Below are 72,089 nucleotides of genomic sequence, written 5' to 3'. Positions count from 1 at the left end.
AGAGAACCACATCCTATTCCTATTACTATTAATGACAGCACAGGCATCAAATTTCAAGGTGAGTTGTTTGGGCATCCCTTTTTCTTCTGTTTTGGCTAACACTTTACTATTATCGTTTATGAGCCCCCACCAGTCATCAGTCCTAATCTTATTTCAAAAACTGGGTATGGGAGGCTCAGATGGGTCATAACACACATCAGGTTGGTCATTTCCTGGGCTACATACCTTGTATAGAATAACATTATGCAAACAAGTTCTTTTTAGAGTTCCAGTACACTTATAATAACCATAAAATAATAGGACCGTATTGTCCTACCTCAGTGACTTGATGTATACACTGGGAACAGTCCTCAGTCTGAGGAAGGTCAGTTGAAGTCTTTACCGTACAAGTCCAAATTTTAAGGAAAATGAGTCCTGCAATGAGTTTTCTCATGCTTCAGCTGTGTGTGGACCAGTAAGCTTCTGGGTGTGACTGGAGCAGGGCTTGTTGTCTTCTTCAGAGTCATTTTGCAGGGGTTGGCGAAGCTGCTTCCATCCACATACAGCTCACAGTCTACTGATGTTCAAGGTTGGGCCCACTAGAATAAACTGAGTCCAACACCTCTACAGAGTTAAGGTCAACTGGACTTTCTGATACCAGGAGCAAGGTGGTGGGGTTTAGGGTGTTGCAAACTTCAGTGGTTACACGGGGATTTTCACATAGCATGCTTTGGTACTTGGTTAATCTAGCATTTATTAACCAATGATGTCCTTTGGTATTTATCAAAGTTACCACAGCATGGGGGTCCTTTATATTCAGGTTTTGCCCAAGGGTTAGTTTATCTGCTTCTTGTGCTAACAGGGCCATTGCTGCCAGGGCCCTTAGACATGGGGGCTAGCCTTTGGGAACCCCGTCTAGTTGTTTTGAGAGATAGACTACTGGCCTTGGCCAGGGTCCCACAGTCTGGGTTAAAACTCCAACTGCTATTTTTTCTCTTTCTGATACATAGAGTGTAAAGGGTTTTGTCAGGTCAGGTAGCCCCAGGGCTGGGGCCAATATGAATTTTTCTTTTAACTCATGAAAAGCTCATTGCTGTTGGTTGTAATAGATGTCGTTTATCCAATCAACATTTTTATTAACTGTCACCCACCAAAATATTGACTCAAATCCTGCAGCTATTTGATTTCAAGCTTCAAATTGAGCTGATATTCTCCATGGGACTTCAATTGCATCTAAATGGACATGAGAGTCGAAAGACCCACAAGGGGCTTCTCTTGCTTTACGATGTCTTAGTTTTCCTCCCTCTGGTTGATGAAATTCCAGGGTGAAAGGGGTAACCATTTGGACTAAAGTACAAGTGCCACTCCAGTTATTTGGCAGAGTGCCCAGTAAAGGTCTACCACAATACCACTACACATCCGCTCGGGGATGAACAAGGGCTGACTGATAAGCTCTTGAAAATTCTTAAGCTCACTGCATCCCTTCAGATCTCCAAGGAACGCTAAGTTTCCTCCCTGTCGTGAGAGACATGAAGTGAAGTTAGTGTTGGGAGATGGAGCTGGATGACCCTCAGGGGCTGAGCCGCAGGGTGCCGGACTTTGGGATATAGCAGAAAGAGCTTGGCGTGACTTATTACTCCAGGCTGTAGCATCCTGGAAAAGAGCTACCATGCAGCCCACACCTGGTCAACTGGAGGACCACCTTAGTGGAAAGGGGACAATCTAGGCCTCTGGCCTGCCACGTGCACAAGCATAACAATTGCTTTTGTTTAGTGTGTGGATGGAATATTTGATCCATTCCAACCAGGCATTTGCATCTTGGTATTCTGTCTTAATTGCCAAAGTTTGTTTTAAGTCTTTAATTTCTATGATCCTCTAGTAAAATGAATGTACGATTTTAGGAAATTACAAAAACCAGTTGGGGTAGTCCATCTTTGCTCTTTAGTGGTCCACAGAACGTTGGACCGACTATGGCATAAAAGCTCTACATTGGGGGGGCAAGACTCCTGGTTGACACTGGAGTCTTTATCAAAATCTCCCCGGATTAAATGGTCCTAGTTTACTAATGCCCAGTCTGAGGAGAGTCAGGAGGGACAGGGGTACTTTTCTGAAGTAGAGAGCTGTCTTTGACTTGGCAAGTCCCCACAGGGTATATAACAAGGCAAGCATTAAATGCAATAGTTTGAGGTGAAATTGACTTGGTTATGTTAATAACTAGATGGTCAGCAATAGAGCAATGAAAAGAAAGAGTAATAGAATAGATGAAAGAGTTAAATTTTTCTTAGCTTTGGTTTGGTAGGCTTTTCCCCTGGGATGGTGGCCCATGACTCTGGAGGGGGTGGCACTTTGACTCGGGTGTGTTGAGTCCATCCCTTTTTCACTGTACGAATAGCAGTCTCGGTGGTTAGCAGCACAAGGTAGGGTCCTTACCAGGCTGGCTCGAGTTTTCTTTCCACCCTTTGATGAGAAGGTGATCTTCAGGCTGACACTGGTTTACTGGAAATTCTAGGGGTGGTACCTGTGCTAAGACTTTTAGTTTTGAGGGAAAGGAAAGTGGAAGATAAACCAAGTATATAATTTCTAAGAAACTGATCTTTTGTTTTAAATGTGGGGACATCAACAGTGGACTTTATAGTCTTTGGTGCCTTCTGACAGAAATTTCTTTTAGCACCTATTTTTATTAGTTTTTAGACCAAAGAAAGCCAAACACCATTTTCTATTTAATAATGCTTTTTGTATGATTTGTATACCAGATAAGCTAAATTTCACCTTTATATTAATATGTTATTAATGTTAAACTTAGTTTTAATACAACTTTATAGATATATTTATTCAATTTTTAATGTCGGACCATAAGGTAAGATTTTTATAGACTTTTTTTAACCTTTTATAATCTTTGTTGAAGAGCAGGTTAGTGCTTTAAGAAAAACCCATTGTGTTTTTACTTTAATGTCCAGTTCAAAGAAAAACTGGATGATACCCCTTTAACTTTAGCTAATATGTTTACACACAGAATTTACACACAATTAACATTTTAATGTAGGTAAAAATGTAGGTAACCTTTTAATGTAAGTAAAAATTGACATTCTTATGTCTCCTTATAATCCCTTTACCAAAGGTATACTTTACTTTCCTTATACACCTTGCACATGAACTGTCTCTTCAATAGTTTTACATTCAGGAGGCCTAATTACTTTTAAATTATACAACATGTCTTGCATAAATTCTTTTTCTTACACACATTTTTTATAACTTTTTTTTTTATTTCACAACTTTTACAGGCAATTCTTCAACATGCCTTAACTTTCTGACTTATTACAAACATTTCTTTCTTTAAACAACCAGTTAATTTATTTCAGGAAAATAATTTACCATATAACATTCTTTTTACACAGATTTTGCCCCTGCTTCCCCCCACCCCCCCGCCGACTTTTTTTTTTCGAAGATAACCATTCTTTTCCAAAGCGAACTTCCTTTATGCCTATGGGCTAGACTGTCTAAGGCCACAAGATTAGAAGTTACTATAATACATGTTACACTGTTAACTTTTAGCAAACTTTACTTTTGTTGAAAACCTTGTAAGTTCGGAATTTCAGTTATCCTATGCTATTAGTAAGACCTTGTTTAGTCCAAATTAACTTAGAATTGGTATAGATGACTTTTTTTTTTTTTTCCTTCAATTACGTGGGAGGAACAATCTATTGTCCTGTCCTGAAGGGAGTTCCTCCTAGGTCTGGTCAGACCTTTGTGTGGTAATTAAGATTTAGATCTCCTGTTAGGAAACCTGCTGGATTAAGGGAATTTTCAGTGGTTAAGGTTAAATCATCTTTTTTAACAGAATAGCCCCATGCTTTAAGATTTTTAACTTAGTAAGCTACCTTTTAGTTTTTTTGTTGTTTTTCTTTTTTCCCCCTTAGGATACTTCTGAACTGGTGAGGTATGCTCACAATGAGGTTTCCTCTAAAAGTTATTTTTCTACTTTCTTCTGTTAGAAAAGTAGTTGTCACTACAGATTGAAAGCATCTGGGTCATCTGCAGATAGGTTACGGATTTTTGATAGGAAGGCTACAAGTTGTCAGTCACCTCAGTGCTTTCGGGCTATGCCCTTGTTTACACTGACAGCAAAGTGCTATTGGAGTGTTATAGGGTTTCAGAGAATACCTTTAATTATCAATTATAGGTTTTAAATTTACCCTGGCTTTTTTTTTTTTTTTTTTTTTTTTTTTTTTTTTTTTTTTTTGAGACGGAGTCTAGCTCTGTCGCCCAGGCTGGAGTGCAGTGGCACAATCTCGGCTCACTGCAAGCTCCGCCTCCCAGGTTCACGCCATTCTCCTGCCTCAGCCTCCCAAGTAGCTGGGACTACAGGCGCCCGCCACCGTGCCCGGCTAATTTTTTCTATTTTTTTTTGTAGAGACGGGGTTTCACCATGGTCTCGATCTCCTGACCTTGTGATCCGCCCGCCTCGGCCTCCCAAAGTGCTGGGATTACAGGCGTGAGCCACCGCGCCCGGCCTACCCTGGCTTTTAAAGGAATATGGTATACTGTTTTTTTTCTTCTTCTTCTTCTCTTAACTACTTATGTATCTCTCTCTTTCTCTCTTTGACTTTCTGTCTCTCTCTCTCTGCCTCTCTCTTCCTCTCTCTCTCGTTGATGCCCTCTTTGTCTCTCTGTCTCTTCCTCTCTCTCTTTGCCTCTTTTTCTCCCTGTCTCTTTCCTTTCTCTCTCTCTCTGCTGGTCTTTCCTTGTCTCTTCCAGCTGCTTATGCTGCTGTTCTGTCATCCACTGTGGGGTCGGGGTTCTAAAACCAGCTGTAACCAAGTGTCTGTGTACAGGGACTGGTCTGGGTGCCCTGGCTTACAGGTTACCTTGTGCCATACCTTTGAAACAAGGGACCTGTCCAGGTGTCCTTCTGATGGCCAACCCACCTCTAATGCTAGCCAGTCTATCTTACACAAAGTTTTAAGTTTTCCTGGTGTCATAGTACTCCATAGTCTCCCTTAAATCCTGTTTTGAAATTTTTCAACATAGTTCCTGGTGGGGTGGGCTTACTTTGTCCCTTACCCATGCTTCCTCGAGAAAAAACACCACACCCATACCACAAAACAAAGAACGGGTAAAAAGGGCACAGACACACTTTTACGGTTTACACCAAACCAGAATCAAAACCAAACTCAGAGTATCAAGAAATCCAAGCCAGGTCAAAACCAAAACCAAATTATCAAGCAATTCAAGTCAAGTCAAAAACAAAAACCAAAGTGCTGGTACAGGCATGCCGTGGGTGATCAGGCCACGCTTCCACTCAAATGGAATAGGCAAATTCCCAAGACCAATCCTATCAAGCAATTCAAACCAAGTCAAAACCAAAACCAAGGTGCCGATAAAGGCACGGTGTGGGTGATCAGGCCACACTTCCACTCAAATGGAGTAGGTAAGTTCCAAAGACCAGTCTTACCAAGTTTCAGATGTCCGGACCCCATGTGCTAGTTCCTTCCCGGTGTTCAGCCACTGCGTTGATCCTCCGTGGGGGCCTGCCATGCACCCCTCTGACGAGGCATTCCACTGGGGTAAAGGCCTACCCAGGAGTGCTCTCAGGATCCACGTCACTTAAGCTGGCCAGAGTCCCCCACAGGGATGCTCCACAGGGCAGGCCTAAGCTGCCTTAGGGGCTGCCTCAACCATCCGTCAGTTAATCACCTCACTTCCTGGTCAGGGAACCAAGAAATGTAGCAGGACAAGCTGCAGACAAAACCCCTCAGACACCAAGTTGTAGAAGGAAGGGCTTTATTCAGCTGGGAGCATCAGTAGAGTCACATCTCCAAAAACCGAGTTCCCCGAGTGAGCAACTCCTGTCCCCTTTTAAGGGCTTACAACTCTAAGGGGGTTCACGTGAAAGGGTCGTGATCAATTGAGCAAGTTGGGGGTACGTGACTAGAGGCTGCATGTACTGGTAATTAGAACAAAATGGGGATTTTCACAGTGCTTTTTCATACAATGTCTAGAATCTATAGATAACATAACCGGTTAGGTCAGGGTCAATCTTTAACCAGGCCCAGGGTGCAGCACCAGGCTCTCTGCCTATGGATTTTATTTTTGCCTTTTAGTTTTTACCTCTTCTTTCTTTGGAGGCAGAAATTGGGCATAAGATAATATGAGGGGTGGTCTCCTCCTTTCTAGTAATAGTAATAGTTGCTTGCAATTTCACCATTAGATCATCTTTGTAAAGATGGGTTTTCAGTAGTTACTGTACTAAAAAGCAAGTGTGAATCACTGTAGAACAGAAAATGAGGGTGATGGTGTCTGATATGGTTTGTCTGTGTCCCCACCCAAATTTCATCCTGAATTGTAGCTCCCATAATTTCCATGTGTCATGGGAGAGACCTGGTGAGAAGTAATTGAATTATAAAGGCGTGTCTTTCTCATGCTATTCTCGTGAGAGTGAGTCTCATGAGATCTGATGGTTTTATAAGGGGGAGTTCCCATACATAAGCTCTCTTGCCTGCTGCCATGTAAAACATGACTTTGCTCCTCCTTTGCCTTCTGCCATGATTGTGAGGCCTCCCTAGCCATGTGGAACTGTGAGTCAATTAAACTTTCTTTCTTTTATAAATTACCCAGTCTCGGGTATGTCTTTATTAGCAACATGAGAACAGACTAATACAGTGTCCAATCCCACTCTGGGCTTTAGGAAATCATATAGACCTAAGAAGTTCACACACTCAGTAAGTTAAGTAACTGTCATTTTTTAATGAAGTAAAAATATTTTTCTTTGAATTTATGTGTTTTATCATTTTCAAATGGCTATTAAGTCATTAGGACATAAATATTTTATCTTTTGTACCTAGCTACTTAATAAGTAGTACTTAAAGGTATTTCTTTGGGCCTAGGGTACAATGAAAAATGATTGGGTGACAAAAGATGCAGTGGATGAAGACAGCTTCAGAACTTTTAAACTAATCACTAAAGTTGCATATGGGGGCTCATGCCTATAATCTCAGTGCTTTGGGAGGCTGAGACCAGAGGATCATTTCAAGTCAGGAGTTTGAGACCAGCCTGGGCAACATCGCAAGACCCTATCTCTGCAAATAAATAAATCATCACTCAAAAGTATACCTATTGGTAATTAACACAATCAAACCTGTACTACTTTATATTAGAGGTCAGCAAACTTTTTCTATAAGGGATTAGATAGTATATTAGATAGTATATTTGCAGTCCACATTTGGTGTCTGTTGCATATTATTCTTTCCTTATTTTTACAACCCTTTAAGTAAAAATAATTCCTAGTTCACAGGCATTCTAAAACAGGCTGCAGACCGCATTGGATCATGTACTGCACTTGCTATTCTTGCACCTGCTGCTGGATAAGTTGCAGTCCTGGGAAAGTTGCCATGGTCTCCACACACATGAACTTGATCACAGACATCTGTATTGTTCTCTTCTCAGTCAAGTTTTGTGGATTATTCTACATATGCTAAGTTTAATTATTTTTAAAAAATTATAAATGATTATACTGTGATTTGGCATTGAAAACAAAATATAACTATACAAAGGTCTTCTATTGGCCTCTTCTTCATTTTATTAACGAGGAAATAATTCTCACCATAGGGTTAGGGGGATGGTCAAACAAAACACCCAACACAATGGACAGATGAAATTGTCAGTGAACTACCCAAGACTGGGTAATTTATGAAGCAAAGAGGTTTACTTGACTCAGTTCTACATGCTGTACAGGAAGCATGGCTGGAGAGCCTCAGGAAACTTACAATTATGGTGGAAGTTGGAGGGGAAGCAAACACATTTTACCATGGCAGAGCAGGAGACAGAGGGAAGGGGAAGGGAGAAGTGTTACACACTTTTGACCAACCAGATCTCATGAGAACTCATTAGCATAAGAACCGCAAGGGGGAAATCCACCCCCATTATCCAATCACCTCCTTCCATGTCCCTCCCCCCAAAGTGGGAATTACAATTCCATATGAGATTTGGGTGGGGAAACAGAGCCTAACCATATCAGTTTATTAGTCACATATAGTCAGCCTGGGAGAGGAGAGCATTGCACCACACAGAGGTTGCATTCAGGAACCAAATGCACAACCAAGGACTGTTAGAAACAGCATCAAGAAACAGGATGCTCCCTGGTGCCTATAAAACATTGTGATGGACTTGTTTGAATAACTCTGTAGACTGATAGGTAACCCAGGATAAGCAGGAACTCGTCCCTGAAATTCCAGTGGCATAAGTGTCCAGTGTCAGTTACATGTGCCACCTAAATCTCAGCAGTGGCAGAAGAATGTGTCCTCTTCTGATTTGAGACATGATCTCTGCCTGTGTAACCTCCAAGCTTATTTTCTTGGCATGTCAAAAGATTCTGTAAGTTATCACTGTCCTTTAATAATTTCTACCTTCATAAACTCATCATTCTTTTGTTTACAATAATGTATTTTTGACACTGGATCTCTTAGTTGGACTTTTGTGCTTAGGACTAAACTAATACGAAAAGTAGTGCTGGAAAAAAATTGTAGCCAAGAGCCTTTCCAGCAAAGAAGTTGGTGAAATTCAGGATTTACGACCTGGTCTTGTTGGTGCTGACAGCCATAAAAAATTTTTGTACAATTAAGGGCTTGAACTCTCTGGCAGCTGGCAGCTGATGACATGCATAGGCTCTCTATGGTCACCTGTAATAAAGAGCCCATTAAACAGAAATTTTGGAAGCCTGGGTGGCTGGTGAATGGAAGAGGCTGTAAGTCTGAGAACATCAAGGGATTTGAGGTGAGCTGCTTGCTTTTGATAGTGGTACACAATCTAAAACTCCAAACTTTAAAGTCCAAAATTCTCTGCTCAAGGCATGGACTCAAAGTTAGTAACAGTGATATAAAATTGTGTTAAAATAATCTTTTACCACTTGCAGCATCAGACTGGGATGGCCAAGAAATAAACTTTGCGTGTTTCAGAAAGACAATAGACCATATCCCCATTATGTCGTTTCTGTTGTTATATCTTCTCAAGTTTTGTCTAAAATATTTCTTGTTATGGTTTATTTATGGTATTTTCATTTTTCTTACTATTGTGAATGGAGTGTATCCCATTATATTTTGAATGGACTATTTTTCCATTCACAGTAGAAGCTGTTATGGCTGTTTTAGAGAACATATATGAAATTTCATATGTAAGTATTGTAATCATTTGCTTAAATTGAATCTCTTGATTCTACACAGTTGTCAAAGCAATGTTTTTATTTTCCTGTTAGGTACATTCTCTGCATAATAGTAATTATCTGTCCTTCTTTCCAATAGTTATATGTCCTTTCTCCCTAGAAAATATGTTACCTACATATTCAAATATAATTTTTTAATTTCAAGTGCACTAAAATATTTTTCAATAGAGAAGAGATGCTGACTTTTCATATTCAAATACCCTTCCAGCATCCTTGGGATTATCCTGTTTTTCTTGCCCTTGACTTAAATGTGATGAAAGACGTTCAGTGTTCTTTCTTAGTCTGGCTATATGTTTTATTAACAGCAAGTCTCCTTCTCCAGGGCATGAACCAAACTGATTCAGGGAGATTTCAGGACCTGACTTGAACCAACAGCTCCAGGTACTTAGCACTTCCTAGGGCTGACCTGGCAGGAAGTAGAGTAGGTAAAACCATGTTTCCTGCCCCCATTTACTCCCTTCCAGAGCCAGAAAACACATGAGCCTGGGTGTGAAATGAAAAAGAGCAGCAATAGCAACTTATGAGAAGAAACAGCTTTTTCCTCAATTTTGTAATAGGTGAGGGGTATGGTGTATTTTGGTGAAGATCAACTAGAAGTGGTGATTATTTTATAAGAATCAGCTAACTTTCAGGTTACCTCTTACCTTCTCTATCTGACTTTTGTTCCCTGAAGATGGAATTTTATAATGACATAAGAAAAAAAAAAAAAAGACCTTTCATCTAGCCATGTTCCATTTGAAAGGTGAGATTTCCAATATTATGACATAGTCTACCTCTTGGGTAGGTGATGACTGATGACATGTGCTGTCTGTTTAGGGCAGCACTTACCTAGCCAGTAGAGTTCCTGAGGCATGCTTACCTGACAGTGAGAAACTTTTCATATGCCCATATATGTTCATGTTTCTAAGTGTTATACCAACACTTAACATTATTGATTTATGTATTAAAAATAAATTTTAAAAATGAATTATCTGCTTAAAGGTTAAAACTTAAATAACCTTTCTAAATATACTTTGTGAACTTATATTGTAAATATGTTGTACTCTTATGTTTTACATGATAAAAAGTACATATATATAAGAACAGAGTAGGTTTTTTTTCTTTATATCATCCTTTAAGGGAGGAAAATAGATAAATATTTAGTGTCACATATTGTTTGTGTGTTCATGAACATTCTCTCATTGACAAAAATGTAGAGCCAGGGTGAAGCAATGGAACCGTTGAATTTAAAGCCTGTGGTCCCACTGCATTGCCATGGCCTCGCAAAGCTAGGTTCTGTATATTCAGTCCTGCCCACATTTTATCAAGACTTTTAAAATATGCCTCTGATCCTTTTGAGTATCCAAGGTCATTTATTCTTATAGGTTAAGTTCCTCTCACTTTGTCCTTTGATTCCTCAAAACATACTGTTCTCCCTTTTCTCTGAACAGCTATAAAATGTAGACTACTTTGTCACATAAATGTCAGTATTCATATACATTTTTGGCATTATCCAGTTATATTATGTGATAGTACTTTCTAGCCTTTAAAATTCTGTCCACTGGATTACACTTCAATCAGCTTCTTTATCCTGCTAAAATCCAGCATCAAGTTGAGTATCTGATACTCAGGAGTATGTGTGATTAAATAGAAGTATTTGTAGACTCATAAAATATTAAAAGCATTATGAGGATACACAGGAGGCTTGGGAGTACATTTTTATTTAACGTCACTACCTCTGTGCACATACTAATGATTGAAGTTAAAAAAAAAATACTAGAGAGCAATAGAAAGGTCAAAAATTTAAGTACCGGCCAGGCTTGGTGGCTCACGCCTGTAATCCCAGCACTTTGGGGGGCTGAGGGGGGTGGATCACGAGGTCAGGGGTTCAAGACCAGCCTGGATAACATTTAGCCGGGCGTGGTGGTGCATGCCTGTAATCTCAGCGACTCGGGAGGCTGAGGCAGGAGAATCACATGAACCTGGGAGGTGGAGGTTGCAGTGAGCTGAGATCATGCCATTGCACTCCAGCCTGGGCGACAGAGGGAGACTCTGTCTCAAATAATAATAGTCACCTATCAGCAAACTAATAAAATAATATTTTAAGGCATTTTTAAAGTTAGAGCTTAAACAATAGAGATGACAAGTAAAAATGATTTTTGAACTGTGTACCATGGAGTTCTAGGGTTGTATCAGGCTTCTGAAGAGACTCTGGGGGAAATGAAAAGAAGATCTAAGTTGACCAAGCTCAGCCTCCTCGACACAGCCTAAGCTGGAATGGTTCCACAGTCTTTCATTTTATTTTATAGTTTTGCATTCTGTGGAATATTTCATCCATAAAAATGGGCTCAGCTGATTAAAGCAATTGATAATTTTAGAAACCACCAATTTGGTTCAATACTTTCTTTTTAGGAATGAAGAAATTGTAGGTCAGCTAGGACAAATGGTTTGTTTGACCTCATTCAGCTAGATCATGGTGGATTTGAGACAAGACACAGACTCAAGAAGCATTCATAAAGTACTGGCTGATTACTAGATGTCCTGGTTGCTAAGTACTTCCACATATTCTCGAGCATCCATAATGTAGCCTTCAGTTTCAGGATAGAGAGATTTGCCCTAGCAGCAACTTGTTGAGTGACTAGGTTGTCAAGAAAAATATTTGTTGTGGCTTTCCCATTCAGAAAAGATGCTAATGTTATTTTTAAATATAGTGAAGACTGCCTGACATTTTTGTACATGATAATTTTGTTTAAACATATTAATGTGAAGGATTTATGTGCTTCTACCGTATCTGTTCCCCTCTAAACTGGCTTGAAGGAAATTTCTGTCTTGAACTAAGCCTCCATCATCCAAGTGATTTCTACATAGAGGAGACCACTAGAGGGCGCCAAAGGCATTGTTCTCAAATCTGCATCCACTTGGCGGCTACGTTTTTTTTATTTCATTGTAAGTTTAGAGGAAGTGGGTGGAGAACCCCAAGGTCTGGGAAAATGACCATAATAATGGTACCTCATGTTTATATAGCACCTTTCTTCAATTAGCTCAGCATGTTGGGATATGATTATTCAGCTGGGAGCTTCCAGTTGTGGGAAATGAGGCACAAGGCAAACACGTGGCCTAGGTGGGACAGAGGGTAAGACTAATTCTTACTCATTTCACACGTCCATTCATTATTTTTACTCTCAAAAGCTGATATGTGACGTTTCCTGCACATTTCCTTAGAAACAATAAGCTGAGAAGTCAGAGTCCCAAACTCGAATAGATTAAATGGAAAGACTCATTCTGCAAGGGAAAGAAATCACACTCCTCCCAGAGTCAAGGAGGGAACTAAAACCAAATTTTAAAAATTATATAATCAAGTTATAAGATGTCAAGTAGAATGTATTATTTTGCAAAGCACATCATGAAAACAACATAGCTTAAAAAAATCTTAGCTATATCCTTAAACAAATATGCTCAAATCTGTAATGTAAGTCATTCATCTTTCCTTCATCCAAAATGACAATAAAAGTAAAGAACAGGCAGGAGAATGGCTTGAACCTGGGAGGTGGAGGTTGCAGAGAGCCCAGATCATGCCACTGCACTCCAGCCTAGGTGACAGAGCGAGACTCCATATCAAAAAAAAAAAAAAAAAAAAAAAAGAAGAAGAAGAAGAAAAAAAAAAGGAAAGAACAAATTGAACTTTAAAAAGCTCAACTTTTGTACTACAAAAGAATATATTATTCCAGAGTTTAGTGTGTTAAATAAATATGCCTCCCAGCACTTTGGGAGGTCGATGTGGGTGGATCCCCTGAAGTCAGGAGTTTAAGAACAGCCTGGCTGACGTGGTGAAACCCCATCTCTACTAAAAATACAAAAATTAGCTGGGCATGGTGGCAGGCACCTGTAATCCCAGCTACTCAAGAGGCTAAGGCAGGAGAATCACTTGAAACCAGGAGGTGGAGGTTGCAGTGAGCCGAGATTGTACCACTGCACTTCAGCCTGGGCAACAAGAGCAAAACTCCATCTCAAAACGAATAAATAAATAAAAACAAACAAATGTGCCAACATGAATTAGTAGAGAAACATTATGAAAGAGCATTTGATTAACAGACAATTAGGTCTGTGGCTTAATCATCAACGATGAATATTGCTATAGTGAATGCCTCCAATGAGAGCATTTGCAAAGACTGATATGTAATACACCACTAAGATGCTGTCTTCCTCCAGAGTCATTCTGGGTCTCTCCTACAAATGCAAGGTCTTGAGTTTTCTCAAAGTATGAAGCATGGTCTTTAACTTCAAAATTAGTACGTGGGCATTTACTCACAGGTATGTTTGAGATTGTGACTTTGCAAGTTTACACTCTCGAGGGTCATCTGTTTTCACTATATATATATATTTTTTTCTTTACATTGCAGATGGTGCTTGAATATGGCCTCCTTAATAATGCATATGATCTTAATGAATACCTGTCATATAAAGGGTTTGTCCAAAAGTGTGAGGGGATGAATATGTTTGCAATTAGCTGATCTTCATTTTATGAAAATATACATTTCAGAGACTCTGCATGTCCTGAAATGGAAACAAATCAAAATATGTTTCTAACTTACTTCTTTCCCTCTCCCACATTATGTTGAATTTGAGAAATGCCAGTGATTGATTTGAGTTTTGTGATAGTTAATACTGGGTGTCAACTTGATTGGATTGAATGATGCAAAGTATTGATCCTAAGTGTGTCTGTGAGGGTGTTGCCAAAAGAGATCAATGTTTGAGTCAGTGGGCTGGGGAAGGCGCAGACCTACCCTTACTTAATTTGGGTGGGCACCGTCTAATGAGCTGCCAGTGACTAAAAAGCAGGCAGAAAAATGTGAAAAGGCTAGACTGGCCTAACCTCCCAGCCTACACTACATCTTTCTCCTGTGTTGGATGTTTCCTGCCCTCGAACATCAAACTCCAGGTTCCTCAGTTTTGGGCCCTGGACTGCCTTCCTTGCTCTTCAGCTTGCAGATGGCCTATTGTGGGACCTTGTGATTGTGCGAGTTAATACTACTTAATGAACTCCCACATACATATACATGTATATGTGTGTATATATAATATATAGGATATGTATATTATATATAATTAGTTCTGTCCCTCTAGATAATCCTAATACAGGTTTTATGGGAAAATATTTGTTTTTACCTTGTTTATTTGGATATTTACTCACATGTCTACTTTTCTAGGAATGGGGTAGATCGACTTCTACATACTGGCTGTAACCACTGTACATCATTTCTCACCCTCAAAATAATAAAAACATATAGGATTTGGCTTTGGAGGTTAGGGGTTTTAAGGATGTTAGACTGAGTAACTCAAACACACATGAATCTAAAGGTACGAAAAGTAAAGTATTACTACTTTAAACTCATCCTGATCACCATTTAATTTCTGTTTGAAATCATTGGTTTCTCATTGATTTGAGTTTGCTAGAAAACCAAGCCACAGCAAGGTTAAGTAGCTTGCTCATAAAGAGTCAGTGGCAGCTCAAAGTCACTAACCTAGGTATCTTAAAGTAGTCTTTATTATTTTCATTAATCTTCTTAATATTCCAGAGGGATTTTCTGTTTAACTTCTACATAAAAAATACGATGAAAAAGTCAATTCTCTTAATAAATTAATTTTATTCCATAAATATTTTTGAGACACTACTGTGTGTAGGGTTCTATTTAACACAGAGGTGAATACACATAGCGTTGGACCTCTGAGGACTCAGAACTATTTCTTATATTTTCTAATTAATTTAGATAATTTTTTTAAAAGACTAAATCTTGGTATCTGTAATTTTACATTTTCTGATTAGAAATATATTCACATCCAGGTAAACCCCACAAGCAGTATTAAATAACCATGGCCACCCCTCTTGGTACTTCCTCTTTATGATAGTTTTCCTCTGGAGAAAATTCAAAATATAAGTTTTACCCGGAAGTAATGAAATAAAAAATGTCATTTTAGTTTTGAGAGCTTTAGTCATTACTTTTCATATTTTGAGCATAAGTTTATGAAAATCATCTTGAATATTTCCAGATTTCAAATTCCTTAGTAATGCTAATCACTGGAATTACGATTTTTTAATATCACATATACCACACATCTGTAAAAACACGAAGCACATTTTACGGAAACTTTGATTTTTGCCTAAGTAATCGGTGAAATTCCTATAGGGATTTTGTTTCATTCATCCTTATGTCTCATAGCACATGTAAAACTAAAAATAAATGCATGGTAAATAAATAATTCAAGATTGAGTAGATAGATGAGTGTCTGTAAGAATCAAGCACAAATAGGGTCAGCCGAGGACGGGAAAAGTGATAAAATGGAAAATGAACAAAGATAGAAATGTAGGGATCAACTACACTTAGGTCATTGCAAAAAGAAAAGAAGTTGGAGAAAACTATGATAAACAATCAGAGAGCTAGGGAAAGAGGCCATTGGTATTTTGTGTTGTGGAAAACAAAGAGGACATTTTTAGAAGTTTGGGTTGGCAATAGTGTTAAAGGTTAAAAATGATAGGAAATGTGGTAGTTATTAGAACTGTCCATAAATATTCCAGCCCTCTCTCTCCTTTGTGGTACATTAAAGACTGTTTCCCTGACTTGTTTTGGTGGATGAAATGTGATTGGAAGCGACTTGTGTTATTTTCCATTGAAAGCTTTGATAGCCAGTGAGAACTTCCCCATGTCTCCTTTTGTTTCCACTGCTAAGTGACGGAATGTTTAGATAACAGCTGCTTCATTAGCTTGGGACTAAGCAAGGGGTGCTGTGTAATGTGAACTAGATCCTTCTCCCAACCCACAAAGGAAAGGACATGTTGCATGAATGAGAAATACATCTTAGTTCTTTAAAGCCACAGATTGTGGGACTATTTGTTACTACAGCATTAACTAGCCTGTTCTGACAGAGAGTGAAAAGAAGTAATAACCTGTTATTACATAGGAAGTAATTAAAATAACAAGGAAGTAGATTGAAAGACTTAAACAATGAGTCATTGATAAAAAATTAGGGGAAAGGGTATGAACTACTTATTTAGTATAAAAAGAAGAGACCTACCTGTTACCTCTATAAAAAATGTTATTTGATTTGGGAGGCCAAGGTGGGCAGATCACGAGGTCAAGAGATTGAGACCACCCTAGCCAACATGGTGAAACCCTGTCTCTACTAAAAATTCAAAAAATTAGCTGGGCATGATAGTGTGCACCTATAGTCCCAGCTACTCAGGGGGCTGAGGCAAGAGAATCACTTGAACCCGGGAGGTAGAGGCTATAGCGAGCCGAGATTGTGCCACTGCACTCCAGCCTGGTGACAGAGTGAGACTCCATCTCACAAAAACAAAAACAAAACAAAACAAAAGTTATTTGGAAAAAGAATCCTAAGAAATAATGGGGAAAATGTATATTGATACTATACAAGGAATAGTTTAATGTTTGAAAAGTGTTGAAGAAGGCTACATGCAATATACCCACAGGTGAAAAATGATTGATGAAATTACTGAGTGAACTGCTGTTCATCACTATTCAAGAGTCTGTGTTTGGAGAAAATAGCACTTATTACCTAGCAGAACTACAATACCATCTTCTAGCTTAAAAAATAAAACACTGGAAGGGCAGATGTTCCTTGGGGCAATTGGTAAAGGCCTAATATCTATCCTACTAGCTTCTTGGAGAACTAGGGAGTCTTCTTTTGAAGTCACTCATTTGTGTTGCTAAGTGAAGAAGAATCTAAGTGAAATATGGTTGATATTCCAATTGGCTACTAAGGAAGTAATTTGGAGAGGGTGTCACTGGCTAAGTTATACTCAAGCTGCCATAACAACTATGTAAGAGAAACTTTGTAGCACAGAAGCAAACTTGACTGTGCAGAATACTGCCCATTATTTTCACCTAAAGTCCTGGATATATGATCTGACATAGTTAAACCTTAATAAAACTGATTTTTTTCACCTCCTGCAGAGTTTTGTTAACTAAAATAGAGACTCGAAAGATGTATTTCTAAAAGCACCCATTTTGACTCTCTGAAATAGAAAAATATTTTGTATCAAAGGTATTGAAATAAAAAATGGAAAAATATCATCTGTTAGTACCAGGGCGGTGAACAGAAACATCCATATAAATAAAGGAGAAGTCAGTAAATGTGTCTTGTGAAACATAGCTGCTGAAATAATCAGAAGAGGACTTCAGAAAATCTTGAACTGTCAAAGAAATCTGAGAGCATATGGCAGCTATGAAATTAGAAGAGGAGGGGAAAAAAAGTCACAATAGAAAATAAGTTAAGGACACGATTACTAAACAGAAAAAGTGCAGTGGAGGCAGTGAACTGCTTAAAATACAATTTTTAAAGTAGAGGACAATCTTAATAAGTCACCTAGAAAAATCAGAGTAAGACAATAAATACATAAGTGTTAAGAAACAATCAGAAATATAGGTAACAGAAGAGGGAGGTCAGATGTCATTGTAAGAGGAATTCCAAAAAAAGTGAGCTCAGAAGGCATAATAAAGGGAGGAGAAAACTGTCCTAAGATAAAACCTGAATATTTAGATGTGAAGGGCCTCTTACTAAAAACTAGGTAATTTTAATTAAAAATAACCACATCCCCCAATATTTTATCACTAAATATGTTACAGGAACATTTTAAAAATTATTTATAGAAGAAAAAAATTATATGCACATCCTAAAATTACATGAACTTTACATTGGAAAATAGTAATACTTAGTTTATGAAAGAAGAAATATAAATTGCCAGTAAAGAAGTGGGAAAACAAGAATTTAAACAAGAGTGACAGTTTTAACTTATTCCATTGGAGTTAATTAAAATAGAATAAAGCTTGATGTTATCAAAAATATATGGAAATAAGAACTCTAGAATATTTTTAAGAGCAGAAATCAGAACAAACTGTATGACAATGGAAAGCAGGTAGTTAATGCTTTTGGTAAACTCTTTGACAAAATTTGTTTACTAGAATGTATCCAAAGGAAAAAATTATATGTGCAAATATCTAGCCATAAGAATATTCAACAAAAAATAAAACAATAGTGTATCATCACAAATTCAGTATCTAACATGACCTTGGGGTAAAGACATTAAAATTATGAATCACATACTGCTGATGAATTACGTTGGCGCAAAGCAATTGCAGTTTTGCTTCAAAGAATAGAAAAGTATTCATCAAATTGGAAAAGAACAAGTTTTAAAATATATAAATAGCATATTTTAAGTTTATGATCATGTCTGCCTAGAATTAAAAAGCCACGTGTTCACATTTGTTTCTGGACAAGATTCCCTTGTCAAACACCTTCCTTATCATGGGGACCAAGGATACTTAATACTTATCCCTAAGTAGCAGGCTTCAGTTTTTAGCCTGTGCGCAGAAATATCAAACAAGCCCATCACATTGCTCCTACAGGAGCCAGAAGGCACCTCACCCCTTTGATGCTACAAAGCCCTGCTAACGTCCCACAGCCTCTGGTTGTTTATGATTTCCCTGAGTGAAATCCCTACGTGGCCCCATGCATGGCATGTGATGTCCTCTTCCCTTAGGCTGTGAGTGTTTGTGACTAATACACGGTTGTTGATCTCATAGGCACAGCGCTGCGTGTCATGGGTTTGGTCCTCCCCGCAACCCTAAGATGGAAATCCCTCCCTCACTAGTGGGAAGAGGAGGAGGCAAATAAAACAAAAAGATGAAAGGTTCCGGTGAAATAAAGGAATTGGTAGAGCCATGTCCTAGACTGAGAACAAGCTGATGGACTCTAATAGATCAACGAGTTAATTTGCTAAGAAAAAGCACTCCGTTCTATTAAACAGGAGAAAGGGAGGATAGAATGGGAGAGAGGGAGGATAGAAAAGGAGTGCCATCTGTGGCACACCCAGATGTGTCACTATCCACCCAGATAGAATGGGATATGACACAGCTGTGGGATCAAATGGGATGTGACCCAGATAGAATGGGATTGACCCAGGATAGAATGAGAGAGGACCCAGCTGTGCCATCTGTGGCACACCCAGATGTGCCACTATCCACCCAGCTGTGTGGATAGTTTGGGGCTTGTTAGTCAAGTCGGAGGTGATGTCAGCTGCTGAGATTGGAAGCAGTGATAAGGGTTGGGCCTTAAGAAGTGGATTCAACAGGGTAATTTTTGCCCAGAAACAGCATAACTCCCAGCTAACAGTAATTTAAAGGCAATTAGTTATCTCACTTAATAAGAAGCCTAGAAGTAAGCAGCTGCAGGATGGGGCAAGGATGTTCTATAAATATAAGGATACAGGATTGTCATCTGTGAAATTTCCTTCACCTTTCCCTGAAAGTGGCAAGATGTGGTTGAAGAGTCAATCATCACTATTTTACAGGATATCACCAAAAAGCCAAGAAAGAAGGGAAAAAATCAACACATTATATATATATTATATATAAATATATATGACATTATATATATAAAATGTTATATATAATAAATACATTATATATACTTTACACACACGCCACACACACACACACACACACACACATATATATACACTCTTTTTTCAGAAGCTGCCAGCAACTATCTCCTTAATCTCAGCAGCCAAAACTGGTCAGGGGTTATTCCATCATCAGCAACTACCAAAGAAAATGGGATTAGCTTCCACAATGGTTGAACTAATTTACATTCCCACCAACAGTGTAAAAGCGTTCCTATTTCTCCACAGCCTGCCAGAATCTGTTGTTTCTTGACTTGTTAATGCCATTCTGACTGGTGTGAGATGGTATCTCATTGTGGTTTTGATTTGCATTTCTCTAATGATGAGTGGAGTTTTTCATGTGTTTGTTGGCTGCGTAATTGTCTTCTGAGAAGTGTCTGTGCATGTCCTATGCCCACTTTTTGATGGGGCTTTTTTTCTTGTAAATTTAAGTTCCTTGTAAATTCTGGATATTAGACCTTTGTCAGATAGGTAGATTAAGAAGTGGATTCAACAGGGTAATTTTTGCCCAGAAACAGCATAACTCCCAGCTAACAGTAATTTAAAGGCAATTAGTTATCTCAATAAGAAGCCTAGAATTTTTCTCCCATTCTGTAGTGTTTCCTGTTCACTCTGATAGTTTCCTTCGCTGTGCAGAAGCTCTTTAGTTTAACAAGATCCCATTTGTCAATTTTGGCTTTCGTCACAATTGCTTTTGGGATTTTCATCATGAAGTCTTTGCCCATGCCTGTGTCCTGAATGGTATTGCCTAGGTTTTCTTCTAGGGTTTTTAGGGTTTGGGTTTGTACATTTAAGTCTTTAATCCATCTTGATTTAATTTTTGTATAAAGTCCAACCATATAGTATAGCAAAGACAGTATGGTGATTCCTCAAGGATCTAGAACCAAATATTTTACCATTTGCCCCCGCAATCCCAATACTGGAACAGAAAACCAAACACCACATGTTCTCACTCATACATGAGAGTTGAACAATGAGAACACATGGACACAGAGAGGGGAACAACACACACCTGGGCCTGTTTGGGGGTAGGGAGTGAGGGCAGGGAACTTAGAGGATGGGTCAATAGGTGCAGCCAACCACCATGGCACACGTATACCTATGGAACAAACCTGCATGTTCTGCACATGTATCCCAGAACTTAAAGTAAAATGTTTTAAAAAAGAAAATGGGATTAGTATAGCAGGTTTAGACCAATCATAATTTTTACTTCCAGGCTAAGCATTGTGCTACCTGAATAAAAGTGGGTTTCTGTTAGCAAATAATAAAGGGGAATCGTTCAGGGTAAGCAACCTGCAGGGATTGTTCAAGTGAGCATGGAAAAGTTTTGGAATAGCAGCTGCACGGATAATGTCATAGGAAATCCATAAGACGTGAATAAAAGGATTACTGGGCAGCTGTCCGTGCAACATTGAAGCTGGGAAGGCATAAATGTATAGAGAACATGATATCCTAAATCTGAGATGTTTTTGGCAACACATAGCAGTCGAGGAATCAGAAGTAAATTAATATGTGGAGTATGGAAGGAAATAAGAATGCAAGATGTTCATGGAAAAGGTGTGGGATGGCTGATGATGGGATCCAGAACTTTAGGAGGTAACAGAGGCAGCCATGAGTTACAAGAATTAACAGAGGAAAAAAAGTACAGCTCTGGTTATCTGGAGATCAGGATGAAAAAAATGGAAGGAACAGGTGAGATAAAGGAAATAAAGAAATTTTATTAAGTAAATCCAAGTTCACTGATATGAAACCATTTTACCTCAAAGTATAGACATGGCAAGAGGGAGTCTGAGTAAATTAGGATGTAAAGGCAGTGGATGTAAAGAAGTTAAGAATGTCAGAAGAACATCTATTCATGCAGTAGAGAGAATGGCAGGAATATATATATATATTTTATTATATATAATATGTAAATATATACATTTATATATGTATATGAAATATATATTTTATAAATACAATTATATTTTTATATATTTATATTTTGTATATATATAAATTTTGCCTACATCGTCTTATGTTTCTAGCTTTATCATATTTTCTTTCAGGCTGAGGTGCATATTTCACATTTCTTTCTTATCCTAATCTAGAAATGGGGTGAGGTGGCATAGTGTATGTGGTGTTGCTGGAGACATTCCCTAGGATTCTGAGATTTCACAGGGGCTTCAACTAGCAATTATCATATTAGACCTGCACAGTTAGCTTTTCAATACTCTCATAAAACCAGAGAATAGTTTTGCATCATTAACTTGGTTGGAGGTATTATGTGTGGATACAGCTCTTTCTCTTGTAGTTTCCAGTTGCACTCTCATCCTATCTACCAGTGGTGCATTTTCCCCAAATACAATCAATGGCTATGCCTGGAATATGCAAGTGCCGGTAGATCCCCACCACGCTGCAGAATATCTGAGACCTATCTGGTAGGTCTTAGGACCTTATCTTTTTGGTAAAGCCATTTGTTGTTCTGAATCTAAAAACAGGAGGCTAGAAAATACATCAAACAATAGTCAAGGGGTTGAATACACTTTGTGACATTTGTGCAAAGCAAAGTTCTATGGCCATAAAATGATGTTTAAAAATGTGTTAACATAAAAAGCACAATGTCATTTTAGATTAATATTTTTATGCACACGAAATATCTGCAATATTTGATTATGAGAATATGGAATATTTCAAAAATCGTGTTTAGGATTTTATCATGTTTCCCAAGTAAGCATATATTATTTCAGTAATAATTAATTGTATAACAATAACAGTGATAACAGACCTGACTAACTCTGCCCTTTAAAAATGGTGAGTGCTAGACCTGAAAAGAAAAGACGAATTGCGGAGGTTTATCCTCTCAAAGCACCAGAAGGCTTTTTCCTGTGCATAGAGAAAGAACTCCCACCAGATTCCTTACACTAGTCCAGCTTTGTAGTCCCCCTCTCTTCCTTCCAGGTAAGTCCTTAGTCTCTCTCTCTCTCACTCTTGCTCTCTTGGTCTTGCTCTTTCTCTCTAGGTAAGTAGGTAGTAAGATTAGCTTCTGAGTCACCATAATGCATGCAGCTTCATTTCCTTTATTTCCTGTTTGGGAGCTAAGCCAGAAGGTCTCAGCACAGTCTGATTCAGCCTCTGTTTGTGTAAATATTACCCCAGGCTCTTTCCAGCCCCTAAGGCAATTTCCTTTGCCCCTTCAGAAAACTTGTGCTTTATTATCTTATTGCTTTCTGGGTTGCCAGAATTGCCAGATTGAAAACACTCTGCACTTGGTCAAGAAGATGATGAGCTTTATGTAGGCTGCTGCTATTCAAACAGGGCTAAATCCATCACAGTGGTGAGGGTTCTTTTGACTTGGGTTCGGGGGGCTCCATAGAAAGCAGGCAGAGAGCTGGAAGGTCCCCCTTGGGCTGGTGACTGGACTCTCCCAGGAGACGCGTCTGTGCCACTCACCAGGACTCTCTGCTGTCACCTCACTATTGGCTCTTTGAAAACAGCAGTGTGTGTGAAATATCCTATCATAAAACAAACAAGTAAAACCCAGTCATGATTGCACCCCAGGATATTTCCGTGGTTGGCTACTCATTTTTCTTGATGCTTTTTTCAATTGTCAGGCTTCTTTATAAGCCTTTCTTCCTTTTGGATGTCAGAAATTCCCAAGGATCATTTTGACCTCTTGCACTGTCTCTCTTCAGGAACTTACCTACTTCCTGTCTGAATTTTCCCCAGCAGATTGGTGAATCCTAGAATTAGATCTGTCTCTAGATGCTTCAGTGTCCTGACTAGATACATTTGGATCCCTTTCACTTATTTTGTGTGTCTCTTCTTCACAGATTCAGGGGGTACACGTGCAGGTTTCTTACATGGATATCGTGTGATAATGAGGTTTGGGATCTGAGTGATCCCAAGGTAGTGAGCATGGTACGCAATATGTAGCCCTTCCTCCCTCCATCTCCCCACCCTCTAGCAGTCTCCAGTGTCTATTATTCCCATCTTCATGTTCATGAGTACCCAGTGCGTAGGTCCCACTTATAAGTGAGAATGTGCAGTATTTGGTTTTCTGTCCTTGCATTAATTCACTCAGGATAATGATCTCCGGCTGCATTCATATTGCTGCATAGGACTTGATTTCATTCTTTTTTATGACGGCATAGTATTCCACACTGTATACGTACTGCATTTTCTTTATTGAATCCACACCACTGGTGAGCATCTAGGTTGATTCCATGTGTTTGCTATTATTAATAATACTGCAATGAAAATACAAGTGCATGTGTCTTTTTGGCAAAATGATTTATTTTCCTTTGGGTATATACCCAGTAACAGGATTGGTGGGTTAAATGTTAGCTCGGTTTTTAAGTTCTTCAAGAAATGTTCGAACTGCTTTCCACAGTGGCTGAACTAATTTACATTCCCACTAACAGTGCATAAGCATTCACTTTGTAGCCTCACCAGCATCTGTTACTTTTTTACTTTTTCATAATAGCCACTCTAGCATGAGATGGTATCTCATTGTGGTTTTGATTTGCATTTCTCTGATCCTAAAGGCTAGCTCCAGCAACCTTCTTCAGAAGGCATTCCTTGGACTACTGGAGCCACTTTGCCTAAATAAACCAAGGGCCTTAAGTGCCTGGAAGTTGGTCCCTTGGGGCAGACCATAGCTAATGACTGATGCAATGGTATAAAAGCCTAGATATCTTGCTTTGAGCAGGACCAGCTTTGTGGTGTGATTCATTCCTCAGAGTTCTGTTTGGCTTTGGGGAAGCCTGAAACGTCACCAAAACGTTACTCTTGTCTGACTCCTTTCTTACTGAAAGAACTACAAGCAACTCTTGAATGTCACAGGTACATGAATTTTGTCTCAGCATCTGCTTCTGGGGAAGTTGAGCTAAAATATTGCTGAACCTGTAATTCACTTTCACAGATGCCTACTAAATGTGGTCATCTGGACAAACATATGCACCTGAAACTCAATTTGTCTCCAACTCAATTTATCCTTTTTCTCCTAGTCCTGCTCCCCTTTCCATACTCCTAAGTTTATAAATGTACTGAGTAGTCCAAGAAAGACAGTAACATGGAAGTCATACCAGATGCCTCCCCTCCTCAAGCCCCACATTCACTTCATCACAATTTCCTCCCATTTTAACTCTCCAGTTTCGAACCTTTCTTCTAGTCTCCATTAGCACTGCCATGACGTTTTAGGAAACATCTATTTTTTTCCTAATCTCTCAGTCCACAGTTAACCCTTAATCCTACCCAAGCTGGGCCCCAAAAGAAATCCTTTCCCCTTTCACCAGAAATTTCAACTTTTTCTTCCCCTTCCTTCTGCTGCACCCACAACTTCTTACTCCAAATCCCTTCTATGGTGTTTTCTCTCCTCTCTCAGTTAAGCATTGGTAGAAAAAAAAGGAAAGAAAGAAAGAAAGAGAGAAAGAGAGAAAGAGAGAAAGAAAGAGAAAGAGAAAGAGAGAAAGAAAGAAAGAAAGAAAGAAAGAAAGAAAGAAAGAAAGAAAGAAAGAAAGAAAGAAAGAAACACCCAACCTTATATATGATTTGTAAGTCACCACAAAAGTTTAAATTTCAACACAGAACTTCATTCATTTTATTATTTTTGTTCTGGCTTTGTCACCTAAGCTAGAGTACAGTGGTACAATCTCTGCTCGCTGCAACCTCCACCTCTTGGGTTCAAGCAATTCTCATGCCTCAGCCTCCCAAGTAGCTGGGATTACAGGTGTGTGCCACCACACCTGACTAATTTTTGTATTTTTCAGTAGAGACCAAGTTTCACCTTGTTGCCCAGGATGGTCTCAAACTCCTGACCTCAAGGGATCTGACCACCTTGGCCTCCCAAAGTGCTGGGATTACAGGTGTGAGCCACTGCTCCCAGGCTTCATTCACTTTAGAATGTGAGAGTTCTGTCTTCTAGTTCAAAACCAATCCAATTCCTGCTTATGTTCTTCTTTGTCTCTCAAATATTTTTGTTTCATAAATTTTTACAAATTTCATCTTTCTCTATGGGTTTTACCTCTCAAGAAAAGGTCTATTTCATCCTAAAACACACATACACATACAAAACAAAACAATCTTTATCTTGACTTTTTCTCATACTTTAGCCACTTTAATATTCTTTACTATGAATCGTCTAGTAATTTTAAAAAGCCATGAACTTTATCTCCACTAGAAAGTCTTCAGTATTCTGTTATTATGCTTTCAAAGTTTTATCATGATTTCATCTTTTGCATTTAAACATTTGATGCATTGTAATTTATGTTTGGGTAAAACTATAGATATAGCTATATTTTTTTAAGAAAGTGAATCAATGATCCCATCACTATTTCCTAAATCCACCTATTCATATTTATTCAAAATTTTGCCCCAATTTGTCCTCTGTAAGAGGAAGATAATAATAGCATCTACTTTATAAGGTTGATTTAATGCTTAAGTGAGAGTATTTCTAAAGGACTTAAAAGCATGAAAGCACATAGTAAGTACTCAGTATTTCCAGCACTTATTATCTACAACATGATTTTTAGTTTATTTCTGGACTATCTTCTGATAGGTTAGTATGTCAATTTGTGGACTATCTTCCCGTTACTAATACTCTTTTTCGAGGTTTTCTAGCCGTTCTATTTTCTTATTTCATCTTTCCATGCCTGTCTCTGTGAATCTGTACTTCTCAACCATAGTTGGGTTTTGAAAGGAGTCAGTCCTTGTTTACAGGAATCAGGATGTGAATATTCTCAAGTATGTAGTCTTTATCCTGAATTACAGTATAATGTGCTTGTTGCCAGTGGATTAGGAGGAATTCTTTTCCTACTGTAGCTCCCATACTAGAAGCAGAAGTTTCTCTCATCCTTGTCACATGAAGAGGGATAAATGTTACTGAGTAGATTTGAATCCTTTTTATATCTTGTCTAGGAAGTCTAGAAATTACTGACACAGGACCCAGTGTAAATGAATTCAACACATGAAATAAGTGAAACACTGAAGATTCCATTTAGATATTTAAATAAAATGGCCCCACCTCTAAATTAAAAATAAGTAAATAAAGTAAAATAATCTTTCCTTGCTAACACCAAGCCAAGGAAAACATGGGGTATTTCTAATATTATAGATAACTTTAAGAAGATCTGGATTTTTAAAATATTTTTTGAGTTTTCCTATCAAGAGACATTAAAGTATTAATTCTTTTAAATATTTACATCTCATTGTTTCTACATATTCTTTTAAACATTTTTGGACTTGTTTTTCTCTTGATCTCTTTCTACTCCTATACCAAACCATATCATATTAATTGAGTTTGCCTTGCATCATTTTTGATAGCTCATAGGACAATTTTCCCCATATTTACATCTATGCTATTTTTAAGCATTTCCTCTTCTAAATAAATGGTAGGCTCAGTTTATCAAAGTTCATTTAAAATCTCCTCGTAACTACATTAGCAGTGTTTCACATTTGTAGGCCTTGCATTCTTATAATCCTTATTCTTATTTTTTAAAATAGAATACTATATTTATTCTATCATTTATTCTACTGTTTAATTGAATTTACTAATTCATCAGTAGTCTTACATATATCCTGTTAAACTTTTTACAGATATCTTAAGGTTTTTTTTTTTTTTTTAATTGACATTTGGAAATGAGCGTTTCTCCTGTCATATTCTTAGATTTTACTTTTGACTAATAGGATATAATTAGCAGTTAATTTTACTTTACTTAATTCTTATTCGTTGCAATAATTGCAGTGATTATAATGAGTGCTTGAAAAGAATGTATGCTTTTTAATTACTGGACTTAATTTTCTGTTTATGAAATTGTCAGTTTTCATTTATCAAGAATATCTGAATAGTGACAATTTCTAAATAAATATGTATATATCTACATATATGCACATACATATTTTCTTCTTAATCACTTAGTGACAAACTCTGAATTCTGTCATCATAATGATGTATTTAAATTTTTCTTCTTGTAAATCTGTCAGGTTTTGCCTTATACAATTTGAAGCTTTATTATTAGTTGCATACAGATTTACATCTTCTTGGTAAGTTCTTTTTATGATTATGTAGTGATGATTTTTCTGCCTTAAAATATTTTTCCTAATAGTGCTATAGCTTCACTAGCATTCTTTTGGTGAGTTGTCTAGTGTAATTTCTTTCATCTTTCTACTTTTTTTTTGTTTTGTTTTGAGATGGAGTCTTGCTTTGTCACCAGGCTGATAGTGCAGTGGCATGATCTCAGCTCACTGCAACCTCCGCCTCCCGGGTTCAAATTATTCTCCTGTCTCAGCCTCCCGAGTAGCTGGGACTACATGCACGCACCACCACGCCCAGCTAATTTTTGTATTTTTAGTAGAGATGGGGTTTCACCATGTTGGCCAGGATCTCTTGACCTCGTGATCCGCCCACCTTGGCCTCCCAAAGTGCTGGGATTATAGACATGAGCCACTGTGCCTGGCCTATCTTTCTACTTTTAACTTCTCAGTATACTCTTGTTTTAGATGTATTTCTATAACTGGAATTGTTTCTTTTTTCTCTGTATTAAATTAGACATTTTCAGTTGATAAGCTTAGTCTGACTGATATTTTAAAATTTAGATTTATTCTCTTGTTTTGTGTTTCTATTTATCATGATGTTTCTATAGATTTTTTAATCTTTTTTTTCAGTGACGTATACAGTATTCATTTGTTAGTTGATTGCCTCAGCCTTATAGCACACATCTTTCCTAAACAGTGCCTAAAGTTAATTATAATTGCCAGTATTCTCTCAAAGTATTCAGGAGCCTTAGAATGCTTTAATTTCAATTTCCTATCTTTCATTTTGCATCATATTTTGGCCAGTATGTTAGTTGCACTTGTATATATCCTTTACTACTACTATTATTTTATACAGTTAATGTGAGTTCCTATGTTTTACATGTTTGCCAGTTTATTTGCTTACCATTCTATGTTACATATCCTGTCTTCCCTTTGGTTTCTATCGTTTTTCTTCCAGGATTATGTTCTTCAGCAAGTGTATGTTAATGTTAAACATGGTCTTTGTAAAAAGTTTGTTTTTTCTCTGTGTTTGTTTAAAGGATCTCTTTTCCTTTGGTGTCTCAAAGCTCACTGTGATGTGTTTGTCTAAATTCAGTTTTATTTATCCTTCACTGTGTTCCTTAGGCTTCTGTAATTGAAGCTATTTATGCCTTCTTTTATTTCGAAAAAATTCTATTCATTGAATGTTTATACACTGTTGGTGGGAGTGTAAATTAGTTCAACCATTGTGGAAAACAGTGTGGTAATTCCTCAAAGAGCTAAAAACAGAACTAGCATTCGATCCAGCAATCCCATTACTGCGTATATACCCAAATATATGATGACATTACTGAGTATATAAATTGTTCTATCATAAAGACACATGCACATATATGTTCATCGCAGCACTATCCACAAACTGAAGACATGGAATCAACCTAAATGTCCATCAGTAGTAGACTAGATGAAGGAAATGTAGTTAATAGACACTATGGAATACTATGTAGCCATAAAAAAGAGTGAGATCATGTTCTCCGTAGCAACATGGATGGAGCTGGACATCATTATCCTTAGCAAACTAATGCAGGAACAGAAAACCAAATACTACAAGTTCTCACTTATAAGTGGAAGCTACATAATGAGAACTTGTGGACACATAGAGAGGAACAACAGACACTGGAGCCTACTAGAGGGTGGAAGGTGGGAGGAGGGAGAGGATCAGGAAAAATAACTAATGGGTACTAGGCTCAATACCTAGGTAATGAAACAATCTGTACAGCAAATATGCATGACACAAGTTTACCTATATAACAAACCTGCCCATGTACCCCTGAACTTAAAGAAAAAAAAATGTAAAAAGAAAATTTTACCCACTACCTCTTTAATATTGTTTTTCTCATTCTTATTATTCTGTCCTTCCAGAACTCCAATCTGCAACACTACTCAAAGACTCAGAGAAGAGGAGCTCTCGTCTTGGATTTCATGTCTTAGAGGTTTTGCATCTCACAACACACACTTTCCTTCCCTTGCTCCCTCCCTCCCTTTCTTCCTCTCTCTCCCTCCCTTCCTTCCTCTCTCTCTCTCCTATTTAATATATATTGTCATCCCTCTCTCACTCATGTTTAGCAAGTATCGTCACTTGGGATTCAGTACTCAATGTTGGTACAATTTAACTTACAGTCTTAAACTTAGCACCACGTAGGCCCCAATAAATCTTCTTGATTATATTCTTGCAAAAAAAAAAAAAAGCAATTAGTTTGAAATGTTATTAAATTTTGTGGGTTGTGTGACAGCCAGTGTGAAAGATGGATGGTGCTTTGAAATGCAAAGAGGATCTGAGCAATAGAAGACTTGAGGTAGCAGGACACTTACCTAACATGCCAAATCCATCTTTTCTGAAAGGATGAATACAAGAGATTCTTGGGTAACGCAATACATTTCCAAGTAGTGTCTTGAGTCCACTCTCTTGCTTATCTTCTTATTTCAATTCATAGTTCCAAGATACCTAGCAGTTAGCCTAGTTAGCAACAGTTGAACCAAGTGACTGTATTAGTTCATTCTCACAGTGCTATGAATTGAGACTGGGTAACTTATAAAGGAAAGAGGTTCAATTACTCACAGTTCTGCATTGCTGAAGAGGCCTCAGGAAACTTACAAACATGGTGAAAGGCAAAGGAGAAATAAGCACCTTCTTCACAGGGCAGCAGGATGGAGTGAGTGCAAGACAGGAAAATACAAGACACTTACAAAACCACCAGATCTTGCGAGAACTCATTATCACAAGAACAGCATGGAGGAAACTGGCCCCGTGATCCAATTACCTCCACCTGGCCCCACCCTTGACACATGGGAATTATGGAGATTACAATTCAAGGTGAGATTTGGTGGGAAAACAGAGCCAAACCTTATTATTCTGAGCAACATTTTGCAATACCAAGCAATTTCTCACTTGACCAAGTTAAAGGATGCCCAGACAGCTGGTAAACATTATTTCTGAGAGTGCCTGTGAGGGTGTTTCCAAAAGAGATTAACACTTAAGTCAGTAGACTGAGTAAGGAAGCTCCTTTTTCACCAATACAAGTGGGTATCATTCAATCTATTGAGGGCCTTAAAATAACTAAATGGCAGAGAAAGAGTAAATTCTCTCTCACTTCTTATGCCAGGACATTTATCTTCTGCTGCCCTCAGACATCAGAGCTATTGATTTTTGGCTCAACACCTGGGTCTTGGCTCTCCAAGTTCTCAGGTCTTTGGCCTCAGACAGAATTACACCACTGGCTTTTTTAGTTCTCCAGCTTGTAGATTGCATACTGTAGGATGTCTTAACTTCCATAATCATGTGATCCAATTTTCAAAAATCTCCTCTTCTGTATATGTGTAGATATATGTATATATATCCTATTGGTTCTGTTTCTCTAGAGAACCTTGACTAATATATTATTCTGAAGTTTGTATTCATGTATGTCTGGATATAACAATTGTTTTTATTAGTGTAGGATTCTAGATATCACATTAAGAGATGGTGAAACTATGTGAGAGCAATGCATTTGATTTAATTAAAATGTTTAACATTTTTCTGCAACAATAATATAGGCATCCTTATTAAAAAGTCTAAACGTAATATAAAGTTCTTAGATTATTCCCAAATCTATTAATTATTGAAAATGAAATAATTTTAATTATATTATAGAAGAACTACAATAAAGGAGAGCTGTCTGACATTACTGTCGATGGAACAAAATTATATAATAATATTTTTATGAATATAACTAATGATTTTTTGAAAAAAGAAATAATTTTATAAATGTGTTATATAATTCATAAATTGTGTATATTCTTGTATATTATATATTCAAACATCTTAATCCAAACATGCACATTTGTAATTTAGCTAACTGTGCTATTCTTTTGGTCATATGAAAGTCTTATATTGTTATAAAGGTATGTCTGTCAAGGAAGAAAGATATAAATCATTCAATAATTTGTTAGCTTGATTGAAACATTTTAAATATTTAGACATACATTATATAGACCTGCATTTTTACTATTACTGAGGCCCCGCAAATATCTTCTAGACAGGATAATAATTTGACATTCTTCCAGATCAGTGTTTTAAACTTCTTTAGTTGATGCAAGGAAAAGTTACTTGCTGAAAATACGATCTCCTTCATGACTCTTAACAGCTTTCATACTTTCCATGTCTCTCCTTTTACTTAATTCCAAAAACCATTTTTATATCTAGAAGTTCTGTTTGATTTCTTTTAACATGCTGCCAAGTGTTTTTATGTTATCTTTTGATTTTGAGTCCTTTATGAAAAAATGTGTTTAATAGTTTTAAACATTCTTATTTAATAGCTCTGTTATGTGACATTCTTGAAATCCTAAACTTTTCATCTCTCATTCATGATATTTTGTTTTATGGTGTCTTTGGCCATTTTTAGGTCATGGGTCATTATTCTAAGGGATTTATCAATGAAGACTTTAAGAAATTTAGGCTAACGTTGTATGCTGCTAGAATGGTTTTTGATTCTGCTATGTATCATATTACCTACCCCAAACCTCTTTTTGTCTTACCTTCTTGGCCTTAGAATACCTAATACAAAGTAGTCTTCAAATGCAAATAAAGACAAGTTTATGATTAGGAATTCATAAGGAAAATGTTATTTTTCTATTCTATAAGTGAGAAAAGATGTCATAATGCTGATATGTGTGCCTTTGCTAAGCCACGGTGTGTCTGAGGATGTGAGGAGGTAGCACACTTTGAGGATCAGAGTGTGATATGGTTGCAAGTACATTTCTTTACTCCACGTGGATTCCAATGCTCAGCTCTTGATCCCGTGTAGGGCAGAAATTCAGTTTACGCATCAATTTCCCTAATTTATTTTTCTTCTTCCTTCTCTTCTTCTTTCTTCCTTTGTTATTTTCTTTCTGCTTTCCTCCTTCTCCGCCTTTCCCTTCTTTTCCGTCCTTGACTAGGTAATAAATGCATGTGATGCAGATTTTAAAGTACAAGAGAGCATACTATGAAAAATAAGTCACTGTCTATCCCTGAAGCCCCACTAGAGGCCACCCTCATTGTCAATTTCTTATGTATTCTTCCAGAAATATTCTAGGCACACTCATGTGGGTTTCTTCCCATACATATGTAGCCATGCAATACGTCATCTTGTGTACCATTTTCTTTACTTTTTTTGGAGGTCATTCTCTCTGCATATATAAAGAATTATCAATATTCTTAGTGTGGCTTACTATTCCAAGACATGTACATACTGTCAGCTATTCATTATTTGCTAATTTAAAATGTGTTCAATCTTTTTCTTTTACAAATAAAATACACTGCAATAAGAACCTTGTATATAACCACTTTTATTCCATATGAGAGTATAAGCTAATTCTTAGAAGTGGAATTATGGTTGAAAGTATACATGCATGTTATATATGTAGATATATATTTTTTTCTCTATATAGATTTTACTGATTTAAAAGTTTATCACAAATGCAAGAATGTGTGTATTTTCTTGCTCTCATAAGCACAGTGTGCGCATAAATTTTGACCTCTGCCAACAGGAAAAAATAATATTTCATTGGAATTTTAATTTTCTTTTATCATAAATGAGACTGAGTTTTAATAATGTTAGAAGTCATCTGTATATCCTTTTCCATAAGCTTTGTGTTCATATACTTTGACTATTTTTGCAATGGTTATTGGACTTCTGTTGAATTGTAGCAGATAAGCCTCCCTCCATGTGAGCAGGTAAGGTTCTCACATCCTATTCAGATCCATCCTCAAGCCTATGCTACAGCAACTGATCCAACCAGCAAGTCTGTTTATGCTACTTATCCATTATTTAAATCTAGTAAGTCCCAACAACAAAGAAAAAAACTCAGATACCATAAAATGGCAGGTAAATCCTTCCATCATCTGTCCCCTATCTATCTCTTAGTTCTCTGTTTTAGTCATTAACCATTCCTCATTTTACACTTCTGCAACATGGAATTGCTTGAGGATCACTTTTATACCATGTCACTCCCTCTATACTCTGTCCTATTCCTAAAATACACTCCCCCAAGTCCTCCTTTCAGTCAGTAACCTCTTATCCCTCTATTCTTCAGCCTTTTCTGAGTTAATAACTTCGACTCATGCTCTATGTAGTGGTTAAACTATCCCCTTTATAGAAAGCATACTCTGACCTCAGAAGGCAGTAGGTGTCCCTCTTCTGTACTCTCAAATCATCTGTTGTGACTATTAAAATTTTCTGATTCTGTGACATTCTCTCCACAGGGCTGATAACTTACTTCCAAGGACTCTATTCTATTGATCTTTCAATTTCTGGAGTGTAACATAGTATTTAACACACAACAGGTACTTGGTAGGATTTATTAAATAGGCGAACATATCCATCAAAGAAAGTTGGATAACCCACCCCAGTGACAGAGAATTAGAAAACATGTGGGAGGAATAAATGAATGCAAAAGTGTGACATGTCTCCACCTTTCACCAAATATGCTACTGTGAAGATGTATCTGGTTTGAGTGTGGTTATACTAAGAAATGTGGAGACTGTGGCTGAAAAGGGGAATAGACATATGTTAGTCTGTGTGTTTGTGTGTATGTTTCCAGGAGGACTCGAAGATGATAGAGCATATGTATAAGATAAACGTGTATACTTTAAAAAATAATACAAATTAATTGTTTCAGGGTGTGATAAAATATTTATTCCAGAAACTGGGAAAATTCATGCCTTTCCAGAAATGAGGAATATTCTCATGCAACCTGAATCGGTCTAATAGTGTTGATTAGCAATCATTATCATCGCCATAATGTAATTGCTATTTTCAGCAGTATTTTTAAAATTTTTCCATGACTGAGATGACTCAGCTATTTAAAGAAAAATAAAAGTACAAATGGGTGGATGAGTGTGACCTGAATGCCCTCCTCAGATAATTAAAGCTATGACCCTCTCAGCTGTCTCCACTGTTACACACACCCTTTCATAAAAGCTATGCTATGAATAGTCAGCCAGCACAATATTGAATTTATTAGCGAGTCACATCATGTTACTTGAAGGTCTTCCTATGCTCTTTACTTGGGTTGAGGTCCCCAGAAAATTAGAGGAGTTCTGTGAATCTGTATGCTCCCTTGACACCAAACAGTTATCGTCATGTTTACAGCAAGAGAAGGAGATATTGAGTTCAAAATCCTGGGCCTGAACCTTCTCTGTTTAAGTGATCTGATCTTACTGAACACTTGTTGAAAGCAGATAAGAGGAACAAAGAGGGAAAGGGTCCCCAGTCTCATACTAGGGGTTCGCTTTCTTACATCGTGGTCAAAATAGCCTTCTAAATCCTTCCCTGGGAATCCAACCGTTTTAAGTAGAACACTTGTTTATAAGAGGCAGAAATACAATCAAAAATAGACTTAGGGGAAACAAACATGGAAGAGGGAGAGAGGTTTTGTTTGGTCTTGTTTTAAGATAACAGGGAGCTTCCATCCTCAAAGAGTTAAACAGTCAACTTTGGAATCAAAGCAGTTCTGGTCTTCAGGCAAGAAAAAAAACAAAACAAAACAAAAAACAGAGTTCCAATGTTGTCATCACCCTCCCTCGCTGCTTCTCTCATCTCTGTTTCTCTTGGCCTGATAGTTTTATTCTTTCTTATTATAAGACGGTGTCTTCACACAGTGGGAGATGCGACTCTAACAGCAAGGGGTTCACAACCTCATAACCTCACACTAGAGAAACTGGGAGTAGTCCCCATAACTCCAGTTGAAAATATTCTTGGAAAGGAATCAGGTTAGCCAGGACCAGCCTAAGCTACCTGGCCACCATTGGATAAATCACCATGGCTGAGCAGGGAGCTACTATGGTTGCCCCAACTTGAATTGTGTCCACTCCTTTGACTAATTACTAAACTTTGACTAAACAGCTGGAGGTCAAGGGGTTTGGAAGCACTGTCAGAGAACCACAGAGTGAGAGAGAGAGAAAGGGGTACTGTCAACAGTAGACAAAGGGAGGGGTTTAGGCAGAAAAACAAAACAAAAGAAAACTCATGCACCTTAGAAACCAGCAGCATAACACTGATTTTATGGAACATTGTGTTCTGTGTTCCAACAGTTCTCTTGATAAGTGAACTTTGTGAACTTACAGGTTGGGGACCGCCTATGTCTGAATAATTACAGAAGAGGAAAAAAAAGACAATGCTTATGAGAGAAAGTCCATCATGTTAGTCCTCATCTGTTTTTCCCTTGAAGAACAGGCGTGGCTTTCCTTTGGGGTTCTGGTTGTCCCAATTGAAGTTGCTTCCTTAGTTGATAGGGCTACTACCCTTTAGGTCAAAGCTTAAAGTCAGCCTGATTGTCAGCATTTATAAGGGCATTAGTAGCAAATCTCTCCTATCCTGTAAGGACTGAATGAGACTATTCTTTACTTTTAATGGAGTATAAGACATATATATTACTATCTTCTTCACAGCTCAGTGTTTATTATACATACTATGCATATGTAAATTAACATTATGCAACATATATATACTGTATATATTTTAGTCTATTCCAAAATACTTGCCCCAAGGCTCATATTAGAATATTCCCCATGTTGAGATTTTTGTAGTAATTTTTCTTAGACTACATAGACATATTTTGTGAGATAATTACTATACAGAAATACTGTGATGTGCATTGTATTTTTTATATAATCCCCAAATAGTATGCATTAATACCTCTCAAAAGTCATAGAATGTTTACCTTGTCATGTAGCCCTGTCCTTGGGCAAATGAGTAACTCATCAGCTCTGAAGACCTGTAGGAATGCAACAGTGGGAAAAGTTGCTCAGATATTTTTGGCAGAGAACTCTGGAAAGATTTTTTTAAAGTTATTTCATGCAATTACTTTACAAATGTGAAAAAAGAAAACTAAGAAATCTGAACATGGAAATTTTCTCAAAATGCAAAACCCAAAACTCAACAGTCACAACTGAAATATAGTTAATAACAGCTATAGAATTCCATCAACTTTCTAAGGAAAGGCTTATCGAACGAGAGTGTATTTTTTTTTTTTTGTAAAGTGAAAATGTCCCTCCCCTATGCTTTATTTTCATTCTTTTTCCTCCCATCACTGTGGAAGAATGTAAGATTTCATAACAACAGACATTCAGCTTGCTTGTGATTGAGTCACAGTATGCAAATATTTCACTACGCTGGAAAAGAGAATTGGGAAATAGAATCATTTTTCCTCCCTCTGGAATTCTTTATAAACTCCCTGGAGCATCTGAGGTAACAGCATGGCTACCAAAAGCTGTCATGTTCTGTGATTTAGACATAAGCATGCACTTTTAGAGCCATGGAACTAACGAGTTTTATTTGGGAACACTTTATGTACCCAGTGTGAAATAGGTCAGACTCCTTCAAGTAACCTTCAACTTTTACTGGAACTGATCTCAAACTTTTGCAGCTTAGAGGAAACAGGGTACAAACCTTGCCCTGTCTGTATTCAACCTTTTAAAATGCTTCTGTGGGACACGGATGTTATGTTATTTTCTTAGCTGATGGTGAGAAACTCACTGAGATTTACATCTGCTTTGTTGCAAAGCTAAATTTAGCCTCCTTTTGACAGTTTACTTTGGCCCTAAGTCATTTCCGTTAGTCAGATACCTTTCACTGTCCAACTCATCCCATTGGCATGGATAGAGTATTAAATGGAATTAAAGATTTACAATCTCATGTGACTATCATTTTAGTCTAAAGGGAGATGTGACCTCTGAAAACTGAAAATGGACTTAGTCTACAGAGTTGGTGGTAACTCTTGTGGTTTGAGTTTGAATAACTCCAGTGTTTTTACAGATCTCCCCCAACGTTAGCTATACCACTTGAAATTGACAATTTCAGAAAACATGCTGGGATAAGCAATGGCAAGTATCCAAAAGAATGAATGTCTTAAAATTCAGTAATTTTTTGAATGCAGAGAGGCATTGAGTGTAATTACTACACATTAAATAGCTCAGTTTCCATTCCTTACCTGTTGATGTTTTTTTTCTTTTTTTTATATAACTAGCTGGGATTGGACAATAAAAGTAGTATAGTAGAGATTTATAAATACATTAAACTAGGAATTGGAAACTTCTAGTTACAGTCCTGGCGTTAAGCCATATGTTGCCTAGAATAAATTATTTCAATTCTCTGAGATTTCTTTTTCTATCTATATACAACCAGCCTTCCATATCCATGGGTTCCATATCCATGCATTAAACTAACCTTGGATCACAAATATTCAGAAAAAATAAAAAATATAATAAGGATACAAAGAAAAATAATAGAGTATAACAACCATTTACGTGGCATTTACATTATATTAGCCATTATAAGTAGAGATGCTTTGAAGTATATGGGAGGATATGCATAGGTTATATGCAAACACTGCACCATTTTATAGCAGGGGCTTGATCATTTGCAGATTTTTGTGTCTGTGGGGGAATGCTAAAACCAATCCCCAATGATTCCAAGGGACAACTGTATTATTTAATGATAACCACTGTAACAAACAACTACAAAACTTTGAGAGTTAACATAACAAAATATATGTCGTAATGACACAAAGTCCAAAGAGGATTTTCTATATCAGGTGACTCTTGGGTTTCACTCGGGGTGGCATTCTGCCAAAAAGTAATTCAGGAACCATTTCCTTACATATTGTGACTGTCTCATCTTGGCATCCTTCATTTTTGGTTTTCAAACAGGGAGAAAGCATGAAATATTTTGTAGGATGATTTGGGAGTGAGATCTGAAAATGACTTGTACCAATTTTGTTCACATTCCATAGACTAGAACTCTTTAATATCCACAGAATAGATAACTTGCATTCACTCAGAACATTTTGACCAGAAACTTACATTCCCTAGATGTAAAATGTAAAAAATGCAACTTATGGGCAGTTAACAATTTTTCTTGTTGATGATACTAGAAGCTGATAGACTTGAGGATGGGATGAAACAGGTGAGATGAGAACAGGAAAGTTTGGGTACAGTAGAAGATAATCTTTTTTATTTTGAGATTTGATCTTAGACAGTCTTGGCATGGGTAAGAAAGTCAATATGGAACCAAACAGTCAAATCAGAGCAGAGAATTCTCCTATTTACAGACATCTCCAGTATTATTGAAGGACCTGGTCACATTCTCAGTCATGGAAAGGCAATTTTGTGTTATAATAGTGAGAAGACTTCTAGGAAGAAGAATAGGCCCTCAAAGCTCTTCAAAAACTTTTACTTTAGAGTTTGTATGAGGTTTATTTCGTTGTGGTGGTCTTTTTTTCTTTTGTTTCGTTTTTAAGATGAAAAAAAAACATTCTCGTAGATCAAAGAGTCTTATTTTTGTGGGAAGTTTTCCAAAATCCATAAACTATTCATGAAGAGACTTCTCCAAACACAATGATTTCAACAAACATAAGACAAAGCTGTTGGATTTTTGCCCTGTGTTGTCAGGGGACAAAGGCGTATCTCTCAACTAGATAACCCTTTGCTATAGCCTGGCCTCATTATTTGAAGTTGCCTGGTGACTTACATCAGTTTTTATGCCAATCTGAGCCTGGTTTCTAAACTCTAAAGGTGAAGTGAGACATCTTAAAAACATAGCAGTATTCTCACACCAATATACAAAAAAATACACATCTAGGAAATTTAATAATGGCCAGTATTTGTTTACTACCAGGTACTATTCTGTTTATAGGTATTAACACGATGAAACCTCTTTTTGGGAGAAGGTTACTACCTGTTTTGTCACCTTATTTTACAGAGTAAGGAACTAAGGAGCATCAAGGTGAAATGTTTTTCTCAAAGTTACACACCTGAGTAAAAAGAGAAGACAGAATTCAAAATCCCATATTTTGACTTCAGAGTCAAGTTTTCAACTGCAGTACATATTGCCTGGGGTGACATGAAATATCACCTTCAGCCACTTCCAATCAAAAACAAATTTTAATAAGATATTTTTAAAGGGAATAATGCATCCACATTGAAAATTAGAGAGTAAAGATTTACACTCTAATAGTCCACAATCCAAGATAAGTCTTCAAGCATCTCTGACACGAAGAGCTTGCAAGTCATCATTCTCATCTTTTACAACAATAACAAATTGAGCAAAATAAAAATCCACCACCAAATCTGGACAGACAGTGGCAGCTGAGGCCTGCCTACCTGCAGAACATAAGCCACTGGAGCTGCAGTAACACCCAAATAGCTACTTTCCTGGAACATCACTTGGATAGCCTGTAATAAACTCCTGACCAGGGGCTCTCCTGGTGAAACATTGAGAAAGATTCCTGGATCTCTCAAGGAAAAGGGCAAAGTAACATTTGTGAAATATGCTTACAGCATTGTTCTAATAAAGTCCTACTCTACAGGGAAGAGTAAAACTTGAGCATAGCCTTATCCTAACATGAGAAATGATCATTAGTGTCTCTTCATCACCAGTCATTGATGCATCCTTCCAGAGAGGAAGATGGAATAGTCAGTTCTGTGCTTTCTTGAGTTTTAGCCTTAACACTTTCACACTGGACTTGCTGCTTTGACTGGCTACTCTCATGCATGGCAGCTCAGCCTATCTCCTAGCTCAGCTGAGCTCCTGACATCTGGAATAGATTTTTTTTTTTTTTGTAATTTACAACTCAGTAATAAAAATATGAATAATCCAATTAAAAGATGAGCAAAAGAACTGAAATGACATTTCTCTCAAGGAGATATACAAATGGCCAAAAAGCTGATGAAAAAATGCTCAACATCCCTAAACATGAGGGAAATGCAGAAAACCACAATGAGATACCACTTCACATCCATTAAGGGGGCTATCATCCAAAAGGTGAATAACAAGTGTTGGAAAGATGTGGAGAAACTGCAATTACATATTGCTGATGTGAATGTAACGTGGTGCAGCTGTCTTGAAAAACAGTATGGTAACTCCTCATATCATATGATCCAGTAGTTTCACTCCTAGCTATATATGGGAGAGAGAGATTAAATGAAAGGGAAATGAAAATGCACTCATATAAAAGCTTGTACACAAAGGTTCACAGCAGCATAATTCATAATAACCAAAAGGTAGAAACAACTCAAGCGTTTATCAGCTGATAAATGGATAAATATCTTACATTCATACAATGGAATATTATTCAGCAATAAAATGAAGTACTGATACCTGCTATAATATAGATGAACCCTGGAAACATACTAAATGAGAGAGGATAGACCCAAATGACCACATATTATATGATTCCATTTAGACAAAATCACAAATAGGTAAATTTATAGAGACAGAAATGAGATTCTTAGGGACCTACAACTATCAAGGAAATGCAGAGATTAGTGGGTGACATCTAAGGCATACAGGGTCTCATTTTAAGATATAGAAAATATTCTAGAATTTATTGTCATGAGGGATGCATAATTGGGAATTTCCCAAAAGCCATTGAATTTTAACCTTTAACTGAGTGAATTGTAAATTTTGTGGATTATACCTTAATAAAGCAGTTGAGAAATACATACACACAGTGAAAGTGTTACTGTATGCAATTTCTAAATAAGAGTGAAATTATTTAGAAACATCCTGATCATATTTCCATACCATTCAAAATTCATCTAATGTATTTTTTATTCTTTTGTACACAGATAAATTTCTAGTTCTAAAGACAGTATTTGCTATATATTGGTTTTCAATGATATTTGATTACTTATAAAGTTGTAAAAGAAGTAAATATGAAATAGGCCAAAATGAATATGGCCAAATTATCATAATACCCCACTTCCAAGCTGTCACATTACTGAGTAGCTAATGTATTGTCTTTCAAATAGCATATTAAGTGTTGAAGAGAATCTTCATTTTTGTCTTGATCTTGAATGTAAACGGACTAATACTGGCTATTTCTTTGAGATAGCAGACGTGTGTGCATGTGTGTGTGTATTTTAGTGGGTAGGAGGAATCCTTGGTGCAAAGAGCTAATTTAATCATAGTCTTCAGTAAACGGAACATTATCGTCATTGATCTGCACAACCCTGTTCTTCTGGTTTCTTGTTTTTGACTCATCCATTGATTTATTTGTGCATTTACTCAATTTCCTCATATCTCACTATGTCTCAACTATTCTAATATGATGTGTAGCCTTTTACTTGTTTTTATAAATATTCATTGCTGTTTTGTAGACATGTAATTTTGAATTTTAAATTTAATTTTTTTAAGGATTGTGTTAAGCTTTCTAGTTTTGTCCTTCATGACTGCTTTAAATATTTTTTTAAAAGATTGTGTTAAGCTTCCTAGTTTTGTCCTTCATCACTGCTTTTAGGGTCAATCCATGTTTCTGTGTGTATATCTAGTGTGTTATTAACTCAGACTCATCCTCCATGGAGTTTACCTATAACACACTACCTAATTGCTTCCCCAGTGATGGACATTCTACATTTCTGCTACCCACTAACACAAATGCTGCTGCAATGAGTAATCAGAGGGCACGTTTTTTAGTCTCTCTAGGATCATATGCCTTGGAGAAGGATCCCTGGGGTCATGGGGAATAGATGGATTTAACTAGAGTAAACATTGCTGGGTGGTTATGCAAAATAAGCTGTACCAACCTTCCATGAACAGGGCATAATATATCCACAGCCACACTTCCCAATACCAACTGTCTAATTTATCACCCTCTGATAGACATAAAGTGATAATTATGAATGTTTCTATTTTTATTTTTAATACAGTTGAGCATCTCTTTGAGATTTTCTATTCTGCGAATTTCCTATTCAAACCTCTCACCCATTTTCTATTAGGGTTCATGTCTTTTTCTTGTTATTTGCAAGTGTTTAACTTTTATATATTAATCCCTTGTCAATTTTAGACATTGCAAACACCTCTCAGTCTAAATTTTCCAGAATGTTCTATATTTAAGATAAATCTTTAATTTTTATGTAATTTTGCATTTATGCTTTCTGCAATTGAGATTTTTAAAAATAATTAACACTTGAGATTTCATAAAGTTGAAGAATACTGAGTACCTAATGTGTGCTTTTTTCTTCAAATAGCATCTTAATTAAGTGTTGAAGAGAATATTTTAGTTTATGTCCTGATCCTGAACGTCAAGGAGTTGCTCATCAATTCTACACAGAAATACATTGTGATTATCTTCTAATAACTTTATGGTTTACCATTAAAATTTGACTTTTAGGCCATCTGCATCTAATATTATATATAGTTTTGATGAGGATTTATCTTCCAGTTCTATTCCTTTGCCACTGTAAGGAATAAGCCAGGTATGTGATTACGTATCTGGGAAAAGATACATATTCAGGCAGAGGAATAGCAAGTATAAAATCACTACGTGGAAACAGGCTTGGCATCTTCCAGGATCAGGAAGAATTCCACTGTGGTAGGAGAACACAGAGCTAGGGAAGGAGCTGTCATAAGTGAAGAAGTAGGCAGGAGCCATTCAGCAGAGTCCTTGAAGCCATGGGAAAATGATGGATTTCATTCTAAGTGTAATTGCAATCCATTGGAGGGTTAAAAGTAGAGTCACATAATTTGAGTTACGTTTTAAAGTAGATTTCCATGGGGCTTCCAATGATGGATGAGATTAAAAGCATTCTACTTCTTTTCTCCTGATAATCATAACTTAACACTTCAAACAGAATACAGAAACAACTATTAGAAGACTCTAAATAAATGAGTATTTGTAAAACCAGATTCATTAGAGGACTCCCCTGAGGTTATATTTTATTTTCCTTATTTTTTCTGTTTACTGACCTGATTTGCAGACTATTGGGACTGATCCTAAACCCATTTGGTCCTGGGCATTACTGGTTCTGATGAGTGAATAATACCTGCTGTCTAAAAATAAGCAGCCCCAAATCTTTTGTGTTTTATAAGAAACTGCTTTGGTGACTCCTACCTTTTCCAACAAAACATCATGTCCAGTATGTATATACATATCTAGTTTGGATATTTCAAAAGAAATGTCACCACTCAATATGTACTCACTTGAGGCTTTTATTTAAAGGATACATGGTAGCATGAGAAAGAGAATGCAAGCAGGTATTAGAAGTCCCCAGAAATATCCCATAGCTTGAACTCCCCTGGGCTCCATCTGCATACTAGGACTGGGCAGTGTCCTAGTGTGTCCATGATTTGAACTGTCATCTGTGTAAAAAATCTTGGCTCCCGGAGAGCACTCCAAAAATATCTCAGTAGCTCTTTTAGTCAAACCACTTAGTCCTGTTGCCTAACCATAAGTTAAGAAGGTAAACTTGCAATATGCCAAGGATGTTTCAGTCCCTAAACAGTACATCATAAATGCCACTGACCTTATCTTAAGAGTAAAAATCATCCAGTGTCTAAATATCCCCAAACAGTTAAAAACAGAACATTTCCAGTACAGTTGTAAATCAGCTCTATTCCAACAGCCTTCTAACTCTTGGTCAAAGCATTGCAAGTACAAATTGCTGATGGGTGTTCCTGTCCTTGTATCTTTCATACTATTTACAGGGGGGGAAAAAAAAAAAAAAAAAAGAACAACTGCTAGAATACTATTTATTTGTATCAACAAACAAGTGGGGTATAACTGTAAAGAAAGCTTTCAGTTTGCCAAAGATTCTAGAAGATTCCAGGGCCAACTTCTTCGTAATCATGCACAAGTTTGACAACAATTTGACATCCTTCTGCCACTGAAATGTAAACTTTATAAAGGGTATCAATGGATTGATCCAATGGAACGATTAATTCTTTGTTAACTAAATCTAGTTCCTCCTTTACCCAATCAGCTTCTATTGGAAGAAAATCTTGTAGAGGTTTTAATTCAATCTGACAATATATTTGGTCATCAATATCAGTGTTATAGGTTTAGTAAAAATCCATTAAATTAACCTTATAATTACACCAGCATTACACCAATTATCAGTTAAATTACGAATTAGATTAAGATCACTACAAAACAAACCAGTTAAAATTATTTTCACATTTCCCTGGCTTTCCCAGAAAAAAGTGACTTTGTCCATATACCTAATGTTGTCGTGGATTGAAGTATAAACCAAGAGGCAAGTTGCAGTTAGTTCTGGATTCCAAGTCCCTTATGGGCATAGTTATATGGTCTGTTTCATACTACAGAGTTTTACGGATACAGGTTCCCAAGGTGTTTATTTTTAAGAAATGTCTGTCTTTCCCCCACTGGTAAAATCTTGAAGTTTAATTAGTTTTAACTGACTTCACCAATGGGTACATCTGTTTTTATTTATGCACGGGACTTCGACAGTTAAGAAGCATGCATGTAGACTGTATTCTCCGTTTAGAAATTTCCATGCACTCAGGAGACCATAAGTCTCTTGTAACTCATCCCTGGATCCCAGAACATTACCCTTAAGCTAACTGCTTCCGTCTGGAGGAGCATACTTCACAGCTCCTCTTTGGTTACTGTGCACGCCCTTTTCTACCTTTGTTCCCTAGGGTGCTGCCTAACTATCTATTGAGTCTGTTTACGTACTTCTCCAAGGCTGTGTTATCTGCCCAGGCTTCTTGATACCTTTTCCCTTTCTCTTGAAATAACATCCAAACTAATAGGCTAATATGGGCCAATAAGTTGTTTCTTCAGTATATTTTCTATATATAGTAAAAGTAAGTTTGGCTTGTCCTAGCAATCCTAGGACTATACCAATTTCATCCAGGGCTCTTTTACAGTGTTTTGGACAATGTTGGTTTACTGATTGCATATACTGTTGCCACAGAGTCTTATAGAGTACATACAAGTTGAGTACATATTTAGGACACAAAAATGGTGAATTCCTCAGGATAATGTCATTTAATCAGTAGTCATCCCCCAAAACACTTTAGTTTGACTGTGCCAGAGTTTGCTATGTACTCCCTTAGCAGACCCTGGGGCTATCAGCAGGAGGTATGGGCCCACCAAGTCACCCCTAAACAGACATTGAAATCTGTTCGAAAAGTATTCTTTACATTGATGATTTCCCTCCATCCACATAAGCATGGATTATGTGCATTAGGCCACATAATACTATGACAAATTGAACATACAACAAATTTGTTCATCATGTTTAGGCATCTTCGTCAACAGGCCATCATTTAGTTTAACTGCTACACAGTGAACTATGGCCCTTTCCTGCATGGTATGTCCCAAAAGTTGTCTTTCACAGGGTGTTGATAATGTCATTGGGATGCTTCATATACATGAACACACGCTAATGCTTCTTTAATTCCCTGAAGCCCATCCTGGACCTTCAGATTCACGCAAAGGAGGAGTTTTCTGCGGGCTTACACATTCACTCTCATGGGCATTTGTCAATATATCTAAAAGTAAATATCATTTTCTGTTCTAGCTTTTCCTTGTTAGCATTATCCATTTATTGGCTTCCTTTAGATTAGCAAGCACTTCTCCTTCTTTGATTGAGTTTCACCCACATCCTCCTCCTACCCCTGAAGTAAAGACATAAGGATCAGCAGAGGACTTACCTATAGAGGGGTAGGCAATATGAGTCCTGCCAATGCGTTCCCCTTTATTCATTTCATTCCAATAGACTAGGGTTGGATAAGTACATGCTTGTAACACTGGCTCACCTGCTAGGTAGGAAAGCAGAAACCGATCCAGTTCAGACGAGTCAGGAGAAACACAACTTGTCATTCGTTGAGGGAATTGTACAGTGACATTGAGGGACATGGTCATGGTGTCGTGTTAGCAATTGATCCTTATTCTGGAACTCTTGAATGCATTTCAACTCCTGCATTACAAGATCAGGCAGAGAAGAAGAAAATAAACTAGAAGTAAAGAAAAAGTTTATGTAACTTCCTATGCCCCATTCCCTCTTCCCTATCTTCCCCACAATATCTCAACAATCGATTCAAAGGCAAACCCTCTTTACTTCCACACATTTTAGCACATATGTATTCAGTCATGGTAAGCATCACTTCAATTCTTAGCACCTCCAGTTTACTAAGCCAGTGTTTCAATTTCCCATTCCCATTTTCAGTCAGTCTGCTACTTTGTAGGTAGTCAATTTCCTTGTATATGACACTTTTTAGCTCGCAGTGCAGGGCACTCTAATAAAATTGATTCCTGGATTTGACAGTATATAAGCAGGAAGTCCAAACTGAAATAATATTATTTGCTCTAGGCCTCTATGGTGTTAAAGGAATTTGCTTCAGCTGTCAGATATGCAAACCCAAATTTAGAATGAATATCCATCCCAGTGAAGACCCACTGTATCTACCACAAAGTTGGGAATCCACTTGCCAGCTATAGGCAGGCCCAGATCACCTTGGTATGAGGCCCATGACTGTGTTCCATCTCTGATGTTCCTGTTAACAAATAGAACATTTTTTAGTCATTGTTCAAGTTGCTAAGGGAGACATTTGGATACGTCTCTCTCCTTGTAATTGTTGCATTGCTCAAATGCTTCTATGGCTGCTCAGAGCTCAATTTGCATACCTAAAAGGCCGCTTCCAAGGTGCACTGGAGGACATTTGCTTATTGGTCCCAGTCTCCTCAGAAATAAGAACGGGGCTTTTTAACGGGCATGGACATGGGTCCCACTTTAATTCCCCCTTCAAGTCTGCAGATTTTTCTATAACAGAGCATCCCACCAGATGTTCCTTTTATCTTTCAGTCATCTAAGGCCCATTTACCAAATCACATTGCCAGTCAGCTAGTTCCTAGCTCAAAATCCTAGCTGTTGCCGCTGGGTGGCAGTCACAGGCCTTTATCAGAAGCTCCAGTCAGCAGAGCTGCAAGTAGCAGAAACTTCCCAAATCATTTCATTCAGTTCTCTTTTCATCTACAGTTCACCTCCTGGATCCATCAGCTTTTCTATAAGAATATAGAATTTCTATAAGAATGTAGAATATTCTTTTCTATAAGAATATAGACCATTCCAAACAGTGTCATAAGGGATTCATGGGCACTAATATTACCGCATATAACAGATCTGCAATAAAGGGCAAACTTTATGCCCGCCAGGGTATCCTCTATTGTTTTAAATACAATTTAAGTGGTTTCATTCTAACAATTTGTGAAGCAGCATGCCTAAAAACAGGGGAAGAAGGAAACCTGAACAAAATCCCTTGCCCTGTGATTTTGATAAGGAAAAATGTCCTCAGACATCACATCCATTGCAGTGATACCTTGATCAGAGTAGGGCAACGCTGTGCACATTGTCATCCATAAATCTCCACTTTAAGCCATACTTTCACTCGCTCGCCTTCATGAGTTGCAACACCACAAACTTCTAATTTAACTACATTGCCCTTTATCACTTCATTCGCAGGTTTAAGTACCAATGTTTAGCAATCTTGATAAAGTTTCTACACTATGCATGAGCCATTTTACCTATACCAATGTAAACAGCTAGGGGTCCCTGGCTGAGGATTTTTCCAAGACACTTGGGCTCTCTCATTGCATTGCACTTTTGACATTGGTGTAAGCTCTGAAGAGATTTTAGACTCTTTTGTGTAACATTCAAATTTTTAATCCATAACATTATTACTAGGATATATTTACTAGGATGAACTTACTGGGATAAATTTTCTAGGATACATTGAGTGAATCGGTCTCATTTTATCATCTGAGTTGGTATTACAGCTTTTATAATCTTTTATAGCAATTCATTAATATTTTAGTGACTACTCCATCTGTCTCCTCCTTTTTCATGCCATTGTTTAATCAACCATAACATATTTCTACCTGGTTCAATTATTCCAAAGTTTTTTCCAACTCCTGTATTCTTGTTGTTTAATTTCTTCTGAATAATCCTGCTCTTTTTCTTGTCATTAAATACCCTATTTGGGGGAGCTGAGTAAAGAGATCAACTGCAATTTTCCTCACATCTTTTTGTCCCCCCAACAATGTAGGTACCCAGGGAGTCCAGGAAGTTGCAACTTTTGTTATTACAACATCAACCCTCACCTAGGCCAGTGGTAGCAGAGGTTCCCAACCTTTTTGGCATCAGGGAATGGTTTCATAGAAGACAGTTTTTCCATGAACCAGTGAGGGTAGAGTGTGTGTAGGGGGAACTGTTTCATTTCAGATCATTAGGCATTAGATTCTCATAAAGAGCATGCAACCTGGATCCTTCACATACACAGCTCACAGTAGGGTTTGCACTTTGGTGAGATCTAGTGTCCCTGCTGATCTGACAGGAGGTGGGGCTCAAGCAGTAATGCTGGCTCACCTGCTGTTTACCTCTTGCTGTGCAGCCTGGTTTCTAAGAGGCTATGGACTGGTCCGTGGCCCAGGGGTTGGGAACCCCTGAGTCATAGCATTAAGTTATGCATCATCACATAACCAATATAAAGTTACCTGCGTCTTTAGCATTTCAGTACCTTTGGGGTACTCTACTTAATATCTAAGAGAGGAGTGAGACAACTCTCCTTTTCAGGGCATGAATCACATACTCTTGCCTTTATGCAACTTAACAGAGTGGGACCATAATTCTGTGAAAGCTGCAAGCCAATTTAGGATCCTGAGTAAGATCCAACATGAAGTTACCCAGGATCCCCCAAACTCAATTTCCATTGCAAAAGCAATTGTGAAAAGAGCTGCAAACTGAACCTAAAAAGTGGCTTAACTCTTTTATAATGGACAAGACTCCAAAGCAAATATCTGACCAGTCCCCTGTGGACACTCCATTCCACACAGGCAGATACAGGGCCTAACACCGAGGCTCTTGCAGCTTCACTCTGCCTCTCTGGGATCGTTACTTTAGCTAGAACAGATGGGAGCAGCCAAGACACCTATTCTTGGCTGACTTCTCCTCAGTGTAAACCTTTTTTGTTACCCATTTAGCTACCTCCCCTGGCCCTGGTCCACAAATGCTTTTCTACCCATCTGTGGACAGAATATTTTTGTGACCTCAGTCTAGGAGTGGGCGGTCAGAAGCCAGCAGAAACCAATGCTTTCATCCCCCCAACCTTAGCTCATCTTTCCTTCTCCTAAGCAATGCCTTAGCCGTTACCTAAATTACAGAATAGAAAGGGTCATTTCAAATGTCTGGTCTGGGTTACTCACCGTATAGTGTTCCCCAGTTTGGGTATTTTGAAAAGTACTTGCCAAAGAGTATACTCATCTGAGGTTTTATTTCAAGGCAAAAGATTCAAGGCAGCAGGAGAAAGGAAATACAGACATTCCTGGGAGGTTGGAGAAACATCAGGAGGCACAAACTCCCCAGGGCCCTGACTTTGTAAACTAGGGATCTGGTTTGAACCAACTTCATGCAAGGAATCCTGAGAGATCCCCCCAAAAGGCTCTCTAGCTTTCTAAGTAGTCATGCCAGGTTATCAAACCGGTTAGGCCAGTTGCAAACCCTCAATAAAGAAACTCACCCTTGGGGGTTTCCTGGGGGAGTTTGGATTCTAAGTAGCACATCATAAACACCACTGCCATTATCTTAGTCAAAAGTAAAACCAGACATCCAGCAGTCCCCAAGGATAAAGATAAAGTATTTTCAGTCCCTCTGTAAACCAGCTCTCTCTCTACATATCACCTCACCAGAAAACTCAAAGCATTTATTGCCTATATTATGTAATTACAGTACACCATTGTCTAAAATTAAGTAAAAATTTTAAAGTTATATGTATATGTTTTATCTCTCTAGCTATATCAAAAGTTTTGTGATAAATGAGTTCATTGATTCATTGCTAAGTTAATATTTACTGAATAAAAGAATGAAAATTACCATAATTAATACATGAAAAGTAATGATACTGAAGTAAATGAGAAATAGGTCACTACTAATCCACGATACTGAAAGAGATTTTCTAACCACCATAAGAGAGATGCCACCAGCCAGGTTGTGCCTGGGAAAATATATATCAGAATTTCTACTTCAGTTTCACATCACTTAAATATAGACTCAAGAAACTTAAATTATTAGTCAGTGTAATAATCTAGGTCCTATGCAGTTCAACAAAGCAAGAATGAATGGTAAAATAATTGAAAAGGAAGAAATAAATTTTTTCTATGAGTAGACAATTTAATTTTCTACATAGAACATTCAAGAGAATTATATATGAAGAGCTGAGATGATGACAGTATATTTTTTCTTTTTTTCTTTCCACTTGCATGATGATGATGATATAGGTATTTATTTTTGTGACGTTTTATACAGGACATTTATGCCTTCACTTTTTGAATATGTGCTATATTTCACAAACTTGAAAAATTTTAAATTCATGAGAATTGACAAACTATGGGAAATATTTCCAAAAATTAAGAAATTAAAATCAGCAATGCCCCTAGGTTGCAGCAGTAACAAATCGGAAGTTTTGATTAAAAGAGATAAAGTGAATGTTAGTTTATGTGAAAGTATTTTAGGGTTTGTGAGGGGGTTGTTGGAGAAATCTAGAGTGGATGACTCCGTGTCAAGACAGTAAATTGGAGACTCATATGCCCTCTGGGTTTAGTAGAGGCAGACCAGCTGTGCCTCTAATAGCTGGATGTCATATCTACTATGTTGGAATTATCAATATGAGAAATTATCAAATACTTTTTTCCACTAAGACCTGTTGCCCATTCCCAAGGTTAGACTTCCTCTCCTAAATATTTCTGATCACACTAGGAAAATTTTTCCTCTCATTAGCCAGTGTAATTATCGAAATGGCCTACATTTATCGAACATAGTATTCTTCTCTACATCAACAGGATCAAGAAATAGATTTGTTTAAATTGAAGATCTTTTACCAGGCTTCTGTACAGCCTCACCAAGACACACACACAGTGGAGCCATCTTTTCTTTTGTTTTCTATTTTTATTCTTTTTGATCAAGATATCAGGCCTTGGTCTAATTGTCTAGCTTAGAGTTCAGTTATACATGCTAATTCAATTTTAGTAAATGCATAGTAACAGTATAAAGTCATATAAAACTGCCCTTTGTGAGAAAAAGATTGTTTAAACGGGTTTTCTGTGAATACTGACATTCATTTTCTACTGTGATTTAATTATATGTACTTGTACCTGTGGTGTGATCTATTCTGTTATGTCCCTTGCTTTTTGAAGACAGAGATTTTATCAAATCATCTTTGGAGTTCTTATTACACTTCATCAAGTATTTTGGCCATTCTAAGCATTAAAAAAAAATGTGTGCTAGCTAACTTCATTTTCCTCATGCTAGCATTCAGCTATTCATTTATTCAAAATAAACACCTATAATCTGCAATAAGTATAATGGGAAAACTTAGAGGTTCTGTTTTTCTCCCCACATTTTCCAGTTGGTTAAACAATTAATAGACACAATATGTTATGTGACTATATCATTTTTGGGAATAGGAGCAAGACTTGGTTCCCTTTAAACTCTACACTTCCCACATCATCTCTTAAAAGTAGAAAATAAATAGTGCTGCTGTTTGGCTAAACAGAGCCAGGAGAACAGTTCAAATTGGACTTGAATGAGAACACATCCAAGAATCACAATATCATATATATTTGTATATCATTTGAATTTACCAAAGGTCTTTCCTATTTAACCCTCATTGAAACCCTTCAAGACAGGTAATCATAGAATATATGATCCTCATTTCACAGATAAGGACGCAGGTTTCAGCAATGCTACATTATTTGTGCAAGTCACTTACGAGGGTAGTGAAGTCAAGCTTGAATCCAGGACTTTGGAGTCCTCTGTATACACTTTCTACTGTATGGCACACACACACAGACTTAGGACCCCAGAAAAAAGAAGAAGTAATCAAGAGATAAGCTTTTTGCTTCCAAATGCAAAGCAGCTAATTTGTTTTAAATAACATTATAAATCCAATATCAAATTATGGCTTAAAGGAAATACAGTGGAAATATAAGCAATATGTTCTTTTTGTCAACAAAATTATTTTGATTTCTTTTTCCCTACATTGCTTAGTCTCAGCTGAGGTAATCAAAGAAATGTTAGGTTTATTATTTTAGCGCCCTCTGTCAATTCAAAGTATTGTAAGACTAGACCTACACGTATAGCTTTATAAAGCTACCATTTGTTAAGTGCCAGGCACTATTCTAAGCATTTTATAAAGATGATTTTTATTAATCTTCATATTGATGTTATGATAGAAGTAAACATTATTACTTCTGTATTACAGACAAGAAATCTCAGGCTTAAAGAGGTTTAAAACTTGTCTAAAGACACATGAACAGCAAATGTCAGAGCTAAGATTCGAACTGGGTTAACCTTGACTACAAAGCCTGGGACCCCAAATACTCTGCTAATTTGGTCCTCCCCCTATGTAAGAGGGATCAGGAAATGGAATAAATTTCAGAAATTATCCATGTCATTTGAATTCTTACGTTGGTCAAGGCTCAATCACGGAATCAGAATCACTAGGATATAGATAGATTTGTTGTAGAGACTTGACCTTATGCCATTGTGGGTCTGGTTTAGACATCTCCATAAGGTTGTTGTCTTTATCTAATGCTGGAGTCTGAAGATCGCAGAACAGGTCGTTGGGAAGGAAAGTTGGATGTGAGATGAGTGAGAGCAAGATCAAGCAGGAACACTCACGCACAATCGGAAAGACAGTGGGAAACCCACATCAGTTCTTGTTGCCACTGAACTTGATGATGAGGATATCCTGCAGAAGCTGGGGTCCTTTGTCACAGGGCTAAACACACACACACTCGGCCTAGGCTTTGAACAAATGGAGAGAACTATGGCAAAGCGGAGCCTTTGCGAGCCTGTCTGCTGCCTCATGCCTGCAAGGTGAGTCAGCAGATCTGCTGCAATGCCTGCGGATCTATTAAATGGCTGCTGCTTCGCATGCGTCCTCCAGATCTCCCACAAGAATCTCTCTTCTAGTCAATGCTAACTGGAAACATATAGGAAAGAAAATGCTGGGAAATGAATAGGTTGGTGCAAAAGTAATTGCGGCTTTTGCCGTTAATGAAAGAAAAACGCAATTACTTTTGCACCAACCTAATAATTTAGCCCACCCAAGTTGACCTGTCACAGAGCCACCATAATTCTCTTGCTTTATAGATGTGAAAAGTCAGTCTTGGATGGGTTGTACGATATGGCTAAGATTTCTCAAGAAGTTGAGAATAAAGAAATCCTATTAACTTTCCAGGTATTCTTCTTTCCATTGTAAACAGGGTAACACCCAGGTTTCATTTTACTTGCCAAACATATAGATTGATGGTGGCCACTTGAAACAGTAGGTTGTGAAGAATTCTGAGAATAAGAGTTTCTTTATTGATCAGTGAATGTCTGCTATAGGCTTAGGAGGGAGAAGCAATGATCCATGTGCCACAATGGGCCACCCGACCCTGTACTATTTTGCTTCTCTTCAGAAAAGAAGGTTGACTTTTATGGGGAAGTGTTTGTTTGTTTTTAATGAGACAGGAGCTCATTCGGTTGCCCAGGCTGGAGTGCAGTGACACGATCATGACTCCCTGCAGCCTTGAACTCCTAGGCTAAGCAATCCTCCTGTCTCAGCCTCCCAAGCAGCTGGGACTACAGGCACACTCCACCGTGGTCAGATCATTTTATAAGTTTTGTAAAGATGGTGTCTTGCTTTGTTGCTCATGCTGGTCTCCATCTCCTGGCTTCAAGTCATTCTCCTGCCTCAGCCTCCTAAAGTGCCGGGATTAGAGGTGTGAGCCACCACACCCAGCTAGAAAAGATTTTAAGGGATGTGACAAATTAATCAATTATAGCACCATATATACTTACTAAAGGACATAAAATTGGGGGCAAGGAACTCTCTAAATTTACAGAATAGCTATCAAGACGATAATCACATGCTTTCACAAAACACCCCTGTTGGAGCTAGCACATAGGGCTAAATGTCCGTATCTAATATTTTCTGGACACATAGAGGTGAATGGATTTTTCTAATATTCACTGTCTTATTAACAGTCTGCTTAGAAACACATACCAGTTTTCACTTACAAACATTCTTTTTGACAGGGAAATTAGAAACATAAAACTGCTGCTATTCTGCAATCAACTATTCATACTAAGGGAACTAATCAGGTCTTAATTGGGGCTGGTCTGAAAGTTGGGTTTTCCATTGTAACAGCATCCAGGGAGGAATTTAAGAAATGTTCTCCCATTTGGATAGTGTATATTCTAACAAGCTTACACAGAGCTTGCTGAGTTCTATCAACAAACAAACATTTATCTTTTCTATGCACATGCTTTATCTCACTTACTCCTCTCCTTGACACTGTGAAGCAGGTATTGCTATTTTCACAGATGAAGAAATTCAGCTTCACATATGTGAAACTGCTATGGCCACATAACTGGTAAGTGACAGTGTCATAATTCCAACCCAGATTTGTTGACTGCAAAGCTCATTTACTCTTTAATGGCTATTTCAATGATGCATGCTGATCCCAGACAGGGGAGAACGCTCTCATTCTGGGACAGACTTAGGAAGCATGTACAGGAATTCTGCTTTCTGTCTGGGGCCTCCATTCATTGACTGCTCTGCCATTCATCTTCATGCATGCTTGTGTGAAGTACTTAATGCTGCCCCCTTCCTTGATAGGGGAAGTTTGTATTTGTCTAAATCTCTCTTTCCACTCTCTTATCGCACACATACACACACACCCCACCACCACTGAAAGATAGGAGTATAGTGGAGGATGATGGTGGAATGTTTTTAAGTTTTCAGCAAAGTTCTATGCTGAAGCATGTGCATCTATCTTTATATTTGCCTTAGCTTCACTAGAATAGGTGCCCTGTTAAAGCAGACGGTGAAAATAGGACCTTTCTGCACTGAATATATTATACGTTGACAACTATAGATGTTTAGGATAGGTGGGAAATTGAGATATGTTCCTTGCAGTACGCCAAAAGGAAGATAATCACAAGGATTTGCAAAGGGAACTAACATTTTCAGTTAGTACTTGGCACTGTAAATCTTAATCTTTGCAACTACGTTCTAAGACTGCTCTCATGTTTCTAACTATATTAAAGAAGAAGATGAGGTTCAGAAAGCTTGCTGGAAGCTTCTTGAGGCTCTAAAGCCAGTAAGAACTAATTATTATTATTCTCACAAAGCTCCTGCTTATTGTGAAGTCAAAACGTTCTTCTTAGTTCAGTCTTTGGGGTCCCAAAACAAGTCTAAATTTTTGTGCAATAAATAAATCATTAAGGATAGAAAAGTGGGTCTAAACTAAAAGGCAGAATTTCCTCTTTAGGATAATTAAATACAACTGAGCAATGGACATTCATCAGGGGTTTCAGTAGACGTGTCTATACAATGAACCTATTTCTCCAGGACAATCCCATTTTACTCATCAGTGGCAACATCCATGTTAACAGTAGCTGCTATGAACCGAAAACTAGCTGAGTGCTCCTCGGTATCTAAGAGAAGTGTATATTTTTCCCTGAAATTGTGTATCTGAGAAGAATGAGGGTTAGAATAGGTCAGTAAATTTCCTAAAGTTATACAATAAGTAAGGGACAGAGCCAGGGTTTGAACGTTGTCAGGCTGACACTGAGACCACTGTAAAGCACTGTGTTCTATAGTCCACCAGTTTAAAAAAAAAAAAAAAAAAAAAAAAAAAAAAAAAACCAGGTCCAAAAGAAGTGGGCTGGGGAAGGGGAGGAGAAAGTCAGAAGACAGCCAGAAAGCCTTGACCAAAAACTCAATGGCTCCCCCACTCTCCACACTACTATTTTCGGCAGCTGGCAATAAAATGCAGTTAATAACAACAAAACTCCCAAAACTTGTTTTTGAAAAGTACTTTTTGTACTGTACAATGTTTTTAATAGACAATTTTTAGAGCACTTTTAGGTTCATAGCAAAATTGAGCTGAAAGTACAGGGAGTTCTCCTAGACATGGCCCTGTACCCGTTCATGCACGATCTCACTCACTATTGACATCCCCCACCGGAGTGGTGCATTTGCCATAATAGATGAACTTACACTGACACATCATTGTCATCCAAAGTCCAGAGTTTACATTAGGGTTCACTCTTGGTGTTGTATATTCGATGAATTTTGATAACTGTGGAATGACATGAATCCACCATTGCAGTATCTTACAGCCTAGTTTCACTGCCCTGAAAATCCTCTGTGTTCTGCCTCTGCAACCATCCCTCCCTGTGACCCCTGGAAACCACTGATCCTTTTATCATCTCCACAGATGATGCCTTTTGCCTTTTCCAGAATGTTATGTTGGTGGAATTATACAGTATATAGACTTTTCAATCTGGCTTCTTTGCTTAATAATATATACTTTTCACCATGCCATTCAATGGCTTGATAGCTCGTATCTTTTTAGCACTGGATAACATTCCATATTGGGATGTACAACAGTTTATCCATTTACCCACTGAAGTATATCTTGGTTGCATCCAAATTGGGCTGATCATGAATATAGCTGCTATACACATCTGTGTGCAAGTTTTTATATGAATGTAACTTTCCAATTCAATAAGGTAAATATCAAGGAGGGCAATTGCCAGATCACATGGTAAGATTATGTTCAGTTTTCTAAGAAACTATCAAACTGTCTTCCAAAGTGGCTAACCATTTTGCACTTATTTCCACCAGCAAGGAATGAGTTCCTGTTGCTCCACATCCTGTTTTGCATTTTGGCCCTTTTGATAGTTGTGTAGCAGCACCTCGTTGTTTTACTTGGATTTGTAATTCCCCAGGGACATATGATATGAACATATTTGCACATGCTTATTTGTCACCTGTATATATTCTTTACTGAGATGTATGTTCAGCTCTATTGCCCACTTTTTAATCAGGTCATGCATTTTCTTATTGTTGCATTTTAAGAGTTGTTTGCATAGTTTGGATAGTAGTCTTTCAGAAAAGACACATCTGGTAAATGTTTTCTGCCCGTTTTTTGTGTTTTTTTAAACCAATCCTGCAAAGTGTATTATTATAACTTTATAGTCTTGAAATTTATCAGCCCTCCAACTTTGTTCACCTTTAATATTGAGTTGAAGTTTTTGCCTCTTTGTATAAACTTTAAAGCTAGTTTTAAAACAACCTGCTGGGATATTGATTTGGATTGCACTGAATCTATGGATCAAGTTGGAAAGAATTGACATCTTTACAACACAGCATGGAATATTTATCTATTAACATGGAATATCTGTGTATTCACAGCTAATCTGTGAATTAGTACTAATCTGCAATTAGTTCTTTTAAAATTTCTTTCATCAGAGTTTTGTAGTTTTCCTCATGTAAATTGTATACATACTTGTATTGTGTTAGATGCAATTAGTTCTTTTAAAATTTCTTTCATCAGAGTTTTGTAGTTTTCCTCATGTAAATTGTATACATACTTGTATTATGTTAGATCTATACCTAAGTATTTATCTTTGGGAATGCTAATATAATGGTAATGTGTTTTCAACTTAAAATTCAAATCATTTGTTGACAGTGTATAGAAAAAGAATTGACTTTTGCATATTAACTTTGCATCCTGCAACTTTGCTAACACTTATTTGTTTCAAGAGTTTTTTGTCAATTCTTTTTTAATTTCTATATAGGCAAACGAGTCAACAGCAAAGAAAGTTCTAATTCTTCCTTTCCAGTCTGTATCTTTTATGTCCTTTCCTTGTCTTATTTCATGTGCTAGAACTTCCAGTATAATTTTGCAAAGCAGTGTCAAGAGGGGACCATCATTCTCAGCAAACTATCGCAAGAACAGAAAACCAAATACCACATGTTCTCACTCATAAGTGGGAATTGAACAATGAGATCACTTGGACACAGGAAGGGGAACATCACACACCAGGTCCTATTGTGGGGAGGAAAGAGGGATAGCATTAGGAGATATACCTAATGTAAATGATGAGTTAATGGGTGCAGCACATCAATATGGCACATGTATACATATGTAACAAACCTGCACATTGTGCACATGTACCCTAGAACTTAAAGTATATATATAAAAAAAAAGGGGGGGACATAGGCCAGGCACGGTGACTCATGCCTGTAATCCCAGCACTTTGGGAGACCGAGGCAGGCAGATCACGAGGTCAGGAGTTCGAGACCATCCTCGCCAATATGGTGAAACCCCATCTCTAATAAAAACACAAAAATTAGCTGGGTGTGGTAGCGTGTGCCTGTAGTCCCAGCTACTTGGGAGGCTGAGGCAGGAGAATTGCTTGAACCCGGGAGGTGGAGGTTGCAATGAACTGAGATTGAGCCATTGCACTCCAGCCTGGGAGACAGAGTGAGACTCCATCTCAAAAAAAAAAAAAAAAAAAGGAGACATACTTGCTTTATCCCCAATATTAGTGAAAAAGCTTCAAATTTTTTCATTAAATATGATGTTAGCCAGTTGTTGGAGATGTTCTTTGTAGATAAAATTGAAGAAGTTTCCCTTTACTCCTAGTTTGTTGGGCGCTTTCATCATGAATGAGTGTTGAATCTTGTCAAAAGTTTTTTTTGTACATATTGATATGATGTGATTTTTTTTTCTTCAGCCTGTTGATGTCATGGATTACACTGATTTTCAAGTGTTGACCTAGTCCTATGTACTTGAGATAAATCTCACTTAGTAACAGCATGTATCTCTTTTTATACATTGTTGGATTAAATTTACTAATATTTTGTTGATGATTTTTACCTCTATCTTCATGACACATATTGAACTGCCATTTTCTTTTCTTGAAATGCCTTTGTCTGGTTTTAGGATTAGGGTAATGCTGACTTCATAGAATAAGTTAGGATGTATTCCCTCTGCTTCTACCTTTTGGAAGAGATTGTAAAAAAAATAAAATCGTCTAGAGTCTATCATAAATGTTTGGTAGAATTCACTGGTGAAACCACTCCGACCTAGCACTTTATGTTTGGAAAGATTATCAGTTATTCAACTTCTTTGATAGACACATTTTTCTTATGTGAGAAATAATAATCTTTTGGAAGATTGTCTTCCAAAGAGTTGGTTGATTTCATCTGGTTATCCAGTGTTTGGGCATAGAGTTGTTCTCAGTGCTCCTTGATCATTCTTTTGATGTCCATGAGACCTGTAGTGATGTCTCCTCTTTCATTTCTAATCTTAGTAATTTGTGTCCTCTCTCCTTGTTTCTTAGGCAGATAAAAGCTTATCAATCTTACTGATCTTTTCAAAGAGCTGGCTTTTGGTTACATTAATTTGCCTACTGATTTCCTCTGTTCCATTTCATTTATTTCTGCTCTAATTGTTATTTCTTTTCTTCTCTTACTTTGGATTTAACTTGCTCTTATTTTTCAAGTTTTCTAAAATGGAAGCTTATTGATTTTAGCTATTTCTTATTTTCTAATATATACATTCCATTCTACAAATTTTTCTGTACAAACTACTTTTGCTATATCCCCTTGAAGGTATTTTCATTATCATTTAGCTCAAAATCTTTTCAAAACTCTCTTGAGATTTCTTTTCTGATCCATGTGTTGTTTAATCTCTCAGTATTTGGGAATTTTTTAAGCTATCTTTCTGTTATTCATTTCTTGTATAATTCTATTGTGGTCTCAGCATACACTCTCTAATTTCTACTCTTTTAAATTTGCTAACGTGTGTTTTATGGCCCCAAATGCTTATCTTGGTAAAAGTTTTATGTGAGCATTAGAAGATTGATGTGTTGTTGTTGTTGTTGAAAAAAGTGGTTTGTGAATTATATACAGTTAATATCAGTTATATTCAGTAGATGTCAAATATATCCAGTTGATTGATGGAGTCATTGAATTCAGCTATGTTCTGATTTTCTGCTTGCTGGATTTGTACATTTTGAATAAAAGTGTGTTGAGTCTCCAATCATAATCATGAATTAATTTATTTCTCCTCACAGTTCTATTAATTTTTGCCTCACATATTTTGATATTCTGCTTTTAGGCACATAAGCAGTAAAAATGGTTATGTCTTCCTGGAAAATTGACTGCAGTATTGTTTTATAATGCCTTTCCCTATCCCTGATAACAGTCCTTGCTCTGAAGTCTGTTCTCTTTGAAATTTATATAGCTAACTCCAATTTTCTTTTAATTAGCATGCTATAACTTTCTCCATCCTTTTGTTTTTCACCTATATGTGTCTTATTTAAAATAGATTTCTTATGAACAACATATAATTGGGTCTCTTTTCTTCTTATCCACTCTGACAATCTTCATCTTTTAATTGGTGCTTTTAGGCTATTGACATTCAAAGTGATTATCAGTATCATAAGATCTATATTATTCTACATGATTTTATTTTTTCTCCTTCCTTAGCATATTATACTACTTTTTATAATTTATTTCAGGGTTTGCCTGAGTGGTTACATTTCACTAGATAATCCAAGTCTACTTTCAAACACAGCATGCCTGCAAACGTGCCTCTGTGCAAAGTTTTGGTGAGCATTTATCCTGGTTGGTGCTTTCTGAACTTCCCAGGTCTGTGGTTTGTTGTATGACATTAATTTGTGGAAATTCTCAGTCATTTTTGCTTCAAATAGTGCTTCTGTTTCTTTTCCTCTTTATGCTCCCCTGGTATTCCCATTTTGAGTATTTCGTAGTTATTCCACTGTTCTTGGAATTTTGTTCCGGTTTTCTCTTTGCTTTTCAATTTTGAAGGTTTTTATTGACATATCCTCAAGCTAAGAGTTTCTTTCCTCAGCCATGCCCAATCTACTAGTGAGTTCATCGAAGCCATTTTTCATTCTATTATAATGTTTTGATTCTTAACATTTCTTTTTGACTCTTTCTTAGAATATCTATCACTCTGCTTACATTACCCATCTCATCTTACATGTTGTCTACTTTTTTCATTAGAGACATTAGCATATTAATCCTTGCCATATCTGGTTCTGATGTTTGCTCTGTTTAAGCTGTTTCTTTTTTTTTTTTTTTTTTTTTTGTTGTGCCTTGTAATTTCTTGTTGATAGAAGACATGATGCATTAGCTAAACAGAACAGTGATAAATAAGCTTTTAGTAGTATGATGTACTATGTAGGGGAGGGGAACCATTTTATACTCCTATGATTAGGTCTCAGTCTTTTAGTAAGCCTGTGCCTTGGACCAGAAACTTCACTAATGCTTTTCAGTTTGTTTGGGATTTCAACCCCCCATCCCCACCTTCTTAGGTGGTCAAGGAAGGGTAGAGAAGTTAGGCATTTTCCTTCCCCAGGTAAATTATACTCTAATAAAACCCCAGTGGGTTAGTTTTTCTTGAAGGCAGGCCTAGTGACAGAGAGCGGAGTGTTCTGCATTTCAGGAATGGCTTCTTCCCCCAGACCCCTGCTGGAAGCCTTAGGGAATTTTCAACAGTCTTCACTGTGGGAAGCTAGCAGAGCTCCTGGAAGTAAAACTCAGTGTGGGACCCCTTACAATTGGATCTCCCTGGAAGTTTTCAGGAAAAACTCCCTGGAAGTTCTCAGACTTGTCCACACTGCACCTCCAGCAGTTTGTCAACTATAGTTGAGATTTTCCCATGGCAGCGTTGGTTCTGGGGTGGGTCCTGCAAGTGGATGTCTGCTCAAGTAAGCTGTGATTCTCTGGGTATGCTTATCTGTCTTTCCATTTCTCAGGGCAGCAAGTTTGCCTTGTGACCTCAGTGCTCTGATAAATATAAGAAGAGTTACTACTTTTTCACCTTTTTACTTATTGTTGGGATAGAGTGGCAGCTTCTAAGCTCCTTCTCTGATGGCCCAGAAACCAGAAGTCTTTCAACAGTATTTTAATCCCTCTTTTCCTTTCAAACAGTTTGGTACATCCATGTTGTAAACCAGACAAAGGCAGAAAAGACAGAAGAATGAGGACCTTATAAAAACAGTTACTCTGATCTGGGTTAAGAATATAGCTAGAGTAATTGTTTTACTGAGGGAGATAACTCATAAAAAGGTCAGATGTTTGAGATCTTCTCAGTGACAGTAGCATTACTGTTTTAGACTGATAGATTTACAGAGTGGCCTTTCTGCTTTTTTAAAACTATATTCATTTTATTTTATTTTGCATTTGAACATGTGATACAAGTAAGTAGTAGGTAATTTGCTCACAAGGCTCTAAATGCCACACTTGAATATTAGGTGATTAAACATATAAAACATTGATATATATTGGCTTAATGAATATATGTAATTTTATTAAAATATAGAACTACAACAAAGTAAGCAACAGATTGGGACAAAGAAACTAACACTTAGGTACAATTTGACCCTACTGTAATTTTTAAATGCCACAATCTCACACCACACCTCCAATTTTTACTTCAAAGTGTCACTCATTAGTCCTTCCATCAGCACAGTTGGTTTGATATCAAAACACAGTTTCTTGCCTCTATGGCACCCCGACAGACTTAACTTTATAGCTATAAACTATGAAAACTGCTGCTATATAGCTATATATACTATACAATGCTGCTTCTATATATATATATATATATTTACTTTATGTTTCAGGGTACATGTGGACAACGTGCAGGTTACATATGTATACGTGTGTCATGTTGGTGTGCTGCACCCGTTAACTCATCATTTATGTTAAGTATATCTCCTACTGCTATCCTTCCCCCCTCCCCCCACCCCATAACAGGCCCCAGTGTGTGATGTTCCCCTTCCTGTGTCCAAGTGTTCTCATTGTTCACTTCCCACCTATGAGTGAGAACATGAGGCGTTTGGTTTTCTGTTCTTGCGATAGTTTGCTGAGAATGATGGTTTCAAGCTGCATCCATGTCCCTACAAAGTACATGAACTCATCCTTTTTTATGGCTGCATAGTATTCCATGGTGTATATGTGCCACATTTTCTTAATCCAGTCTGTCATTGATGGACATTTGGGTTAATTCCAAGTCTTTGCTATTGTGAATAGTGCCGCAATAAACATACGTGTGCATGTGTCTTTATAGCAGCATGACTTGTAATCCTTTGGGTATATCCCCAGTAATGGGATGGCTGGGTCAAATGGTATTTCTGGTTCTAGATCCTTGAGGAATTGCCACACTGTCTTTCACAGTGGTTGAACTAGTTTACACTCCCACCAACAGTGTAAAAGTGTTCCTGTTTTTCTACATCCTCTCCAGCAGCTGTTGTTTCCTGACATTTTAATGATCACCATTCTAACTGGTATGAGATGGTATCTCATTGTGGTTTTGATTTGCATTTCTCTGATGGCCAGTGATGAGCATTTTTTCATGTGTCTGTTGGCTGCATAAATGTCTTCTTTTGAGAAGTATCTGTTCATATCCTTTGCTCACTTTTTGGTGGGGTTTTTCTTGTAAATTTGTTTGAGTTCTTTGTAGGTTCTGGATATTAGCCCTTTGTCAGATGAGTAGATAGCAAAAAATTTCCCCCCATTCTGTAGGTTGCCTATTCACTCTGATGGTAGTTTCTTCTGCTGTGCTTGAGCTCTTTAGTTTAATTAGATCCCATTTGTCAATGTTGGCTTTTGTTGCCATTGCTTTTGGTGTTTGTTTTAGTCATGAGTTCTTTGCCCATGCCTATGTCCTGAATGGTATTGCCTAGGTTTTCTTCTAGGGTTTTTATGGCTTTAGGTCTAACATTTAAGTCTCTAATCCATCTTGAATTAATTTTTGTATAAGGTGTAAGGAAGAGATCCAGTTTCAGCTTTCTACTTATGGCTAGCCAGATTTCCCAGCACCATTTATAAAATAGGGAATCCTTTCCTCATTTGTTGTGTTTTTGTCAGGTTTGTCAAAGATCAGATGGTTGTAGATGTGTGGTATTATTTCTGAGGGCTCTGTTCTGTTCCATTGGTCTATATCTCTGTTTTGATACCAGTACCATGCTGTTTTGGTTACTGTAGCCTTGTAGTATAGTTTGAAGTCAGGTAGCATGATGCCTCCAGCTTTATTCTTTTGGCTTAGGATTGTCTTGGCAATGCGGGCTCTTTTTTTGGTTCCATATGAACTTTAAAGTAGTTTTTTCCAATTCGGTGAAGAAAGTCATTGGTAGCTTAATGGGGATGGCATAGAATCTATAAATTACTTTGGGCAGTATGACCATTTTCACAATATGGATTCTTCCTATCCATGAGCATGGAAAGTGCTGCTTCTTAAAAATAGTTATTTAAGCATTTTGTTTTGTAGTTCTCATTGTTGTTAAAAATGAGTTTCTGGGGTTGACACATTGTAAAAGGCCTTGTAACTGAAAATTGTAATATACTACAACCATTTTCAGTTATTCAAATATGCTTCTTTTCAGTTATTTAAGTACACTAAGCATGTTCACACCATAGGCTTCTGTACATGCTGTTCTCTGCTTAGAAAACTCTTCCTCCAGATATTCACAAATTCATGTCCTTACTTTATTTAGATCTTTAGTCAACTATCAGAAAATCCCAGAGAGATCATCCCTGACCCCTGTCTAATATCAAAGCTGCAGTCACTTTGTTTCCTTGAACTGTATTATTTGTCTTCATAGAAACTGACTGGTAAAACACTGATTGGTTATCTGTATATTGTCTGTCTACTCCACTGGAATAGGGTCTTAGTCTCTTTTCTGTAGGGCTGCATGCCCACTGCCTAACAGAACATGCCTGACATGGAGAAGATGCATGTAAAGTTTTGCAGAATGAACAGATGCTTTTCCCAAACATATTCATTCCCAGTATGTATGCTGAGATAATGTCACGTCACCTTTCTCCTGGTGTGAATTGTAGGTAAGAGAAATGTGTGCCCATTCTTTTATTCTTAGTTCAACACTTGGTTATTGGTGTACTGGAGTCCACCTTCAGTGGTGGAATCCTGCCAAAGGCTGCTATGTGGCTTCTTTGGAGGCTCAAGCTCTACTCCAGAGTTATTACTGGCATCTACAAATTTGTACATGATCCATAATCCATTGATATAATTATATCCAATCAATATAACAGCTTCAGTAATATGAATACGTATACCATTGAATTTATTAATATCTAAATATTCATAATCAAATGAAGGTAAATATTCTAGCTATTACTTGGAATGAAACCCTTTTATATGTTATATTTTAAAATTCTATCAGTTGGATGAAATATAAATATATCTAGTATTATTGCAAGAAAAATGGTTCTATAATTAATGCCTGAAAGCTGTTAACTTTACATATAAAAACATATTAAAAACTTTCAAGTAGTTGAACAGAGTAATATATTTATAGTTAATTTGAGAATACTAGATTATGCAGAACTATCTATATGGAAAACATAGTTTAATACAAAACAATATTTAAAAATCTATATAATAGAAATTGTAAAAAGAAAATAATTTATAGAGTAATTATAGCCTGGCATTCCTAATAGTATATATAAAATAATCCTTAATATTTTTTAGATACTTAATTCCACCTATACTCAAGCTTTTTTAAAAGCATCCTACTCATGAATTTTCATATCTATAAGGATGTATTAAAAGCCACATTTCCACGAAAGGAAAAATTTCCAAAATCATATACAAAATAGTCACACTAAATTACTTTGATTCAAAGCAATAAACACTATAGTCTGAAGAAGAAAAAAAATTAGAAACAAAGGTATCCCAAGCACCATTATTTTTCACTAAGTAAATCTCAAAACAATTATTACAAAAGTATTTTAATATTTGTCTTATAGTTCTGACTCTAGAAGAAAATATTAAAGGTTTGACAGCTCAGTGGAATAATAATGACTTCTACTATACCTCTGCTTTGCTTGCTCAGAGAATTTTGTATCCAACATAAACTAAAACAGTGAATTTCATTGAAGAAATACCTATAACATAGAAAATAATTTCTAAAAAACAATGTTATGCAACTGATGTTGAAAATGGCACAGATGTGGTCTAAGCTTTAAGTAATTAAGAAGCCAAAAGCATACATTGTTTTGTTAACACCAATTAATTGTGTATTCAGAAAGAAATTGTAGTACAAGATAATGTAAAAAAAAAAAAAAAATCCATTGCCTTATCAGGAATGTACTGGAAATTTTGCATTTTTTTTCTAGCTGAAGACAAACTACATAATATATAAGAGATTTGAGTACTGCCTTATCAAATACTTATGCAAGATATTCAAATGTGGTAAAATTGCAATTACAGGTCAAAAAGACAGACTTGCTGAAATAAATATTTAATAATTTATTTACAGGCAAGCCATAACCAACGAGTATGACCTACTTCATCAATAGTTTCTTACAGAAAATGAAGTGAGTGTGACGGGCACTGCTGAAGATGTAATCAAGCAGAAGAATTTCAAAACTTTTATCTGCCGCAAACATCCTTCTATTATTCCACTCAGGTAAAATGCTAAAATTAATACTCATTTAATGGAAACTGAGCTACAGACAATAAATCAAAGGCAATTTTGTTATCTTGAAAACTAATTACATTGCTTTCATTTCTGCATTTCTGGGTCTGTAGTTTAAGGGCATTTTCCCCACAGTGATTATGTGAAACACCAAGTGAATGCAAAACAATATTAGACATGAAATATATAAGTGAGGGCAATAATTCTAAGCCTGAAATCTGAAAATACTCAGAAAACATCCTTTTTTCAAATACTGTATCAAACTTTATAAGGTTGCTTCAAAGAAATTACATTATATAATACAAATCAAGTTCAGGGTTATGTCAGGAGATGGGGGTGATAGCATCACTACCAGTTGGACACTGTCAGCGGCAGGAGTAAAAAATGATCTTGGTCATTCAACAGTTTCAGTTGCAAGTAAGCATGTATTTAGTAAGGCAGACATTCAGTACAGTACCAGAAGCAAGCTTGTAGATTAAGGTACTGGGAAATTAACATTCTTGCATTTCAGTGCCAAACTTATAAAATTTGACTATTCAATTACAATTTAAAAATTGTAACAATAGTTAATTCGTTGATATTCTAATTCTCATATCATAAAGTTTCTTCTCTGAAAGTAATATTTGCCTTTTGCTAAATATGGGTTTTAAGCACTGGCCCATTAAGTCCAAAGATATGTTCAGAGGACCTGCCAAGTATCACGGTTTTGAGAGACAGTGAATAAAACCAAGATGCTGTTCCCATCCTTCCAATGCTTATATTCCAGTGGGAGATGATAGGAAAGAAACAAAGGCACGCTGGATGTCTAAAATGCTATGAAGACAAAGCAAACAGGGTAAGAAATGGACAGGAGGAAGGTTATTCTCGATAAGGTCCTGGGGAAGGCCACAGAAATAAGTAGGAAAGAGCATTTCCAGCAGAGAGAACAGCCAATGCAAATGCCTAAGACAAGAACATGGAAGATATGTTTAAGAGAACCAAGGAGGAACATAATACCAGAAGACAGAACAAAGGAGAAAGTGATAGGAGATAAAGTGGGAGAACAAATGGTAAAGACTCTGAAACTTTTACCAAGTATAATGAGAAACCTTTGGGGGAGATTTGGCAGTCAAGTGAAATAATTTGACTTATATTTTTAAAAACTGTCACATAGAGAATAGACATCAGACATCACGGGAGTAGGGTATCTGAGTTGCAAGGACACAAATTTTACAGGATCTTTTCATAGGAATACCAGGAAGACTGTTGTAATTGTCCAAGGAAAAGATCACAGTGCTTTAATCTAGAGAGATAGCAGAGGAAGTAGAATGTGATCAAACTCAGGAGATACTGTGAATATAAGCTAGCCATTGAACTTAAGCCCAGTTCATGGTATGTAATAAAATGCAGCTTCATTTTATCTCTCATCATTTACTTAAAGTGGATGGAAACTTGGTCATTCCCAAGGTGTCCCCATAATCTATCTGTCTCACAATTTATTTTGGGAATCTCTACCACTTTTGGGTCTTAGCAGACAGGCTTTGGGATAGGGAAGAGAGAGTAAAAAGCCCTGTCTACTTCCCCAGACTTTTCTTTCCTGTAGTGAATTCAGGGATTTGCAGGCTGATCAACAGGAAAGATAGGACCACCAAGCAGTAGTAACACACAGGAGCTCTGTTGGGGGTTAGAGGGTACTTTGATAAGTTGGCCTGAGGAGGAAAAATTCCCTTTCTGAAAGAGATCTTCCAAAGACAATGGGGGTGGGGTGGACTACACACAGGTGCAAGAGGACAAGAGAGCTCTCAGGAGAGAGGTATTGGAAAGGGAATTTAAGTGTCCAGCATGATGGCCAGTCTCTAGGCCAGAGAATTCTAGAGCTTGGGGTATTTTAAAATCCTACGGTTTTTGTAACCCATGGCTAGCAGATGTTGGATGCTGTTTTATGGAATATGCAAAGGCAGGTTCACAAATAGCTAAAAATATGCTCATTTGGGATATATTTAAAGCAACTGGATATATACAAATTTGAATTTAGCTCTGACAGGTTTTTGAGCTCAGTGGTCCCAGCCTGGTGTGAAGAAGTAAACAACACAGGGCTATTTTTGGCTCATGTATATAGCAACCCATCTCTTTGCCCCATGTTGTTTCACAATCCAAGTTGTATATGACCTCATAAAGCCTGAGTTCGGAGCCAGTGAGTGCTAAAGCATTCTAATGACCCAGAGTCCTATAAGGGCACAAGCTACAGTTTCAAATTCTGTTTTTGGATATTATGCCCATTTAGTGGAAGAAAGTCTGGAGAATAGATTAGAAGAGGAAAAGACTTTGATTCATTTAATTGTTTAGTGAACAGAGTATCATCACGGCCCCTTTGGTACCTGTTCCTGGCTACTTGTAAAACTTGGTGAGTGTTACCTACAGAAAGATGTATTAGCAAGTACACCTGCTTCTTCTGCCAGTAAGTAATCCAGGCATGAGATTTGGCCATGAATTCTGGTCCTTGGGCTATTTGATTTTTGTGGGTTATCCTGAGACATGGCTATCTGAGCTTCTTTTAAATCCAGGGTTTGTATGGTGTCTCAAATTATTTTAGCATTAGCAATCATTGCCAGTAAGGACAACTTAAATTTTTCAGGACCCCTCTGAGAAACAGCTGGATAGACTCGACCTATTTCAGACTCAACCAGACTTGCCAAGTCATCATACTACATGTCATCTGTTGACTGATAAGCCCATTCTAATATCCCCAATTGATGGAGAGGATTTTGGGCTTCAGCTAAAATTTTCCATTGACACTCTGCCCGGGCTGTTACAAGGTTTCAGGTAGGCTGAGTACCTGCCCAAGTCATGAAAATCCACAGCAGCAAGGCATCTGTGGATGAAGACCAGAGCTTCCTATGTGGGTCATTCCTACCTTCTGCACTAATTTTACAGGATCCTTTAAAAGGAATACTATTTTTGCATCTAAAACTATGGCAGCCAATGGTTTACATTTAGCTCCTGTTAGGTAGAGCTTACTCCCCTACCAAATACATTCTATGTGGCCAGGCTACCCCTTTTCATTTGTTTCCCAGGCTAGCTCCTTAAAGAGAAACTGGGTCTCAGTGTAAGAGAAAGGCCATGTTTCCTCATCCAAGTGATAACCTGCTCCTCCTTCTTGGCCCTCTCCTGATTTTTCTGTCTTCATTACTTAGCGGGTGGTCACTGGCAAGTAGAGGGTAAATTATTTCAGTCCCAGTCCTGGTGACACTGTGCTAGAGAGCACAAGTCCTCCTGCCCAGGTTCCTCTCTTCATATGATCTCCCCCAGGACTTCAGGTCCCTCCTCACTCTCTGTGTGGCCTCCTGGTAAGAAGCTGCCATGAACAAAGATCAGCACATGAGTTGTAGTTTAGAGCATCTCCTCACCAGGGCAGTGGCTTCTTTAAAGTTCTGGAAAGAACAAAGATGTAGATTGCCTTGCTTTTACTCACTTGAAGTAACACTTAGGCTAGTTCGACCCAAGGTTTGGGATCTCAATATCCCTCCAAGGAGAAACCATAATGACAACATCACACAGCATAACTGAGTATCATGGAGGTATGCTAGCTGTTTACAAAGGCTACTCCTCCAGCTGGGCTCAGGAGCCTGGCCTCAGCCTGATGTCTCTGCCTCACTGGCTCATTTACCTGCTGTAGCAGTCCCCAGGAATAAGGATATTCTTTTATTTCAACATACCCCAAATCACTGACTACAAGGAGCTGTTGCCACTGTAGCCTGTTACAGGGTCACAGATAGGCCGCCCTTCGTCTAGAGATGTGTACTCCTCCCTCTTTTCTATTCAGGGCTGCAGGTCTTACAACATCTGGCACCTTCCTAGTGGGGGACCCAGACAGGTGCACTAACCACTTTTCTTGGGCCTCTGACTCCAAAAATCAATTCTAATGTTGGGGTTCACTCAGATATTGGTACTCCTGCTTGGCCAGGCTAATAAGGTATGGGGGTATATGTAAAATATTAAGAGTACAATACAGCAATGTCATACCAGACTAATGTATGGGCTTTCCAATGTTTGAGTCCCAATCACTTAAGGCTGTCCAGAACCAATACAACCAATGATTGTTTCACTAACTGGGTAGACCCACATATGAATTCCTTGATCATAACCAAAATCACCTCATCTTCATTGCCGCTTGAAGTGAGTTCAGGGACTTCAGGACTGAGATATATATATATATATATATATATATATATATATATATATATATATAATAGCCAGGGAGCATTAACAAACAATGAGCTTTATTAGGGTGGTACCTTGACAGGTTTTCATGTGTATGTGTGGTGGGGCAGGAGGGGCGCATATTACAGCATGAGACCTTCCAGTGACAATGGCACAGGACTACCATCCAGAAGGAAGATAGGGCAAGGGTAAGACAGGATAACTGGTGAGGGATTGTGTGTCTACATGAGGTCACAAAGCAGCAACATGAGGAGTCTCTAGGACCAAGATTTTCAAAGGACAGCAGTGGTTTGGAGTCTTTTATAACTACAGAATTGGTCTTATCTAAGGCTAGTAGATGTTGAATGAAATTTTCTGGGATATGCAAAGCAGGCAGACTCTAACTCACTAAAAATATGCTTATTTGGACTACATTTTTGAGCAATTGGATGTGTAAAAATTTGAGTTTGCCTCTGGACTAATGATACTATTATCATGATGAGCCTTGAAGAAATAAACAATCTACAACCAATAGACAGAAGAGGTCTTTGGACTATTCACATAACACTCTCATCAGAAGCAAACACATAAGCTACTGGAAGAGAGCAGCAAACATTTTTGACTCAGAGCACAGGCAAAGAATGACTGATTCTGAGAAATGAATAGAAAAAAATCTGTCTCCCTCTTGGGGAGAATCAGGAAGCTTTTCTAACCATAGAACACATTGCTGTTTCCAGAGAAAGACACTTGAAGAAATACATCAAAAAATATTATTCTACCTCTGGAAGAAGGGTGGGACATCTCCTCTGATTTAGGATTGTACACCAATGTTAAGCAGAAGTCTGCTATCACTAGCAGAAGGGCAGTAAACTCTCTCTTGCCCAAAATTGACTACAGATAAAAACAGATAATTTCTGCAATGGAGAGGAAGGGTAGGAAACTAGATAGCTGTAAATATAAGACTGATATGCACTGAGTGAGGCTAAGCCTGAAACTGGAGCAGGGTAGCAGAGGACTTTGCTTCCCCTACCATGAACCTAGTACTGAGTAACAAGAGCGGTCTACATTTGGGAGAGGGAAAGAGCTTCAGAAGAGCCCTCTCTCTGGTTGAGTCATGGCAGGATGGTTAA

The 72,089-nt window shown here is 37.4% G+C and overlaps 1 long non-coding RNA gene across 1 annotated transcript; it reads right to left on the bottom strand.

The window, feature by feature from the left end:
• Positions 1 to 35,811: 35,811 nt before the first annotated feature.
• Positions 35,812 to 46,324, bottom strand: LOC140712296 (uncharacterized). The gene is made up of 3 exons (XR_012093824.1): positions 46,226 to 46,324; positions 36,384 to 36,437; positions 35,812 to 36,046 (listed from the first exon to the last, which is right to left on the bottom strand). It is a non-coding gene; the product is annotated as an uncharacterized lncRNA (long non-coding RNA).
• Between the last annotated feature and the right edge of the window lie 25,765 nt (positions 46,325 to 72,089).

Source organism: Chlorocebus sabaeus, chromosome 8 (genome assembly GCF_047675955.1).
Source record: "Chlorocebus sabaeus isolate Y175 chromosome 8, mChlSab1.0.hap1, whole genome shotgun sequence".
NCBI lineage: Eukaryota > Metazoa > Chordata > Mammalia > Primates > Cercopithecidae > Chlorocebus > Chlorocebus sabaeus.
The sequence above is the reverse complement of the archived record's forward strand: the minus strand, read 5'-3'. Positions and strand labels throughout refer to the sequence as shown.